Source organism: Bombina bombina, chromosome 3 (assembly GCF_027579735.1).
Source record: "Bombina bombina isolate aBomBom1 chromosome 3, aBomBom1.pri, whole genome shotgun sequence".
Lineage (NCBI taxonomy): Eukaryota > Metazoa > Chordata > Amphibia > Anura > Bombinatoridae > Bombina > Bombina bombina.
This window is the reverse complement of record NC_069501.1, coordinates 165,477,124-165,549,212: the sequence shown is the minus strand read 5'-3', so window position 1 is coordinate 165,549,212 and position 72,089 is coordinate 165,477,124.

Here is a 72,089-nt window from a genome sequence, read left to right as displayed (position 1 = left end):
GCCAATAGGATTGAAGTTCAATCCTTTTGGCTGATTGCATCAGCCAATAGGATTTTTTCTACCTTAATTCCGATTGGCTGATCGAATTCTATCATCCAATCGGAATCTAAGGGATGCCATCTTGGTTTATGTAATTTAAAGGTACCTTCATTCGTTGTTAGTCCGTCGGATGAAGAGGAAGCTCCGTGTCGGATGTCTTGAAGATGGACCCGCTCCGCACCGGAAAGATGAAGATAGAAGATGACGTCTGGATGAAGACTTCTGCCCATCTGGGGGACCACTTCTGCTCGTCTGGAGGACCACTTCTGCCGGCTTCGTTGAGGACATCTTGCCGCTTGGATGAAGACTTCTCCCGGTAAGTGAATCTTTGGGGGTTAGTGTTAGGATTTTTTTAAGGATGTATTGGGTGGGTTTATTTTTTAGGTTAGGGCTTTGGGCCTGCAATAGAGCTAAATGCCCTTTTAAGGGCAATGCCCATCCAAATGCCCTTTTCAGGGCAATGGGGAGCTTAGGTTTTTTTAGTTAGGCTTTTATTTGGGGGGTTGGTTGTGTTGGTAGTGGGTTTTACTGTGGGGGGGGTTGTTTATATATTTTTTTACAGGTAAAAGAGCTGATTTCTTTGGGGCAATGCCCCGCAAAAGGCCCTTTTAAGGGCTATTGATAGTTTAGTTTAGGCTAGGGTTTTTTTTTTATTTTGGGGGGGCTTTTTTTTATTTTGATAGGGCTATTAGATTAGGTGTATTTGTTTCTTATTTTCTGTAATTTAGTTTTTTTTGTGATTTAGCTAATTTAATTTATTTAATTGTATTTAATTTAGGTAATTTATTTAATTGTAGTGTAGTGTTAGGTGTTAGTGTAGGTTTTATTTTACAGGTAAATTTGTATTTATTTTAGCTAGGTAGTTATTAAATAGTTAATAACTATTTAATGACTATTCTACCTAGTTAAAATAAATACAAACTTGCCTGTAAAATAAAAATAAACCCTAAGTTAGCTACAATGTAACTATTAGTTATATTTTAGCTAGCTTAGAGTTTATTTTATAGGTAAGTATTTAGTTTTAAATAGGAATTATTTAGGTAATAATAGTAATTTTTATTTAGATTTATTTAAATTATATTTAAGTTAGGGGGTGTTAGGGTTAGACTTAGGTTTAAGGGTTAATACATTTAGAATAGTGGCTGCAATGTTGGGGGCGGCAGATTAGGGGTTAATAAGTGTAGGTAGGTTGCCGCGACATTGGGTGCGGCAGATTAGGCGTTAATAAATATAATGTAGGTGGCGGCGATATCCGGAGCGGCAGATTAGGGGTTAATAAGTATAATGTAGGTGTCGGCGATGTCGGGGGCGGCAGATTAGGGGTTAATAAGTGTAAGATTAGGGTTGTTTAGACTCGGGGTTCATGTTAGGGTGTTAGGTGTAAACATAACTTTAGTTTCCCGATAGGAATCAATGGGGCTGCGTTACTGAGATTTACGCTGCTTTTTGGCAGGTGTTAGACTTTTTCTCAGCCGGCTCTCCCCATTGATGTCCATGGGGAAATCGTGCACGAGCACGTACGACCAGCTCACCGATGACTTAAGCAGCGCTGGTATTGAAGTGCGATATGGAGCACAATTTTGCTCTACGCTCACTTCTTGTCTTTTAATGCCGAGTTTGTAAAAACCCGTAATACCAGCGCTGCAGGTAAGTGAGCGGTGAGAAAAAACTGCACGTTAGCACCGCACAGCTCATAACGCAAAACTCGTAATCTGGCTGTTTGTTTTTTTAATACTTTGTGAGTGTGGTTAGTTTTTTTTTCTTAATACTTTGTGTGGGCGGTTCGTTGTTTTTTATTATTATTTCTTGCGGGCGGTTACATGTTTTTTAGTTATTTCATGCGGGCGGTTGCATTTTTTTTCTTTTAAGCTTTGTTTGCCTACGCCGCATCCAAGTGGATTCGTTTGGCTGCACGCGCAGCCAACATTCTTTTGGCTGCCTCGCGAAGCCAACATGCCTTTTAATAAATAAAAAGAGAGAAGTGCTCAACCTGGGAACGAACAATAGCATAATAGCTTGTTCTATGGCTAGCTACCACCCAAGAAGCAGCCTCTTTTTGCTCAGCATGTGCCTTTCACATAGAAGAACTTTCTTGAAGCATATCAGATTGATCCTGACTTTACAGCACAGTCCAGCCCCGAAATACCAGGCAATCCCTCTCTGAACGAGAGAAACAGCAAAACCCCAGACATACATTTCGACCTATTGTGGGCCTTGTCAGTGAGGTGCAGCCATATCCCTCTAGGTACACTAAGCAACGGGCCCACGTCTGGATTCCCACATCACACTTAGGGAGACTTCCCTAAGTGTCATAATTTGCATAAATAAAAAAGAGAGAATCTCTAAACCTGGGAACGAACAATAGCATAATAGCTTGTTTTATGGTTAGTTACCACCCAAGAAGCAGCCTCTTTTTGCTCAACATGTGCCTTTCACAGAGAAGAACTTTCCTGAAGCATATCAGTCTGATCCTGACATTACAGCACAGTCAAGCCCCGAAATACCAGGCAATCCCTCTCTGAACGAGAGAAACAGCAAAACCCCCGACGTACGTTTCGACCTATTGTGGGCCTCGTCAGTGAGGTGCAGCCATATCCCTCTAGGCACACTGAGCAATGTGTCCACGTCTGGATTACCGCATCACACTTAGGGAGACTTCCCTAAGTGTCATAATTTGCATAAATAAAAAAAGAGAGAAGACTGATATGCTTCAGGAAAGTTCTTCTCTGTGAAAGGCACATGTTGAGCAAAAAGAGGCTGCTTCTTGGGTGGTAACTAGCCATAGAACAAGCTATTATGCTATTGTTCGTTCTCAGGTTGAGCGCTTCTCTCTTTTTATTTAAACATTCCTTTGAAGATGCGTGCGCAACTAGTGTGGGCGACGGATGCGTTACAAATGCGATTATAGTATAGATGACCCAGATTACAAGTGGAGCACTAAATATCGCTTTCAAGCATGCGCTGGTATTACAAGTTAACAGCAATGCTTGGGAAGCATTGCGCTTATGAGAGCGTGCTTCTATAGGCTCCAATGGAAGCCTCGTTCTGATGCATAAGAACCTCATGCAGCAAAGGGGGTAAGTCGCACAGCAATGAGCAGCAAATATCAATATATATGTATTTTTAGCACTCCACTTCTAATCTAGCCCTATGTGTTTAAAATAAAGAGGCACTTCCATTCACAAGTTCAAAATACTAATGGAGGACACTGCAACTATACAAATGTCTTTCTTCTTTGATTAAGAATTGTTATTGAAAAGGTTGTGTGATATGACTGAAGCCTTGCAGTCAGTAAAGCACCAATTTACAACCCCCAACCCCCCCTCAACAAACAATAATAGGGCAGAGAAATCCAGGGGTAGGGTTGAAGTGATTGTTGGTGATGTTGGATTATTCTGGGTGGAACAATGCACAGGATTGTGTTCAGAATTCAGTAGTGTTCAGTAAATTACAGGATGACTACTAGGCACTTTGAATCAGTTAGCTCATTAATGCTATGTACAAGGTCATTAACACAGATAAAGAAGGGAGGTTTTTAAGTTTTAAATGTTATGCTTTGGGAATATTTGAGGGAGTACATAAATAATGTGTTGTACATTTTACTGAGAACTTAAAGATTTGCTACTTATTTTAATATTAAATTATATTAAGTTTTAAAATTCAGTTTTAACATTTATATATGGACTAACATCAAAATTAGTTAAGATATGTTACATTAATATTGCCTATAAAAGCATTGAGTAATTTTTATTTGTTGTCTACATAATATGCTCTAATAAAAATAAAGCAAACATTTATATTAATGGTAAATACTGATTGTAATGTAACTGCACTTACATTCGACAATATAATACCTTTATCGTTTAGCTGTTTCTTAAAGGGCCACTGTAAGTAAATATTTTCTATGCCTGTTACTAACTAACTACCCCAAATACTCTTTTTATCAATAGCATTTCATTAACATATCTCTACCGTATATCAGAAATCTTGTCTGCAAATTTAATTGTTTTCCAAACCCACTCCGTGGGTATCCTTTGCTCTGTACCAATCCGTTTACAATACCTAGGTTTCAAAATGGCGCTTTAAACACAAAGTTATTGATTTAAGTATTTTGAACACTCAGTGCTGAAAATAGTGGGCAGGATAACGTGACATCATCGGCGAATAAAAGATATAACTTTTAGAACTTTATGAAACTTTGTTTTGGAGAAAAAATAGGTCAGTAGGTTTTAATTAATGTTTATTAACTTTAATATGTTAGTTGTTTAGCTTAAAAATTATAACAGAAAGTAATCCTTTAATACAGTATACAGTAAATTGGAATCCATTCACAAAAATAGGCATATACTTCCATTATATAGACCTGCATTTATTTATTCTAAAATAAATTTTTAAAGAGACCAGGGTGGAGCATGACATAGGTGAGTAAGGGTTAAAAGGCATCTTGGGGGCATGAGCAAATGGGAGTATGGTTAGAAGGGTGCCTGGAGGGTTGCGTATAAGTAATAGAGCACCTGGGCGTGTTTGTAAGTGTGGGAGAAACATCTGCATGTGTGCCTATTAGTGGGAGAGAGGGAAAGTGCTTGGTGTGTGTGTACTAGTAGGAGAGTGCAAGGGGGTCTTTATAGGGGTGGGGCAAGAACCTGTTTGTGTGTAAGGATGGGAGAGTGCTTGAATATATATGCATAAGAATGAGTGCTTAAAGGTGTGCTTAAGTATGGGCGAGCACCGAAGGGTGTGCATAAAGGTAGGAGAAGGACTAGGAGGCACAAAAGGTGAAATTAGCTCTTGTGTGTTAAGATAAGGTTGGGAGAGGGTGTGCTAAAAGGGACAGCCTACTTCAGAATTTTATTGTTTAAAAAGATAGATAAACCCGGGGGGCGGAGCCAACTGCCGAAAGAAACAGACGCATCTTAGCTGAGCTCCAGGAGCCTAAAAGTTAAAACTTTAATATACTAAGACTTGGGAACCTATCCTGCCACCTTGCACTATCCCTAAGATGGAAGACACCTCTGTGCATCTAACTACACTGTTGATGGGCTTATTGGACAAAGCTGACAATCATTTCAGCAGTCTGCGATCCGTCTTTATGGAGATACGAACCCAAGATGGCGCTGCCTACCTCCCTCAATATAAGGCACACATGGAGGGCCTGACAGAAGACCAGCTACTTACCCAGCCTTATCCCACAAAATCTCGGACAGCGCAATCTGGAGGGGACCTAACCTATACCCTAGGCGGTTATGAAAGAGATGACCCGACGCAAGTGGGAAGTAACTGCAAGCCCCGCATGACAGCTAGTCCGACGGACATATTGGAGATCCCCCAGAACATGGCGCTGCAATACCAGATACCAGGTGTACTCCCTCTTCTAAGGCGGCACTTACCCCTAGGCTTTAACGCTACTGAGGCATCGTGTGATATCACAGACTCCTGTATACAGTGGTCGGTGCGCATGCATCGACCGCTCACAGCACTTTCTAATTCTGCCTTGGATGGCTTGGAAGAACAGGCAGAGATTCTGGTGAGACGCCTCACTAAAGATAAGCAGAAGGGGGAACCGCTACTGACTTATGTCTGTGACGATACACAGCGATCTATCACCGTAGGAATACTGAACTCTCACGGGTGGGACTCAAGTGATTTGTATGTGCAGCGCCATGACTCACAGCTACGAGGGATTTCAGGCATATTAGTCTGCCATGTCTTTAAAAGTCTTGACTGGAGAGAAGGTGTCGGCTAAGATATTAAGTGTTCCAGGTCAGATTTAAGGGCTCAACCTGATAAAGATCTCCTGCCAACGCACAAGCTAACTGCTAAGAGACTAATTGTTTTGAATACTCCTAGTACATGTATTGCAGATTTGAGACGTTACTTGTTTTTTGGCCCATGACTAGTTGAAAAGTTTTACTCCCCATGCTTGAACTAATACTATCCAATTTGTGACCACCGCTTAATGCTACCTCACTCAGGAGCAGGAGATTAAGCGACGGATTTGTTGACAGACTCAGGAATTGACTTTCATATCATATCTAGCTATTATAATCTCTGTTTGTTTTCATGTATTCCTGTCTCATGAGTAGTATCCTACTAGAGTGCTGCAGATAGCAGCAGTTTGTATATTAGAGCAGGACCGGTTGTTCTGCTTAGAAATTGAGTGTTTTGTTTTACAGGAATATGTTGAATATTTGATTAACTCTAGCTATACACTGTAGACCTACACATGAAATAGCCTAAATATATTTAAGTAATGATGATTTTTATACTTTCTCACCCTACTAGCGTTAGTCCTAATGGACCTGCAGTTTTCTGGATGCCTGCAATGTAAACTCTCTATAATACGTTAACTGTTTCATCCTAATCTATGATCTTTCATTTAAAACACTTATGTACATAGAGGATATCACTACTTTTTGCACCTAAATGAGGGAACTGCCTAGTCGATATATTTTACCCTTGATTGCTATAATTACATATAGATCCATACTACATGCTTTTTAATGGGCCACTCAATATTAACATTAGCGTTGAACAATTTCAGGAGCCCACATCTCCTTATAAAGAAAAACAAAAGTACTAATGGCACTGCTGAAGGTTAGGAATTAGGGTAGCCTATTAATCTCTGAGTTTATAGATACCGTATGTGTAGGTTTGTATCTATAACTCTGTGTTAATTACAACATGGCTGAGGTGCTGTGTACTTGTATACTGAACCACACAGAATCAATCCTTGGATTGAAAATTTGTACACCTGGGTAGCACTCTTCCCCTTATTCACGGATGGCAAAATTGGGCAGAGACTGGATATCTTTGGAGAAAGAGTGCTTAGGGATATTTAAAATATAACCTTTATTTGTTAATTTAAAACAAAAACAAAAGCTTACACACAATCCACATATATACAATGTTTAAAAACACAGGATTTGGTCGGATTTTTTGTAATCCAATATTCTTTATTTGAATATAGTGGTTGTCGTTTACATTAAACGTATATTGATCTATCTTAAGTCAGAGATATCTGTAGGGATCAGTAAGAATCTGATTTTCTTGTAGAATACGTGATCTCTCTTCACTTTGCACCACTGAGATAATAAATCTGTTGTTCCTAAACTTGTGGTCTAAGTCACAAATAAAAGTGTCTTCTTTAATGTTATGTGAGTGGATACACAATTATACAATTTTGTGGGAACTAATCTAAGATTGTATGCAGCAGAATCTGGTTTGTATTCTGTCTTGATGCATATATTGGGATTTAGGATTTAGCAAATCTAATATTACTGCTGATTAAAAAGGAATATATATGCAGTATTAGTATAGAGTAGATGTTGTTCTTGGCTTTTGATAATGAGCTAAATCTACCACTATTGCAATTACTGTTTAAATGTACTGAGATAGTCGCCTGCTATATTAACAGACTGTAAGATTAAACTATTGTAACTGCTGTCTATGGCCTAGATTTAGAGTTCGGCGGTAGCCGTCAAAACCAGCGTTAGAGGCTCCTAACGCTGGTTTTGGCCGCCCGCTGGTATTTGGAGTCAGTGATTAAAGGGTCTAACGCTCACTTTTCAGCCGCGACTTTTCCATACCGCAGATCCCCCTACGCCATTTGCGTAGCCTATCTTTTCAATGGGATCTTTCTAACGCTGGTATTTAGAGTCGTTTCTGCAGTGAGCGTTAGAGCTCTAACGACAAAATTCCAGCCGCCTGAAAATAGCAGGAGTTAAGAGCTTTCTGGCTAACGCCGGTTCATAAAGCTCTTAACTACTGTACCCTAAAGTACACTAACACCCATAAACTACCTATGTACCCCTAAACCGAGCTCCCCCCACACCGCCGCCACTCGATTAAAATTTTTAACCCCTAATCTGCCGACCGCCACCTACGTTATACTTATGTACCCCTAATCTGCTGCCCCTAACCCCGCCGACCCCTGTATTATATTTATTCACCCCTAACCTGCCCCCCACAACGTCGCCGCCAGCTACTTAAAATAATTAACCCCTAATCTTCCGACCGCAAAGCGCCGCCACCTGCGTTATCCCTATGTACCCCTAATCTGCTGCCCCTAACACCGCCGACCCCTATATTATATTTATTAACCCCTAATCTGCCCCCCTCAACGTCGCCGACACCTGCCTACACTTATTAACCCCTAATCTGCCGAGCGGACCTGAGCGCTACTATAATAAAGTTATTAACCCCTAATCCGCCTCACTAACCCTATCATAAATAGTATTAACCCCTAATCTGCCCTCCCTAACATCGGCGACACCTACCTTCAATTATTAACCCCTAAACTTCCGATCGGAGCTCACCGCTATTCTAATAAATGGATTAACCCCTAAAGCTAAGTCTAACCCTAACACTAACACCCCCCTAAGTTAAATATAATTTTTATCTAACGAAATAAATTAACTCTTATTAAATAACTTATTCCTATTTAAAGCTAAATACTTACCTGTAAAATAAATCCTAATATAGCTACAATATAAATTATAATTATATTATAGCTATTTTAGGATTAATATTTATTTTACAGGCAACTTTGTAATTATTTTAACCAGGTACAATAGCTATTAAATAGTTAAGAACTATTTAATAGTTACCTAGTTAAAATAATAACAAATTTACCTGTAAAATAAATCCTAACCTAAGTTATAATTAAACCTAACACTACCCTATCAATAAAATAATTAAATAAACTACCTACAATTACCTACAATTAACCTAACACTACACTATCAATAAATAAATTAAACACAATTGCTACAAATAAATACAATTAAATAAACTAGCTAAAGTACAAAAAATAAAAAAGAACTAAGTTACAGAAAATAAAAAAATATTTACAAACATAAGAAAAATATTACAACAATTTTAAACTAATTACACCTACTCTAAGCCCCCTAATAAAATAACAAAGCCCCCCAAAATAAAAAATTCCCTACTCTATTCTAAATTAAAAAAGTTACAAGCTCTTTTACCTTACCAGCCCTCAACAGGGCCCTTTGCGGGGCATGCCCCAAGAATTTCAGCTCTTTTGCCTGTAAAAGAATAAATACAATACCCCCCCCCCCCCCAACATTACAACCCACCACCCACATACCTAATCTAACCCAAACCCCCTTAAATAAACCTAACACTAAGCCCCTGAAGATCTTCCTACCTTGTCTTCACCATCCAGGTATCACCGATCCGTCCTGGCTCCAAGATCTTCATCCAACCCAAGCGGGGGTTGGCGATCCATAATCCGGTGCTCCAAAGTCTTCCTCCTATCCGGCAAGAAGAGGACATCCGGACCGGCAAACATCTTCTCCAAGCGGCATCTTCGATCTTCTTCCATCCGGTGCGGAGCGGGTCCATCTTGAAGCAGGCGACGCAGATCCATCCTCTTCTTCCGATGTCTCCCGACTAATGACGGTTCCTTTAAGGGACGTCATCCAAGATGGCGTCCCTCGAATTCCGATTGGCTGATAGGATTCTATCAGCCAATCGGAATTAAGGTAGGAATTTTCTGATTGGCTGATGGAATCAGCCAATCAGAATCAAGTTCAATCCGATTGGCTGATCCAATCAGCCAATCAGATTGAGCTCGCATTCTATTGGCTGTTCCGATCAGCCAATAGAATGCGAGCTCAATCTGATTGGCTGATCGGATCAGCCAATCGGATTGAACTTGATTCTGATTGGCTGATTCCATTAGCCAATCAGAATTTTACTACCTTCATTCCGATTGGCTGATAGAATCCTATCAGCCAATCGGAATTCGAGGGACGCCATCTTGGATGACGTCCCTTAAAGGAACCGTCATTCTTCAGTTGGACGTCGCCGGATGAAGATGGGTCCGCGGTGGAGGTCTTCAGGATCCTGCCGCTTCGCTCCGGATGGAAGAAGATCGAAGATGCCGCTTGGAGAAGATGTTTGCCGGTCCGGATGTCCTCTTCTTGCCGGATAGGAGGAAGACTTTGGAGCCTCTTCTGGACCGGATTATGGATCGCCAACCCCCGCTTGGGTTGGATGAAGATCTTGGAGCCAGGACGGATCGGTGATACCTGGATGGTGAAGACAAGGTAGGAAGATCTTCAGGGGCTTAGTGTTAGGTTTATTTAAGGGGGGTTTGGGTTAGATTAGGGGTATGTGGGTGGTGGGTTGTAATGTTGGGGGGGGGGGTATTGTATTTATTCTTTTACAGGCAAAAGAGCTGAAATTCTTGGGGCATGCCCCGCAAAGGGCCCTGTTCAGGGCTGGTAAGGTAAAAGAGCTTGTAACTTTTTTAATTTAGAATAGGGTAGGGAATTTTTTATTTTGGGGGGCTTTGTTATTTTATTAGGGGGCTTAGAGTAGGTGTAATTAGTTTAAAATTGTTGTAATATTTTTCTTATGTTTGTAAATATTTTTTTATTTTCTGTAACTTAGTTCTTTTTTATTTTTTGTACTTTAGCTAGTTTATTTAATTGTATTTATTTGTAGCAATTGTGTTTAATTTATTTATTGATAGTGTAGTGTTAGGTTAATTGTAGGTAATTGTAGGTAGTTTATTTAATTATTTTATTGATAGGGTAGTGTTAGGTTTAATTATAACTTAGGTTAGGATTTATTTTACAGGTAAATTTGTTATTATTTTAACTAGGTAACTATTAAATAGTTCTTAACTATTTAATAGCTATTGTACCTGGTTAAAATAATTACAAAGTTGCCTGTAAAATAAATATTAATCCTAAAATAGCTATAATATAATTATAATTTATATTGTAGCTATATTAGGATTTATTTTACAGGTAAGTATTTAGCTTTAAATAGGAATAAGTTATTTAATAAGAGTTAATTTATTTCGTTAGATAAAAATTATATTTAACTTAGGGGGGTGTTAGTGTTAGGGTTAGACTTAGCTTTAGGGGTTAATCCATTTATTAGAATAGCGGTGAGCTCCGATCGGAAGTTTAGGGGTTAATAATTGAAGGTAGGTGTCGGCGATGTTAGGGAGGGCAGATTAGGGGTTAATAAATATAACATAGGGGTCGGCGATGTTAGGGCAGCAGATTAGGGGTACATAGGGATAACGTAGGTGGCGGCGTTTTACGGAGCGGCAGATTAGGGGTTAAAAAAAATATGCAGGGGTCAGCGATAGCGGGGGCGGCAGATTAGGGGTTAATAAGTGTAAGGTTAGGGGTGTTTAGACTTGGGGTTCATGTTAGGGTGTTAGGTGCAGACTTAGGAAGTGTTTCCCCATAGGAAACAATGGGGCTGCGTTAGGAGCTGAACGCTGCTTTTTTGCAGGTGTTAGGTTTTTTTTCAGCTCAAACAGTCCCATTGTTTCCTATGGGAGAATCGTGCACGAGCACGTTTTTGAGGCCGGCCGCGTCCGTAAGCAACTCTGGTATCGAGAGTTGCTTTTGCGGTAAAAATGCTCTACGCTCCTTTTTTGGAGCCTAACGCAGCATTTGTTTTAACTCTCGATACCAGAGTTAAATTTATGGTGCGGCCAGAAAAAAGCCCGCGGAGCGTTAACAGCCCTTTTACCGCCGAACTCCAAATCTAGGCCTATATATGCTAAGAATTTAGCCTAATATATTTCCAGACTGTTGTGCTGAACTCTCTGGCACTTCAAATAAAGTATGTATATATCTAACACAAAATTTGTTCCATTTTTGCAGTAGGTTGTATGGAGTATACGATACTTATTGGCGTTTCTTTAAATAGTTGTTTGGATCTTATATATTATAAAGATACTTAATGTGCTTTGAAATATGTGTGGCTTAATCTTACTAAATAAATATCTCATCCGATTGCTTAAATTCAGCTTAAATTAACTGTTAATTTTTCATAGAGTATTGTGCCTTTATTATAATTGTACTAGTTGACTTGGCAATATATTTAGGCAAAATTCTTTATAAGTTATATTATAGTTTGATTCTTTTATGTAGGCAATGTTTTGTAGCTGATTCGTTTTAGCCTGATTGTAGCAAAGTGCTGATAGTCACACTTTTGTCGTTCAGCACTACTTAGATTTACTTTACTTATAAATTTCAATGGGTAATGGGTTAGCTGAGACAGATATTTTCAATGTCTTGTTAATATAATATAGACCCAGTTTTGCTGCTGAATTAAGTGCTTATTCTATTGGTTTCTAATGTTCCATACGAGAATTGCTATATATATTTAATATGTGTATACTCGAAAAGTTACTCGATAATCACTAATTGTGCCACAACTTCGGATTTAATTACAAGTAGAGTCTCTATGAATACTACAAGAGACTGCAAGATAGCTGCAGCGGTAAGAAGGATTCGTTCTGATACTTATAGCAAATCTAGTATTTTTTCGTTTGTTAGTATCTATATACTTTTCTCTACCGGTTATCTCTGAGTTTTTTCTAAGTTTGTATAAACACGGCTTGCAGTTTGGCGTTTTTGGTATTTATAACTTATAGGATATTGGGGTATTGTATCTAAATCCCCTATTTCCGTACTGATATACTTATAATACCGCCTTGCCGCAACTGCCGGTTACCAATTTAAAGTACACGGTACTAGATAGAACCTTGTTTAAGAGATTCTTAGCTGTAGTCTTGATGTTAACAACCAACACACATGCTACTATTATTTACATTAAGGACCAAATATCCTGCTAGTTAAAAAATGTTAGGAGGCATTCACAACAAACATTTCCCTAACATGTTTCGCCACTAACGTGGCTCTTCCCCTTATTCACGGATGGCAAAATTGGGCAGAGACTGGATATCTTTGGAGAAAGAGTGCTTAGGGATATTTAAAATATAACCTTTATTTGTTAATTTAAAACAAAAACAAAAGCTTACACACAATCCACATATATACAATGTTTAAAAACACAGGATTTGGTCGGATTTTTTGTAATCCAATATTCTTTATTTGAATATAGTGGTTGTCGTTTACATTAAACGTATATTGATCTATCTTAAGTCAGAGATATCTGTAGGGATCAGTAAGAATCTGATTTTCTTGTAGAATACGCGATCTCTCTTCACTTTGCACCACTGAGATAATAAATCTGTTGTTCCTAAACTTGTGGTCTAAGTCACAAATAAAAGTGTCTTCTTTAATGTTATGTGAGTGGATACACAATTATACAATTTTGTGGGAACTAATCTAAGATTGTATGCAGCAGAATCTGGTTTGTATTCTGTCTTGATGCATATATTGGGATTTAGGATTTAGCAAATCTAATATTACTGCTGATTAAAAAGGAATATATATGCAGTATTAGTATAGAGTAGATGTTGTTCTTGGCTTTTGATAATGAGCTAAATCTACCACTATTGCAATTACTGTTTAAATGTACTGAGATAGTCGCCTGCTATATTAACAGACTGTAAGATTAAACTATTGTAACTGCTGTCTATATATGCTAAGAATTTAGCCTAATATATTTCCAGACTGTTGTGCTGAACTCTCTGGCACTTCAAATAAAGTATGTATATATCTAACACAAAATTTGTTCCATTTTTGCAGTAGGTTGTATGGAGTATACGATACTTATTGGCGTTTCTTTAAATAGTTGTTTGGATCTTATATATTATAAAGATACTTAATGTGCTTTGAAATATGTGTGGCTTAATCTTACTAAATAAATATCTCATCCGATTGCTTAAATTCAGCTTAAATTAACTGTTAATTTTTCATAGAGTATTGTGCCTTTATTATAATTGTACTAGTTGACTTGGCAATATATTTAGGCAAAATTCTTTATAAGTTATATTATAGTTTGATTCTTTTATGTAGGCAATGTTTTGTAGCTGATTCGTTTTAGCCTGATTGTAGCAAAGTGCTGATAGTCACACTTTTGTCGTTCAGCACTACTTAGATTTACTTTACTTATAAATTTCAATGGGTAATGGGTTAGCTGAGACAGATATTTTCAATGTCTTGTTAATATAATATAGACCCAGTTTTGCTGCTGAATTAAGTGCTTATTCTATTGGTTTCTAATGTTCCATACGAGAATTGCTATATATATTTAATATGTGTATACTCGAAAAGTTACTCGATAATCACTAATTGTGCCACAACTTCGGATTTAATTACAAGTAGAGTCTCTATGAATACTACAAGAGACTGCAAGATAGCTGCAGCGGTAAGAAGGATTCGTTCTGATACTTATAGCAAATCTAGTATTTTTTCGTTTGTTAGTATCTATATACTTTTCTCTACCGGTTATCTCTGAGTTTTTTCTAAGTTTGTATAAACACGGCTTGCAGTTTGGCGTTTTTGGTATTTATAACTTATAGGATATTGGGGTATTGTATCTAAATCCCCTATTTCCGTACTGATATACTTATAATACCGCCTTGCCGCAACTGCCGGTTACCAATTTAAAGTACACGGTACTAGATAGAACCTTGTTTAAGAGATTCTTAGCTGTAGTCTTGATGTTAACAACCAACACACATGCTACTATTATTTACATTAAGGACCAAATATCCTGCTAGTTAAAAAATGTTAGGAGGCATTCACAACAAACATTTCCCTAACATGTTTCGCCACTAACGTGGCTTTTTCAAAAAGCCACGTTAGTGGCGAAACATGTTAGGGAAATGTTTGTTGTGAATGCCTCCTAACATTTTTTAACTAGCAGGATATTTGGTCCTTAATGTAAATAATAGTAGCATGTGTGTTGGTTGTTAACATCAAGACTACAGCTAAGAATCTCTTAAACAAGGTTCTATCTAGTACCGTGTACTTTAAATTGGTAACCGGCAGTTGCGGCAAGGCGGTATTATAAGTATATCAGTACGGAAATAGGGGATTTAGATACAATACCCCAATATCCTATAAGTTATAAATACCAAAAACGCCAAACTGCAAGCCGTGTTTATACAAACTTAGAAAAAACTCAGAGATAACCGGTAGAGAAAAGTATATAGATACTAACAAACGAAAAAATACTAGATTTGCTATAAGTATCAGAACGAATCCTTCTTACCGCTGCAGCTATCTTGCAGTCTCTTGTAGTATTCATAGAGACTCTACTTGTAATTCAATCCGAAGTTGTGACACAATTAGTGATTATCGAGTAACTTTTCGAGTATACACATATTAAATATATATAGCAATTCTCGTATGGAACATTAGAAACCAATAGAATAAGCACTTAATTCAGCAGCAAAACTGGGTCTATATTATATTAACAAGACATTGAAAATATCTGTCTCAGCTAACCCATTACCCATTGAAATTTATAAGTAAAGTAAATCTAAGTAGTGCTGAACGACAAAAGTGTGACTATCAGCACTTTGCTACAATCAGGCTAAAACGAATCAGCTACAAAACATTGCCTACATAAAAGAATCAAACTATAATATAACTTATAAAGAATTTTGCCTAAATATATTGCCAAGTCAACTAGTACAATTATAATAAAGGCACAATACTCTATGAAAAATTAACAGTTAATTTAAGCTGAATTTAAGCAATCGGATGAGATATTTATTTAGTAAGATTAAGCCACACATATTTCAAAGCACATTAAGTATCTTTATAATATATAAGATCCAAACAACTATTTAAAGAAACGCCAATAAGTATCGTATACTCCATACAACCTACTGCAAAAATGGAACAAATTTTGTGTTAGATATATACATACTTTATTTGAAGTGCCAGAGAGTTCAGCACAACAGTCTGGAAATATATTAGGCTAAATTCTTAGCATATATAGACAGCAGTTACAATAGTTTAATCTTACAGTCTGTTAATATAGCAGGCGACTATCTCAGTACATTTAAACAGTAATTGCAATAGTGGTAGATTTAGCTCATTATCAAAAGCCAAGAACAACATCTACTCTATACTAATACTGCATATATATTCCTTTTTAATCAGCAGTAATATTAGATTTGCTAAATCCTAAATCCCAATATATGCATCAAGACAGAATACAAACCAGATTCTGCTGCATACAATCTTAGATTAGTTCCCACAAAATTGTATAATTGTGTATCCACTCACATAACATTAAAGAAGACACTTTTATTTGTGACTTAGACCACAAGTTTAGGAACAACAGATTTATTATCTCAGTGGTGCAAAGTGAAGAGAGATCGCGTATTCTACAAGAAAATCAGATTCTTACTGATCCCTACAGATATCTCTGACTTAAGATAGATCAATATACGTTTAATGTAAACGACAACCACTATATTCAAATAAAGAATATTGGATTACAAAAAATCCGACCAAATCCTGTGTTTTTAAACATTGTATATATGTGGATTGTGTGTAAGCTTTTGTTTTTGTTTTAAATTAACAAATAAAGGTTATATTTTAAATATCCCTAAGCACTCTTTCTCCAAAGATATCCAGTCTCTGCCCAATTTTGCCATCCGTGAATAAGGGGAAGAGTGCTACCCAGGTGTACAAATTTTCAATCCAAGGATTGATTCTGTGTGGTTCACATCTCCTTATAACCCAGAATTTACACTTAAGTGTTTACATTTGTACTGACTTATTACCTGTATGCTTAACTATTAATATAATGTGACCTTTTATGTAAAATAAGACATTATTAATTTATGTGAACAGCAGACAACTATATCAGTTGAAGCCGCCGCTTAAGCCTAATAATTTGTACATCTGAGTTTGTTTGCTATATCAAAGTGACCGTTGAATAATCCTTTACTCAACATGCTTGTATTATAGGGATATCTCTTTGTGTATATACTATTCCTTTAAATCCTCAGACTAGCTAAGAGGAGGTATACACACACTAACTGCTGTTAGATAATCTTATTTAAGCACATTGGTCTAGCTCTTTTATATTAAATATCCAGCTTTTCATCGCTGCACCTACCTCAGCTCTCTACATTGTATGTTTAATATTAGATATATACTGTCTCATAATAATATCCTTAGACACAAACCCAACCCTAAACCGGAGGTGCATAATTTATCAATAACTGTATACAATACAGCCCTGGAAAGATGCCTACTACAATGATTAATCCCTCATTAACATAATCTGTGTACGTGGGCTCACGTCATACCCTGCGCCTCCTTCTCATTATAATAGTGCTATTAGCCTGTTAATTGGGTATTTACATATATCTATTTTGAACTGATCACCTACTATAGTTGTGTATCACGTTTATGTAGTTGGTTGAGTACTAATTTCCTATTTTACTAACCTGCCTTTTTAGGATAGAATACACGTTCACACTTTAACCTTCCACAGTCTGACAGAGAACATATTAAGGGTAATAGTGCAGAGATATTTAAGTATTTGAGTATGGCCTAAGAACTTAGGTAATAGGGCATAGACCTATCAATATGGGGTTCAAAAACCTTCTACTGAGTAACAGCTAGATAAGCTCATATACAGCTTGTCCCTTCTATTAGGACATTTCTGAGCACCCAGCATATACTTTAAACTTCGCATACACATATAAGGCTCCCTCCCCCCCCCCTTCTCCTATGTGTATAGCGGTGCTTACCCGCTGAATATCCCCCCCCCCCACCTATATATCTGAGCCCAAAAGTGGCTGACGCATAAGCTTATTCTCCACAGCCAGTTATTTCTAACTCGGATACTCTACTGATTCTCTCTATAGTTCTGTGGAGATCAATCACACATACCATAACATAAAATGAAGTTATATTCTACCTCGCCTAAACGTATTGTCTATCTCCAGGCTACGAGTTGATATGTAATTATATTGTTACAGATATATCTTGTTTTTCTCTTTCTATTACTGCCAATTTATAGACAATGTATTAATTACTCTGATGTAAGTTTGGTCTCAGGGCGAGGCTTGTTTGTATTTTAAATCTATATGTTAAACTTCAATAAAAAAATTATTTAAAAAAAAAAAAAAAGATAGATAAACCCTTTATTACCCATTCCCCTGTTTTCCATAACGAACATGGTTATATTAATATATTAATATACTTTTTACTTATGTGATTACCTTGTATCTTGTACCTTTATTTCAGTTCTTTTGACAGACTTGCATTTTAGCCAATCAGTGCTGAATCATAAATAACTCCACGGGAGTGAGCACAATGTTATCTATATGGAACACATGAACTAGCAGTGTTTAACTGTGAAAAACTGTCAAAATGCACTGAGATAAGAGGCCTTCAAGGGCTTAGAAATTAGCATATGATCCTACTTAGGTTTAGCTTTCAACAAAGAATACCAGGAGAACACAGCAAATTTGATGATAAAAGTAAATTGGAAAGTTGTTTAAAATTGCATTCCCTAGCTGAATCATGAAAGTTTAATTTTGAGTAGACTGTCCCTTTTAAAGATGGTAATTTCTTCTGCTTAGTGTGAAAAATTAGAAGAGAGAGCTTGGGATGAGCGTAAGAGTGGAAAGAGTGAAATTATGTTTGCCCATAAAGGTAATAGAGACCTTATGAATGTGTAAAGGTATACGAGTGTCTTGGGGAGTGTATATAATAGTGAAAGAATGCCTGGACGTGTGTGTGTAAAAGTGGAAGGGTGACTGAGGGGAGAAGAATTGGAAAGTGCATGGTCGGTGTTTGAGCACCTGTGTAAGGTGGGAAGAGTGTGTGTGTGTGTGGGTAGGAGAGTGCTTAGTGAGTGTGTGTAAAACAATGAGAGTGCCTGGAGGTTGTGTGTAAGTGGGTTTGCATATGGGTGAGAACAGCAACTGTGTATGTATAAGGGTGAAAGAGTGGTTGGTGAATGCACTCTGCCACCCCTTTGGTGTGCAAGGGCTGGCAGAGTGCTTAGAGCTGTGTGACTAGGGGTGAGAGACAACCTTTCGCCTAGATTACGAGTTTTGCGTTAGAGGTTGTGCGGTGCTAACGAGCAGTTTATGCTCACCGCTGTGTTAGCCACAAAAAAGTGAGCGTAGAGCAAAATTTAGCTCCACATCTCACCTCAATACCAGCGCTGCTTACGTTAGCGGTGAGCTGGTAAAACGTGCTCGTGCACGATTTCCCCATAGGAATCAATGGGGGAGAGCCGTCTGAAAAAAAAAACCTAACACCTGCAAAAAAGCAGCGTAAAGCTCCTAACGCAGCCCCATTGATTCCTATGGGGAAATAAAATTTATGTCTACACCTAACACCCTAACATGAACCCCGAGTCTAAACACCCCTAATCTTACACTTATTAACCCCTAATCTGCCGCCCCCGCTATCGCTGACCCCTGCATATTATTTTTAACCCCTAATCTGCCACTCCGTACACCGCCGCAACCTACGTTATCCCTATGAACCCCTAATCTGCTGCCCCTAACCCCCGCCGACCCCTATATTATATTTTTAACCCCTAATCTGCCGCTCCGGACACCGCCGCCACAAACATTATACTTATGAACTCCTAATCTGCCGCCCCCAACATCGCTGACACCTACATTTTATTTATTAACCCCTAATCTGCCGCCCCCTATGTCGCCGCAACATACCTACACTTATTAACCCCTAATCTGCCGCCCTCAACATCGCCGCCACTATAATAAAGTTATTAACCCCTAAACCTAAGTCTAACCCTAACACCCCCTAACTTAAATATAATTTAAATAAATCTAAATAAAATTACTACAATTAACTAAATAATTCCTATTTAAAACTAAATACTTACCTATAAAATAAACCCTAAGCTAGCTACAATATAACTAATAGTTACATTGTAGCTATCTTACGGCTAGATTTAGAGTTCTGAGGCCAAAGGGGTGCGTTAGCTACGCGTGTATTTCCCCCCCCCAACCTTTTAAATACCGCTGGTATTTAGAGTTCACAGAAGGGCTGCGTTAGGCTCCAAAAAGAGAGCGTAGAGCATAATTTACCGCCACTGCAACTCTCAATACCAGCGGTGCTTACGGACGCGGCCAGCTTAAAAAACGTGCTCATGTACAATTCCCCCATAGGAAACAATGGGGCAGTTTGAGCTGAAAAAAACCTAACACCTGCAAAAAAGCAGGGGGAAACACTTCCTATGTCTGCACCTAACACCCTAACATGTACCCCGAGTCTAAACACCCCTAACCTTACACTTATTAACCCCTAATCTGCCGCCCCCCGCTATCACTGACCCCTGCATATTATTTTTAACCCCTAATCTGCCGCTCCGTACACCGCCGCAACCTACGTTATCCCTATGAACCCCTAATCTGCTGCCCCTAACCCCCACCGACCCCTATATTATATTTATTACCCCCTAATCTGCCCCCCCCAACGTCGCCGCTACCTACCTACAATTATTAACCCCTAATCTGCCGACCGAACCTCACCGCTACTCTAATAAATGTATTAACCCCTAAAGCTAAGTCTAACCCTAACCCTAACACCCCCCTAAGTTAAATATAATTTTTATCTAACGAAATAAAATAAATCTTATTAAATAAATTATTCCTATTTAAAGCTAAATACCTGTAAAATAAACCCTAATATAGCTACAATATAAATAATAATTATATTGTAGCTATTTTAGGATTAATATTTATTTTACAGGCAACTTTGTATTTATTTTAACCAGGTACAATCGCTATTAAATAGTTAATAACTATTTAATAGCTACCTAGTTAAAATAATTACCAAATTACCTGTAAAATAAATCCTAACCTAAGTTACAATTAAACCTAACACTACACTATCAATAAATTAATTAAATAAACTACCTACAATTACCTACAATTATATCAACTAAACTAAATTACAAAAAAAACAAACACTAAATTACAAAAAATAAGAAAAGATTACAAGAATTTTAAACTAATTACACCTACTCTAAGCCCCCTAAAAAAATAACAAAGCCCCCCAAAATAAAAAAATGCCCTACCCTATTCTAAAATAAAAAATTTACAGCTCTTTTACCTTACCAGCCCTTAAAAGGGCCTTTTGCGGGGCATGCCCCAAAGAATTCTGCTCTTTTGCCTGTAAAAAAAACCATACAATACCCCCCCCAACATTACAACCCACCACCCACATAGCCCTAATCCAAATCAAACGCCCCTTAAATAAACCTTACACTACCCCCCTGAAGATCTTCCTACCTTGAGTCGTCTTCACTCAGCCGAGCGGGGGCTGAAGAGGTCCATCATCTGGCTGAAGTCTTCATCCAAGCGGGGGCTGAAGAGGTCTTCCATCTGGCTGAAGTCTTCTATCAAGCGGCATCTTCAATCTTCTTTCTTCCTGCTCCATCTTCATCCCGCCGACGCGAAACATCCTTCCTCCATGACGAACTCCCGACGAATTAAGGTTCCTTTAAGGGACGTCATCCAAGATGGCGTCCCTCAAATTCCGATTGGCTGATAGGATTCTATCAGCCAATCAGAATTAAGGTAGGAAAATTCAGCCAATCAGATTCAAGTTCAATCCGATTGGCTGATTGGATCAGCCAATCAGATTGAGCTCGCATTCTATTGGCTGATCGGAACAGCCAATAGAATGCAAGCTCAATCTGATTGGCTGATTGGATCAGCCAATCGGATTATTCCTACCTTAATTCCGATTGGCTGATAGAATCCTATCAGCCAATCGGAATTCGAGGGACGCCATCTTGGATCACGTCCCTTAAAGGAACCTTCATTCGTCGGGAGTTCGTCGTGGAGGAAGGATGTTCCGCGTCGGCGGGATGAAGATGGAGCCGGAAGAAAGAAGATTGAAGATGCCGCTTGATAGAAGACTTCAGCCGGATGGAAGACCTCTTCAGCCCCCGCTTGGATGAAGACTTCAGCCGGATGATGGACCTCTTCAGCCCCCGCTTGGATGAAGACTTCAGCCAGATGATGAACCTCTTCAGCCCCCGCTTGGATCAAGACATCGCCCGGATTGGATGAAGAATTCGGCTCGGCTGAGTGAAGACGACTCAAGGTAGGAAGATCTTCAGGGGGGTAGTGTTAGGTTTATTTAAGAGGGGTGTGGGTTAGAGTAGGGGTGTGTGGGTGGTGGGTTTTAATGTTGTGGGGGTTGTATTTTTATTTTACAGGCAAAAGGCCCTTTTAAGGGCTGGTAAGGTAATAGAGCTGGTATCTTTTAAATGTAGAATAGGGTAGGGAATTTTTTTTATTTTGGGGGGCTTTGTTATTTTATTAGGGGGCTTAGAGTAGGTGTAATTAGCTTAAAATTGTTGTAATATTTTTATAATGTTTGTAAATTATTTTTTAATTTTTTGTAACTTAGTTCTTTTTTTATTTTTTGTACTTTAGTTAGTGTATTTATTATTTATTTGTATTTATTTGTAGGTATTTTTATTTAATTTATTTAATGATAGTGTAGTGTTAGGTTTAATTGTAACTTAGGTTAGGATTTATTTTACTGGTAATTTTGTATTTCTTTTAGCTAGGTAGTTATTAAATAGTTAATAACTATTTAATAGCTATTGTACCTAGTTAAAATAAATACAAAGTTGCCTGTAAAATAAATATGAATCCTAAAATAGCTACAATATAATTATTATTTATATTGTAGCTATATTAGGGTTTATTTTACAGGTAAGTATTTAGCTTTAAATAGGATTAATTTATTTAATAAGATTTATTTTATTTCGTTATTTAAAAATTATATTTAACTTAGGGGGGTGTTAGGGTTAGACTTAGCTTTAGGGGTTAATACATTTATTATAGTAGCGGTGAGGTCCGGTCGGCAGATTAGGGGTTAATAATTGTAGGTAGGTAGCGGCGACGTTGGGGGGGGGGCAGATTAGGGGTTAATAAATATTATGTAGGTGTCGGCGGTGTTAGGGGCAGCAGATTAGGGGTACATAGGGATAATGTAGGTGGCGGCGGTGTGCGGTCGGCAGATTAGGGGTTAAATTTTTTTAATAGAGTGGGGGCGATGTGGGGGGGGCCTCGGTTTAGGGGTACATAGGTAGTTTATGGGTGTTAGTGTACTTTAGAGCACAGTAGTTAAGAGCTTTATGAACCGGCGTTAGCCCAGAAAGCTCTTAACTCCTGGCTTTTCTCTGCGGCTGGAGTCTTGTCGTTAGAGTTCTAACGCTCACTTCAGCCAAGACTCTAAATTCCGGAGTTAGAAAGATCCCATTGAAAAGATAGGATACGCAATTGGCGTAGGGGGATCTGCGGTATGGAAAAGTCGCGGCTGGAAAGTGAGCGTTAGACCCTTTCCTGACTGACTCTAAATACCAGCGGGCGGTAAAAACCAGCGTTAGGACCCCCTAACGCTGGTTTTGACGGCTAATGCAGAACTCTAGGCGTTAGGGTTTATTTTTATTTTACAGGCAACTTTGTATTTATTTTAACTAGGTACAATAGTTATTAAATAGTTATTAACTATTTAATAACTACCTAGTTAAAATAAATACAAATATACCTGTAAAATAAAATCTAACCTAAGTTACAATTACACCTAACACTACACTATAATTAAATTAAATTAAATACAATTAATTACAATTAAATAAAATTATCTAAAGTACAAAAAAAACACTAAATTACAGAAAATAATAAAGAAATTACAAGATTTTTTAAACTAATTACACCTACTCTAATCCCCCTAACAAAATAAAAAGGCCCCCCAAAATAAAAAAAAGCCCTACCCTACACTAAATTACAAAAGGGCCTTTTGCGGGGCATTGCCCCAAAGTAATCAGCTCTTTTACCTGTAAAAAAAAAAGTACAAATACCCCCCCAACATTAAAACCCACCACCCACACAACCAACCCTACTCTAAAACCCACCCAATCCCCCCTTAAAAAAACCTAACACTAACCCCTTGAAGATCACCCTACCATGAGAAGACTTCATTCAACCCTGCAGAAGTGGTCCTCCAGACGGGCAGAAGTCTTCATCCAGACGGCATCTTCTATCTTCATCCATCCGGCGTAGTGATGTTGCGAACAGTTCGCCGGAGAACAGTTCCCGGCGATTTTAGCTTGTTCGCGTTCGCCGCGGCGGGCGAACATATGCAATGTTCGATCTGCCCCCTATTCGTCATCGAGTAAACTTTGACCCTGTATCTCACAGTCTGCAGACACATTTCAGCCAATCAGCAGCAGACACTCCCTCCCAGACCCTCCCAGCTCCTGGGCAGCAGCCATTTTAGATTCATTCTGATCCTGCATTCTTAGTGAAAGGAGGGATAGTGCTGCTGCTGCTGCTGATTTTATAGGGAAATTGATAGCTAGGCTAGTGTATTCAGTGTCCACTACAGTCCTGAAGGACTCAACTTTTTAGGGCTAGAACTTCAGTCGTTTTTTTTTTTTTTTTTTGTGATCTAATTGCATTTGCCTGCCTGTCAGCCTGTGTGTCAGGCACACAGCATATACCGTATTTTTCGCTCCATAAGACGCACCTGACCATAAGACGCACCTAGTTTTTAGAGGAGGAAAACAAGAAAAAATATATATAATTTCTTTTTCCTGATGCCTGATGTGCCAAGGTGAGGGGGCTAACCCTAAACCCTAACCCTAAACCCCTATCCCTAATAACCCTAAACCCTAACCCTTAACCCTAACCAGGGGCGTATTTAGGTTTTGTGCTGCATTAGGCATTTAAGATTCTGTTGGGGAGGGAGATAAGGAAGGGAGAAAGAGAAGGAAGGGAAGGAGGGAGAGGAGTGAGAAGAGGGAAGGAGTGAGAGGAGGGAAGGAGAGAAGAGAGGAGCGAGAGAGAAGAGAGGAGGGAGAGAGAAGAGAGGAGGGAGAGAGAAGAGAGAGAGAGGGAGGGGGAGGGAGAGGAAGGAGGGAGGGAGAGGAAGGAGGGAGGGAGAGGAAGGAGGGAGAGGGGAGGGAGAGAGAGAGAGAGGAGGGAGGGAGAGAGGAGGGAGGGAGGGAGAGAGGAGGGAGGGAGAGAGGGAGAGAGGAGGGAGGGAGAGAGGAGGGAGAGAGGAGGGAGGGAGGGAGAGAGGAGGGAGGGAGAGAGGAGGGAGGGAGAGAGAGAGGAGGGAGGGAGGGAGAGAGGAGGGAGGGAGGGAGAGAGGAGGGAGGGAGAGAGGAGGGAGGGAGAGAGGAGGGAGGGAGAGAGGGAGAGGAGAGAGGGAGGGTGAGGAAGGAGGGAGGGAGAGGAAGGAGGGAGTGAGAGGAAGGAGGGAGAGGAGGGAGGGAGTGAGAGGAAGGAGGGAGAGGAGGGAGAGAGAGAGAGAGAGAGAGAGAGAGAGAGAGAGAGAGAGAGAGAGAGAGAGAGAGAGGAAGGAGGGAGGGAGGGAGAGGAAGGAAGGAGGGAGGGAGAGGAAGGAGGGAGGGAGAGAGAGGAAGGAAGGAGGAAGGGAGAGGAAGGAGGAAGGGAGAGGAAGGAAGGAGGGAGGGAGAGGAAGGAAGGAGGGAGGGAGGAAGAGGAAGGAGGGAGGAAGAGGAAGGAAGGAGGGAGGGAGAGGAAGGACGGAGGGAGAGGAAGGAGGGAGGGAGAGGAAGGGAGAGGAAGGAAGGAGGGAGGGAGAGGAAGGAAGGAGGGAGGGAGAGGAAGGAAGGAGGGAGAGGAAGGAAGGAGGGAGGGAGAGGAAGGAAGGAGGGAGGGAGAGGAAGGAAGGAGGGAGGGAGAGGAAGGAAGGAGGGAGGGAGAGGAAGGAGGGAGAGGAAGGAAGGAGGGAGGGAGAGGAAGGAGGGAGAGGAAGGAAGGAGGGAGGGAGAGGAAGGAAGGAGGGAGGGAGAGAGAGGAAGGAAGGAGGAAGGGAGAGGAAGGAGGAAGGGAGAGGAAGGAAGGAGGGAGGGAGAGGAAGGAAGGAGGGAGGGAGGAAGAGGAAGGAGGGAGGAAGAGGAAGGAAGGAGGGAGGGAGAGGAAGGACGGAGGGAGAGGAAGGAGGGAGGGAGAGGAAGGGAGAGGAAGGAAGGAGGGAGGGAGAGGAAGGAAGGAGGGAGGGAGAGGAAGGAAGGAGGGAGAGGAAGGAAGGAGGGAGGGAGAGGAAGGAAGGAGGGAGGGAGAGGAAGGAAGGAGGGAGGGAGAGGAAGGAAGGAGGGAGGGAGAGGAAGGAAGGAGGGAGAGGAAGGAAGGAGGGAGGGAGAGGAAGGAGGGAGAGGAAGGAAGGAGGGAGGGAGAGGAAGGAAGGAAGGAGGGAGAGGAAGGAGCCAGGTAGAGAAGGGAAGGAGAGATAAATACAATAACCAGTGCAGGGACACAGCATATTTTAAATTACTGATAAAGAGAAAGAGTAAGGGTCCCATCTTGCTGCAGTCCTGCTTCCCCTCAGTATTCTCTGTTTACTGGACTGGTAGTGTGACACTGTGCCTATTGGCACAGCACGAGAAAAAGAGCCAGTCTCAGATCAGTGTACTGATATCAAACTGTAAGCCGCAGCAGTGCACCACCATAAGAAAAAAATTAGTGGCTCCCGGTCCCGCCTCCAGCAAAGGGAAGAAGAATCATCAAACTACTGTATATAAAGTTAAAAAGAAGCGTTTATTCAAGTACAGTCTGTACTTGAATAAACGCTTCCTTTTAACTTTATATACCGGTAGTTTCTTCCCTTTGCTGGAGGCGGGACCGGGAGCCACTCATTTTTTTCTTATGGTGGTGCACTGCTGCGGCTTACAGTTTACACTGACCGGCTCTTTTTCCCGCGCTGTGCCGAAAGTAGGCACAGTGTCACACTACCAGTCCAGTAGGCAGAGAATGCTGAGGGGAAGGACTGCAGCCAGCAAGATGGGACCCTCACCCTGCGCCTGGTCACTGGTGATATAAAGTTAAAAATGAAGCGTTTATTCAAACACTTCATTTTAACTTTATATACCGTAGTTTCTCACTTCTTCCGTTTGCTGGAGGCGGGACCGGGAGCCTTCTGACTGCAATCCATTACCTGCGGCTTACAATTGATTGTAACTGTAGATGCTTGCTATGCAGAAGCTACTGGTATATATTTTCAATATATAGACGCTTGGCCAGGGGTTTAATTGCATGCACAGTAGCGCCTCTCTCTCTCTCCTGCTTGTGTGTCCACTTCAATTGATGTTTATGGGTTATTATGGCTATGCAAAATCATCACGAGAAATAGAGCCGGTGTCAGATAAGTCTTATCTGACATCGGCTCTATTTCTCGTGATGATTTTGCATAGCCATAATAACCCATAAACATCAATTGAAGCGGACACACAAGCAGGAGAGAGAGAGAGGCGCTACTGTGCATGCAATTAAACCCCTGGCCAAGCGTCTATATATTGAAAATATATACCAGTAGCTTCTGCATAGCAAGCATCTACAGTTACCTTACCAGCATGCAGAATTATAAATGGAGCCAGTAGTTTGCTGGGCAGTATGGCGGTATAAAAATAAAAGCTAATGCCAGCAATAAAGTTCCCAAATAGAGTGTGTGGGTCTGTTCAATAAACTACGGTACTCACTCACTGTCTCACTCCATATGCTGCCGACTCAAGCATCCTAGCCTCATGCATTAGCGCGCCGTGGACAGTTTTTTCCATCTGTTTTAAGCGCGATGACTGCCTCCAAAAAGTGCCGCCTCCCAAAATTTGCCGCCCTAGGTCATACGCAGGGCCTGCATTCGTTCCATAAGACGCACAGACATTTTCCCTTACTTTTGAGGGGGGGAAAAGTGTGTCTTATGGAGCGAAAAATACGGTACTGTGCCTACTTGCTCACTGCCAACACTCATATCTGGTGTAACATTAGTGTAAATTTAAAAAAAAAAAAAACTTTTACGTCAGTCTGCTAGTGTAATCTAATTTCAGTTGCCAGCAGGCCTTTGTGTTAGGCTCACAGCATATACTGTGCCTAATTGCTCAGTGCCACCAGCCCACCACTCATATCTGGTGTAACATTAGTGTAAATTTTTTTATTTATTTTTTTACATCAGTCTGCTAGTGTAATCTAATTTCAGTTGCCAGGCCAGCCTGCCACTGCCAGCCTCAGTGCCACCACTCATATCTGGTGTAACATTAGTGTAATTTTTTTTTAAAAAAAAACTTTTACATCAGTCTGCTAGTGTTATTTAATGTTAGTTGCCAGGCCAGCCTGCCACTAGTGCCAGTCTGTGTGTCAGGCTCACAGCATATACTGTGCCTACTTCCTCAGTGTCACCACTCATATCTGTTGTAACATTAGTGTAAATGTTTTTTAAAAAAACGTTTACATCAGTCTGCTAGTGTTATTTAATGTTAGTTGCCAGGCCAGCCTGCCACTAGTGCCAGTCTGTGTGTCAGGCTCACAGCATATACTGTGCCTACTTCCTCAGTGCCACCACTCATATCTGTTGTAACATTAGTGTACATTTAAAAAAAAAAAAAACTTTTACATCAGTCTGCTAGTGTTATTTAATTTTAGTTGCCAGGCCAGCCTGCCACTAGTGCCAGCCTGTGTGTCAGGCTCACAGCATATACTGTGCCTACTTCCTCAGTGCCACCACTCATATCTGTTGTAACATTAGTGTAAATTTTTTTTAAAAAAACTTTTACATCAGTCTGCTAGTGTTATTTAATTTTAGTTGCCAGGCCAGCCTGCCACTAGTGCCAGCCTGTGTGTCAGGCTCACAGCATATACTGTGCCTACTTCCTCAGTGCCACCACTCATATCTGTTGTAACATTAGTGTAATTTTTTTTTTTTAAAAAAACTTTTACATCAGTCTGCTAGTGTTATTTAATTTTAGTTGCCAGGCCAGCCTGCCACTAGTGCCAGCCTGTGTGTCAGGCTCACAGCATATACTGTGCCTACTTCCTCAGTGCCACCACTCATATCTGTTGTAACAATAGTGTAAATTTTTTTTAAAAAAACTTTTACATCAGTCTGCTAGTGTTATTTAATTTTAGTTGCCAGGCCAGCCTGCCACTAGTGCCAGCCTGTGTGTCAGGCTCACAGCATATACTGTGCCTACTTCCTCAGTGCCACCACTCATATCTGTTGTAACATTAGTGTAAATTTTTTTTAAAAAAAAACTTTTACATCAGTCTGCTAGTGTTATTTAATTTTAGTTGCCAGGCCAGCCTGCCACTGCCAGCCTGTGTGTCAGGCTCACAGCATATACTGTGCCTACTTCCTCAGTGCCACCACTCATATCTGTTGTAACATTAGTGTAATTTTTTTTTAAAAAAACTTTTACATCAGTCTGCTAGTGTTATTTAATTTTAGTTGCCAGGCCAGCCTGCCAGTACCACTAGTGCCAGCCTGTGTGTCAGGCTCACAGCATATACTGTGTCTACTTCCTCAGTGCCACCACTCATATCTGTTGTAACATTAGTGACAAGTTTTTTTAAAAAAAACTTTTACATCAGTCTGCTAGTGTTATTTAATTTTAGTTGCCAGGCCAGCCTGCCACTAGTGCCAGCCTGTGTGTCAGGCTCACAGCATATACTATGCCTACTTCCTCAGTGCCACCACTCATATCTGTTGTAACATTAGTGTAGATTTTTTTTTTTTTTTTACATCAGTCTGCTAGTGTTATTTAATTTTAGTTGCCAGGCCAGCCTGCCACTAGTGCCAGCCTGTGTGTCAGGCTCACAGCATATACTGTGCCTACTTCCTCAGTGCCACCACTCATATCTGTTGTAACATTAGTGCAAAAAACATTTAATTTTTTTTTTACATCAGTCTGCTAGTGTTATTTAATTTCAGTTGCCAGGCCAGCCTGCCACTAGTGCCAGCCTGTGTGTCAGGCTCACAGCATATACTGTGCCTACTTCCTCAGTGCCACCACTCATATCTGTTGTTACATTAGTGTACATTTTTAAAAAAAATTTTTTTTACATCAGTCTGCTAGTGTTATTTAATTGCAGTTGCCTGCCTGCCAGCGTGTGTGCCAGGCCCACTTGCCAACTAGTGCCACCAATCATATTTGTTATAACAGTAGTGTAAATATTTTTTAAAAAAACTTTTTAGACTGGGAAACATCAGTCTGCTAGTGCAATCTAATTGCAGTTGCCTGCCTACCAGTGTGTGTGCAAGGCCCACTTGCCAAGTTAGTGCCACCACTCATATTTGTTGTAACAGTAGTGTAAATATTTAAAAAAAAAACGTTTTTGACTGTGAAACATCAGTCTGCTAGTGTAATCTAATTGCAGTTGCCTGCCTGCCTGCCAGCGTGTGTGCCAGGCCCACTTGCCAACTAGTGCCACCAATCATATTTGTTATAACAGTAGTGTAAATATTTAAAAAAAAAATCTTTTTTGACTGTGAAACATCAGTCTGCTAGTGTAATCTAATTGAAGTTGCCTGCCTGCCAGCGTGTGTGCCAGGCCCACTTGCCAAGTTACTGGCACCACTCATATTTGTTGTAACAGTAGCGTAAATATTTTTTAAAAAACCTTTTTTGACTGTGAAACATCAGTCAGCTATTGTAATCTAATTGCAGTTGCCTGCCTGCCAGCATGTGTGCCAGGCCCACTTGCCAACTAGTGCCACCAATCATATTTGTTATAACAGTAGTGTAAATATTTAAAAAAAAAACTTTTTTGACTGTGAAACATCAGTCTGCTAGTGTAATCTAATTGCAGTTGCCTGCTTGCCAGCGTGTGTGCCAGGCCCACTTGCCAACTAGTGCCACCAATCATATTTGTTATAACAGTAGTGTAAATATTTAAAAAAAAAATCTTTTTTGACTGTGAAACATCAGTCTGCTAGTGTAATCTAATTAAAGTTGCCTGCCTGCCAGCGTGTGTGCCAGGCCCACTTGCCAAGTTACTGGCACCACTCATATTTGTTGTAACAGTAGTGTAAATATTTAAAAAAAAAACTTTTTTGACTGTGAAACATCAGTCTGCTAGTGTAATCTAATTGCAGTTGCCTGCCTGCCAGCGTGTGTGCCAGGCCCACTTGCCAACTAGTGCCACCAATCATATTTGTTATAACAGTAGTGTAAATATTTAAAAAAAAATCATTTTTGACTGTGAAACATCAGTCTGCTAGTGTAATCTTATTGCAGTTGCCTGCCTGCCAGCGTGTGTGCCAGGCCCACTTGCCAAGTTAGTGGCACCACTCATATTTGTTGTAACAGTAGTTTAAATATTTAAAAAATAAAAATTTTTAACTGTGAAACATCAGTCTGCTTTTTTGTGTCAGGCTCACAGCGTATACTGTGCCCACTTGCCCAGTGCCACCACTCATATCTTGTTTAATAGTAGTGTAAGTGTACATTTAAAAAAAATAAACTTTTTGGATTGTGAAACATCAGTCTGCTTTTTTGTGTCAGACTCACAGCGTATACTGTGCCCACTTGCCCAGTGGCACCACTCATATTTTGTTTAATAGTAGTGTAAGTCTACATTTAAAAAAAAAAATGACAGGCAGAGACAGGCCACCCCGCAGGTGCCGTCGTGGTGCTGTGATTCCCTTTGACCCTACAATAATGCCCAGTGTTCAGAGGCCACGTACCATGAACGCGAAAAGTTCTGAGGAGGACCTAGTTGACTGGCTAACACAGGAAACCCAATCTTCTACTGCTTCCGCTCGGAACCTTGACGCACCATCCACCTCCAGCTTAGCTTCGGGCACCTCTCAAGTGACCAGTGCCACTCGCCTGCCTGCCGCCACCACCAACACTAGCACCACAGCCGCTTCACTTGATCTATCAGAGGAGTTATTGACACATCAGTTGGAAGAAATGAGTGATGCGCAACCATCATTGACAGAGGATGTAGATAACAGTGATATGTCTCAGTCAGGCAGCATTACAGACATGGACGTACGGTGTGATGATGATGTTGTACCCGCTGCTGCTTCCTTTGTTGATTTGTCAGATACAAGTGAAACGGTTGATGATAATGCGTCCGTGGATGTCACGTGGGTGCCCGCTAGAAGAGAAGAAGAAGAGGGGGAAAGTTCAGATGGGGAGACAGAGAGGAGGAGGAGGAGATGAGTTGGAAGCAGGGGGAGGTCGTTGCAAGGAGATAGTGGCACAGTCAGACAGCATGCATCGGCACCCGGGGTCAGCCAGACAGCATGCCAATCAACGCATGCTGTTGCCACCACCAGAATGCTGTCATCGCAGAGCTCAGCAGTGTGGCATTTTTTGTGTGTGTCTGCCTCTGACAACAGCGATTCCATTTGCAACCTGTGCCAAAAGAAACTGAGTCGTGGGAAGTCCAACACCCACCTAGGTACAACTGCTTTGCGAAGGCATATGATCTCACATCACAAACGCAGATGGGATGAACACATGAGTAGAAGCAGCACACAAACTCAAGGCCGCCATCCTCCTCCTGGTCCAGCATCTTCCGCCACGTCAACCACTGCTGTCCTCCTTGCCCCCTCTCAACCATCCGCCACTCAGTCTCTCTTCTGTAGCAGTTCCTGCTCATCTGCCCACAGTCAGGTGTCTGTCAAGGACATGTTTGAGTGTAAGAAGCCAATTTCCCAAAGTCACCCCCTTGCCCTGGGTCTGACAGCTGGCTTGTCTGAACTCTTAGCCCGCCAGCTTTTACCATACAAGCTGGTGGAGTCTGAGGCATTCAAAAAATTTGTATCTATTGGAACACCGCAGTGGAAGGTACCCGGCCGAAATTTCTTTTCACAAAATGCAATCCCCAACCTGTACTTTATTGTGCGAAAGGAAGTAATGGCATGTCTGGCACACAGTGTTGGGGCAAGGGTCCATCTGACCACTGATAGCTGGTCTGCAAAGAATGGTCAGGGCAGGTATATCACCTACACTGCGCATTGGGTAAACCTGCTGACGGCTGACAAGCATGGAATGCGTGGCTCTGCAGAGGAGTTGGTGACACCGCCACGACTTGCAGGCAGGCCTGCTGCTACCTTCTCTACTCCTCCTACTCCATCCTCTTCCATAACCTCTTCCTCGGCTGAGTCCTCTTCTGCTGCTGCGTCTTGCTCCACATCAACGGCACCCCCCAGGTACTATTCCACATCCCGGATACGGCAGTGTCACGCCGTCTTGTTGTTGACTTGCCTGAAAGCAGAGAGTCACACCGCACCAGCACTCCTGTCTGCCCTGAACGCACAGGTGGATCAGTGGCTGACTCTGCACCAACTGGAGATCGGCAAAGTGGTTTCTGACAACGGAAGTAATTTGGTGGCGGCATTGAAATTGGGCAAGTTGACACATGTGCCGTGCATGGCACATGTGTGTAATCTGATTGTACAACGCTTTGTGCATAAATACCCAGGCTTACAGGACGTCCTGAAGCAGGCCAGGAAGGTGTGTGGCCATTTCAGGCGTTCCTACACAGCCATGGTGCACTTGTCAGATATCCAGCGGCGAAACAACCTGCCAGTGAGGCGCTTGATTTGCGACAGCCTGACACGTTGGAATTCAACACTCCTAATGTTCGACCGCCTGCTCCAACAAGAAATAGCTGTTAACGAGTATTTGTATGACCGGGGTGCTAGGACAGCCTCTGGGGAGCTGGGGATTTTTTTGCCACGTTACTGGACGCTCATGCGCAATGCCTGTAGGCTCATGCGTCCTTTTGAGGAGGTGACAAACCTAGTCAGTCGCACCGAAGGCACCATCAGCGACATCATACCATTTGTTTTCTTCCTGGAGCATGCCCTGCGAAGAGTGCTGGATCAGGCCATAGATGAGCGTGAAGAGGAAGAGTTGTGGTCTCCATCACCACCATAAACAGCCTTATCAGCATCGCTTGCTGGACCAGCGGCAACTCAGGAAGAGGATTGTGAGGAAGAGGAGTCAGAGGAGGAATGTGGCTTTGAGGAGGAGGAGGAGGAGGAAGACCAAGCACAACAGGCATCCCAGGGTGCTCGTTGTTGTCACCTATCTGGTACCCGTGGTGTTGTAAGTGGCTGGGGGGAAGAAGATACATTCAGTGAGATCAGTGAGGACGAGGAACGGGACATGAGTAGCTCGGCATCCAACCTTGTGCAAATGGGGTCTTTCATGCTGTCGTGCCTGTTGAGGGACACTCGTATAAAAAAGCTGAAGGAGAACGAACTGTACTGGGTGTCCATGCTACTAGACCCCCGGTATAAGCATAAAGTGACTGAAATGTTACCGAATTCCCGCAAGTCGGAAAGGATGGAGCAGTTCAAAAATAAATTAAAAAGTATGCTTTACACAGCGTATAAGGGTGATGTCACAGCACAACAGGAATCTATCAGGGGAAGAGATGAAAGTAATACTCCTCCTCCCACGACCACGCCGGCAAGGACAGGACGCTTTCCAGGCGTGTTGTTGATGGAGGACATGCAGACCTTTTTAACTCCTATGCATTGCCACAGCCCTTCGGGATCCAGCCTCAGAGAACGACTCAACCGACAGGTAGCAGACTACCTCGCATTAACTGCGGATCTCGTCACTCTGAGGAGCGATGGACCCCTTGACTACTGGGTGTGCAGGCTTGACCTGTGGCCTGAGCTATCCCAATTTAGCAATTGAACTTCTGGCCTGCCCCGCTTCAAGTGTCCTGTCAGAAAGGACCTTCAGTGCAGCAGGAGGTATTGTCACTGAGAAGAGAAGTCGCCTAGGTCAAAAAAGTCTTGATTATCTCACCTTTATTAAAATGAATGAGGGATGGATCCCGAAGGGACTGACATTGGGCGATACATTCGAGTAAAAAAGACCTGATGAGATGAGCTGCCTTGGGCTAAAAATGGTACACACGCTGCTGTATTTTATCTTCGAATGCCGGATGACTTGCGTGACTTATCCGCCAACAACTGTCATCGCAGAGCTCAGCAGTGTGGCATTTTTTGTGTGTTTCTGCCTCTGACAACAGCGATGCCATTTGCAACCTGTGCCAAAAGAAACTGAGTCGTGGGAAGTCCAACACCCACCTAGGTACAACTGCTTTGCGAAGGCACATGATCTCACATCACAAACGCTGATGGGATGAACACATGAGTAGAAGCAGCACACAAACTCAAGGCCGCCATCCTCCTCCTGGTCCAGCATCTTCAGCCACGTCAACCACTGCTGTCCTCCTTGCCCCCTCTCAACCATCCGCCACTCAGTCTCTCTTCTGTAGCAGTTCCTACTCATCTGCCCACAGTCAGGTGTCTGTCAAGGACATGTTTGAGTGTAAGAAGCCAATTTCCCAAAGTCACCCCCTTGCCCTGGGTCTGACAGCTGGCTTGTCTGAACTCTTAGCCCGCCAGCTTTTACCATACAAGCTGGTGGAGTCTGAGGCATTCAAAAAATTTGTATCTATTGGGACACCGCAGTGGAAGGTACCCGGCCGAAATTTCTTTTCACAAAATGCAATCCCCAACCTGTACTTTATTGTGCGAAAGGAAGTAATGGCATGTCTGGCACACAGTGTTGGGGCAAGGGTCCATCTGACCACTGATAGCTGGTCTGCAAAGAATGGTCAGGGCAGGTATATCACCTACACTGCGCATTGGGTAAACCTGCTGACGGCTGACAAGCATGGAATGCGTGGCTCTGCAGAGGAGTTGGTGACACCGCCACGACTTTCAGGCAGGCCTGCTGCTACCTTCTCTACTCCTCCTACTCCATCCTCTTCCATAACCTCTTCCTCGGCTGAGTCCTCTTCTGCTGCTGCGTCTTGCTCCACATCAACGGCACCCCCCAGGTACTATTCCACATCCCGGATACGGCAGTGTCACGCCATCTTGTTGTTGACTTGCCTGAAAGCAGAGAGTCACACCGCACCAGCACTCCTGTCCGCCCTGAACGCACAGGTGGATCAGTGGCTGACTCTGCACCAACTGGAGATCGGCAAAGTGGTTTCTGACAACGGAAGTAATTTGGTGGCGGCATTGAAATTGGGCAAGTTGACACATGTGCCGTGCATGGCACATGTGTGTAATCTGATTGTACAACGCTTTGTGCATAAGTACCCAGGCTTACAGGACGTCCTGAAGCAGGCCAGGAAGGTGTGTGGCCATTTCAGGCGTTCCTACACGGCCATGGCGCACTTGTCAGATATCCAGCGGCGAAACAACCTGCCAGTGAGGCGCTTGATTTGCGACAGCCCGACACGTTGGAATTCAACACTCCTAATGTTCGACCGCCTGCTCCAACAAGAAAAAGCTGTTAACGAGTATTTGTATGACCGGGGTGCTAGGACAGCCTCTGGGGAGCTGGGGATTTTTTTGCCACGTTACTGGACGCTCATGCGCAATGCCTGTAGGCTCATGCGTCCTTTTGAGGAGGTGACAAACCTAGTCAGTCGCACCGAAGGCACCATTAGCAACATCATACCATTTGTTTTCTTCCTGGAGCATGCCCTGCGAAGAGTGCTGGATCAGGCCGTAGATGAGCGTGAAGAGGAAGAGTTGTGGTCTCCATCACCACCATAAACAGCCTTATCAGCATCGCTTGCTGGACCAGCGGCAACTCAGGAAGAGGATTGTGAGGAAGAGGAGTCAGAGGAGGAATGTGGCTTTGAGGAGGAGGAGGAAGACCAAGCACAACAGGCATCCCAGGGTGCTCGTTGTTGTCACCTATCTGGTACCCGTGGTGTTGTACGTGGCTGGGGGGAAGAAGATACCTTCAGTGAGATCAGTGAGGACGAGGAACGGGACATGAGTAGCTCGGCATCCAACCTTGTGCAAATGGGGTCTTTCATGCTGTCGTGCCTGTTGAGGGACACTCGTATAAAAAAGCTGAAGGAGAACGAACTGTACTGGGTGTCCATGCTACTAGACCCCCGGTATAAGCATAAAGTGACTGAAATGTTACCGAATTCCCGCAAGTCGGAAAGGATGGAGCAGTTCAAAAATAAATTAAAAAGTATGCTTTACACAGCGTATAAGGGTGATGTCACAGCACAACGGGAATCTATCAGGGGAAGATATGAAAGTAATACTCCTCCTCCCACGACCACGCCGGCAAGGACAGGACGCTTTCCAGGCGTGTTGTTGATGGAGGACATGCGGACCTTTTTAACTCCTATGCATTGCCACAGCCCTTCGGGATCCAGCCTCAGAGAACGACTCAACCGACAGGTAGCAGACTACCTCGCATTAACTGCGGATCTCGTCACTCTGAGGAGCGATGGACCCCTTGACTACTGGGTGTGCAGGCTTGACCTGTGGCCTGAGCTATCCCAATTTGCAATTGAACTTCTGGCCTGCCCCGCTTCAAGTGTCCTGTCAGAAAGGACCTTCAGTGCAGCAGGAGGTATTGTCACTGAGAAGAGAAGTTGCCTAGGTCAAAAAAGTCTTGATTATCTCACCTTTATTAAAATGAATGAGGGATGGATCCCGAAGGGACTGACATTGGGCGATACATTCAAGTAAAAAAGACCTGATGAGATGAGCTGCCTTGGGCTAAAAATGGTACACACGCTGCTGTATTTTATCTTCGAATGCCGAATGACTTGCGTGACTTATCCGCCAACAACTAGGGTTCAAGCCGCAATGTTTTAGGGCACTTTCTAACTGTCAAACAAACATCAATTTTTCTGGCCGCTGCTACAGCAGCGTCTGCACCAATACCTAATTTTTCAGGCATGTGTACATGCCTAATTTTTATGGCCTCTGGTGCTGCACTGTGGCTTCAAAACTCAAACCAAAAAAAAGGCACATAACAGGGATTATACTGCTAAGAAAAGTACTACTTAACACACCACTCATATCTGGTGGCACAGTAGATTGCATGCGCAGTGCCCCAAATTTGAAGTAGGAGGACCGACCAAGCATCTTTTTCCATCTCCCGGTTCCTAAAAATGATCTCCAGATTCCTAAAATCGATGCCATACCTGTACTCGATTGTGCAAAAGGAAGTGATGGCATATGGGGTCTTTCATGCTGTCGTGCCTGTTGAGGGTCGGGGACATTCGTATAAAAAGGCTGAAGGAGAACGACCTGTACTGGGTGTCCAAGCATCTTTTTCCATCTCCCGGTTCCTAAAAATTATCTCAGGGTTCCTAAAATCGATGCCATACCTGTACTCGATTGTGCAAAAGGAAGTGATGGCATATGGGGTTTTTCATGCTGTCGTGCCTGTTGAGGGTTGGGGACCCTCGTATAAAAAGGCTGAAGGAGAACGACCTGTACTGGGTGTCCAAGCATCTTTTTCCATCTCCCGGTTCCTAAAATCCATGCCATATACAGGTCCCCTGATAGGGGACACCGCAGTGGAAGGTACCCGGCCACAATTTCTTTGCACAAAAGGCAATCCCGGACCCCAACCTGTACTCGATTGTGCAAAAGGAAGTAACCTTACCATGGGTCCGAGACCGCACGTCTTTGTAATTCTCTGTCTGGGAAATTATAAATCTATCAAATCTATCTATTTATCTATCAATCAATCGTATCTATCAAATGTATATTGCATCTATTGATCTATGTAATTCGTATCTATCAAATGTATATTGCATCTATTGATCTATGTAATTCGTATCTATCAAATGTATATTGCATCTATTGATCTATGTAATTCGTATCTATCAAATGTATATTGCATCTATTGATCTATGTAATTCGTATCTATCAAATGTATATTGCATCTATTGATCTATGTAATTCGTATCTATCAAATGTATATTGCATCTATTGATCTATGTAATTCGTATCTATCAAATGTATATTGCATCTATTGATCTATGTAATTCGTATCTATCAAATGTATATTGCATCTTTTGATCTATGTAATTTGTATCTATCAAATGTATATTGCATCTATTGATCTATGTAATTCGTATCTATCAAATGTATATTGAATCTATTGATCTATGTAATTCGTATCTATCAAATGTATATTGCATCTATTGATCTATGTAATTCGTATCTATCAAATGTATATTGCATCTATTGATCTATGTAATTCGTATCTATCAAATGTATATTGCATCTATTGATCTATGTAATTTGTATCAATCAAATGTATATTGCATCTATTGATCTATGTAATTCGTATCTATCAAATGTATATTGCATCTTTTGATCTATGTAATTTGTATCTATCAAATGTATATTGCATCTATTGATCTATGTAATTCGTATCTATCAAATGTATATTGAATCTATTGATCTATGTAATTCGTATCTATCAAATGTATATTGCATCTATTGATCTATGTAATTCGTATCTATCAAATGTATATTGTATCTATTGATCTATGTAATTCGTATCTATCAAATGTATATTGCACCTATTGATCTATGTAATTTGTATCAATCAAATGTATATTGCATCTATTGATCTATGAAATTCGTATCTATCAAATGTATATTGCATCTATTGATCTATGTAATTCATATCTATCAAATGTATATTGCATCTATTGATCTATGTAATTTGTATCTATCAAATGTATATTGCATCTATTGATCTATGTAATTCGTATCTATCAAATGTATATTGCATCTATTGATCTATGTAATTCATATCTATAAAATGTATATTGCATCTATTGATCTATGTAATCTATGTATCGATCTATCAAATCTATCTATCTCGTGGTTGTGCAAATGGACTGTTTGCGGTTGTTTGCGGTGCGTTACACGGGGAGTTTGGTCTATCACTGTGAAGCGGGCGTAACCCTTACACTACCTGATCGATACAACATCATACCTGATGTTTTAAAGCACGTTATTCCAAATAATTTAGGAATGTTAGGTGATTTATGCCCTTTATGGATTAAAACCAGACTCTGCATCAACTATGTAATTTTCCGTGGGAGTTTTGCCATGGATCCCCCTCCGGCATGCCACAGTCCAGGTGTTAGTCCCCCTGAAACAACTTTTCCATCACTATTGTGGCCAGAAAGAGTCCCTGTTGGTTTTAAAGTTCGCCTGCCTATTGAAGTCAATGGCGGTTCGCCCGTTCGCGAACAGTTGCGGAAGTTCGAGTCCACCGTTCGCGAACCGAAATTTTTAGGTTCGCGACATCACTAATCCGGCGCGGAGCGGGTCCATCTTCAAGACATCCGACGTGGAGCATCCTCTTCTGTCCACGGCCGACGACTGAATGAAGGTTCCTTTAAATGACGTCATCCAAGATGGTGTCCCTTCAATTCCGATTGGCCAATAGAATGCCAGCTCAATCCTATTGGCTGATTGGATCAGCCAATATGATTGAAGTTCAATCCTATTGGCTGATTGCATCAGCCAATAGGATTTTTTCTACCTTAATTCCGATTGGCTGATAGAATTCTATCAGCCAATCGGAATTGAAGGGAAGCCATCTTGGATGACGTCATTTAAAGGAACCTTCATTCAGTCGTCGGCCGTGGACAGAAGAGGATGCTCCGCGTCGGATGTCTTGAAGATGGACTCGCTCCGCGCCAGATGGATGAAGATGCCGACTGGATGAAGACTTCTGCCCGTCTGGAGGACCACTTCTGCCCGGTTGGATGAAGACTTCTGCCCGTCTGGAGGACCACTTCTGCCCGGTTGGGTGAAGACTTCTCATGGTAGGGTGATCTTCAAGGGGTTAGTGTTAGGTTTTTTTAAGGGAGGATTGGGTGGGTTTTAGAGTAGGGTTGGTTGTGTGGGTGGTGGGTTTTAATGTTGGGGGGTATTTGTACTTTTTTTTTACAGGTAAAAGAGCTGATTACTTTGGGGCAATGCCCCGCAAAAGGCCCTTTTAAGGGCTATTTGTAATTTAGTGTAGGGGAGGGCTTTTTTTTATTTTGGGGGGATTTTTTATTTTGTTAGGGGGATTAGAGTAGGTGTAATTAGTCTAAAAATCTTGTAATTTCTTTATTATTTTCTGTAATTTAGTGTTTTTTTCGTACTTTAGATAATTTTATTTAATTGTAATTAATTGTATTTAATTTAGGTAATTAATTTAATTATAGTGTAGTGTTAGGTGTAATTGTAACTTGGTTTAGGTTTTATTTTACAGGTAAATGTGTCTTTATTTTAACTAGGTAGTTATTAAATAGTTAATAACTATTTAATAACTATTGTACCTAGTTAAAATAAATACAAAGTTGCCTGTAAAATAAAAATAAACCCTAAGCTAGATACAATGTAACTATTAGTTATATTGTAGCTAGCTTATGGTTTATTTTATAGGTAAGTATTTAGTTTTAAATAGGAATAATTTAGTTAATTGTAGTAATTGTATTTAGATTTATTTAAATTATATTTAAGTTAGGAGGTGTTAGGGTTAGACTTAGGTTTAGGGGTTAATAACTTTATTATAGTGGCGGCGACGTTGGGGGCGGCAGATTAGGGGTTAATAAATGTAGGTAGGTGGCGGTGATGTTAGGGACGGCAGATTAGGGGTTAATAATATTTAACTAGTGTTTGCGATGCAGGAGTGCGGCGGTTTAGGGGTTAATATGTTTATTATAGTGGCGGCAATGTCTGGCTCGGCAGATTAGGGGTTAAAATTTTTATTTTAGTTTTTGCGATGTGGGGGGGGCCTCGGTTTAGGGGTTAATAGGTAGTTTATGGGTGTTAGTGTACTTTTTACCACTTTAGTTAAGAGTTTTATGCTACGGCGTTGTAGTGTAAAACTCTTAACTACTGACTTTAAAATGCGGTACCAGTCTTGACAGGAGAGGGTGTACCACTCACTTTTGGTCAGACTCGTAATACCGGCGCTATGCAAGTCCTATTGAAAATATAGGATACGCAATTGACGTAAGTGGATTTGCGGTATTTCCGAGTCTGGTCAAAAAAGTGAGCGGTACACCTGTACCTGCAAGACTCGTATTACCAGCGGGCGTTAAAAAGCAGCGTTAGGACCTCTTAAAGCTGCTTTTTAAGGCTAACGCACAACTCGTTATCTAGGCCTTTATGTTTCATCTCTGCCTGTAACTTGGGAGATGTGACCAGCTTAGTTGGAAAGGTTGGGAGGAATGGGATGATGTCCTCTGTGTTAAATTGAATTCTAATTTAAATATTAAGAAATTGAATGATTAAAAAATAATCACTTTCCCTACCATATTGCCCCCGAGGGTAAAAACTCCTTCTCAAGACAGTTTTTGGGGGGCTGGGAGTGATTCCTGGTTTCTATTGGGGTGAAAGGCACTGGGAAGTTTTCATCTTCCCTCCACACCTAGACATAGAACACTATGAACTGCAGGCAATAGTGAAAAGCAGGAATGTAAGGCTTACAAGCCGGCCATCTTTGGTTCAGCACCTGGGTAGTGCTTGCTGATTGGTGGCTAAATGTAGCCATCAATCAGCAAGTGCTATCCAGGGTGCTGAACCAAAAATGGGCCAGCTCCTATGCTTACGTTCCTGCTTTTCAAATAAAGATATCAAGAAAACAAATAAAAATTGATAATGGGAGTAAATTAGAAAGTTGCTTAAAATTGCATGCTCTATCTAAATCATAAAAGAAAAAAATTTGGGTTCAGTATCCCTTTAAAACATCTTATCATTTTTTACATTTTTATGTAGCAAGTATCCCAGTTACAACATCTAAATATTATTAGGCAAGTGTGCATATCCCAGAATATTTCAGATATTGCTTTCTGTTGAAAGGAATTTTTTTTAAATTCCAGTTTTACTGGATCCAAACACATCAAATCTTTGAAAATATTACAGCAACAAATAATAAAGAAAATGACTCATAGAGAAAATACACACATATATAGTTCTTTGATATTATGTACTATTCATGTTAACACATTTCTGAATCTATTATCATCACATACACAGCTCAACTCATACATTTTATTGTGGTATACTTGATTATAGAAACGCTTTACCTGGCATATTATTGTTGTGATATTTCACTGTGGAACTATATCTCTTTGATATGATAGAGTAACCAGTTTTATTGAAACCAGTGCCAGAAACTCATAGTAAAACAGACTCTTAATAGTTAAAAGGACAGTCAACACCAAAATAGTTATTGTTTAAAAAGATAGATAACGCCTTTACTAGCAATTCCCCAGCTTTTCACAACCAACATTGTTATATTAATATACTTTATAACATTTAAACCTCTAACTTTCTGCCTGTTTCTAAGCCACTACAGCCTCTTATCACATGCTTTTTATTAGCTTTTCACAACAAGAGACTGCTAATCCATGTGGGCCATATAGATAACATTGTGTTCTCTCCTGTGGAACTGTGGCTGACACTGCACTAATTGGCTAACATGCTAGTCAATAGATAATAAATAAATAACCATGTGATCAGGGGGCTGTCAAAAGAGGTTTAGATAAAAGGCAATCACAGAGGTTAAAAGTTTATTAATATAACCATGTTGACTGTGCAAAACTGGGGAATGGGTAATAAAGATATTATCTAACTTTTTAGACAATAAAAATGTTGGAGTTGACTCTCCATTTAACTGTTACTAAAGAATAAACATTTGATTATGATCCTGATCCAAGAATTGGAGTTGCAAGGCAGAAATACTGTTCACAGCTTTTTTTTCATATATCAGCTCCATTCCTGTCAATGGATTGAATTCTAGAACATTGCCTTTCTTCCTTCTGGGACGAGAAAGCTTGAGGCAGACTCTGGTTGGTTGAATAGGTGAGCCTGGGTGGTTCACAGCAGGTTCAAGCACTTTTTTTGTGGAGTTGTGCATTTTTAGTAGAGAACTAGAGTATTTATGGACTGTGTTCCCAATTTTCTTTAAGAACAGGACATTTATGTGTTTTAACCTGTTAACATGCTCGTCATCTGCTCAATGCCTTAACTGCATTGTCATCTTGTTGTGCTTTCAGAACTGATCGTGACCCCCCTGCAGTTACGGACCCATATGAGGTGAGCAAAGATTTCAGCATTGCAGGGGGAATCTGGCGATGGCAGTGACATCACCAACACGGAAACTAGGAAGTGCTGCAGGAAGCTTAAAGGGACATGCCACCCACATTTTTTCTTTTATGATTTAGAAAAAGAATGCAATTTTAAACATCTTTCTTATTTACTTATATTATCTAATTTGTTTTATTCTCTTGATATTCTTTGATGATTGGTTGCTGTACATAGAAGCCTCGTGTGATTGGCTCACCATGTGCATTGTTTTTTTCTTCAACTAAGGATATCTAAAAAAATTAAGCAAAATAAATAATGGAAGTAAATTGTAATGTTGTTTAAATTTCTATTCTCTATCTGAATCATGAAAGAAAGATTTTGGGTTTAGTGGCCCATAAAGGGAGCTAGATTGGTCGGTGGGGGGGGTACGTATTAAAACCCCTCAAACTCAGCTCCCTTAAGCCCTAGAAACCCACAATGCCTGCCCTTTGAAACACAATCGTAACTTGGGGTATAAAGTGTAAACACTATATTTAAAAAATAAAAATACATATTTTTTTAAATTAGGGTGGTCTCTAGGCACTTATAACAGCCCATCAAAAAGGCCTTGGAACCAAAGGATCCCTTGTTTTAAAGCCCATCTTTAAAATAGAGCCCCTACATAGTTTTAAAAGCCAATACAATAATTACAGAGACACTCAAGTCAAATTTAAACTTTAATGATTAAGAAAAAGCAGCAATCTTAAGCAACTTTCAAATTAACTTCCTTTAATAAAATGTTAACAGTCTTTTTATTTTTACACATTATGAGTCACCAGTTCCTACTGAGCATGTGCAAAACTTCCCAGAATATATCTATATGCATTTGTGATAGGCTGATGGCTGTCATATGATACAGGAGTGGAAATAGACATAACTTTGAAATATATCTCAGAAAAAAACTACTACTCATTTGAAGTTCAGCCTAAGTGCTATTGCATTGTCTTTTTATCATGCATTGGTTGATTATGCAGTTCTAATGTATTTTCTGGTCCTTTAATAAAATTAATAAAAATGCATTTATTTGAGTAGAGTCTCATGGTACCCCCTATGTGCACATCAAAGTTATACAACTATACCAAAAGTCCCTTATTTATAAGAGGAAACACCTTTTTACAATAGATTGTACAAAACACACACAGACAAGCACACACTATTGTTTACAACATTGTTTACTTAAATTATAATACAAGTATGCACTTTTTAACCCTTTCGTGTCAGGGCTAAAGTGCCTACATCGGACAAATCGTGCACACGATCGCAAGATTTCAATCATTGGATCGTGTCTGGGGGGCGTGCCTACAACCCTAGGAACGCCCTCCAGACCGCGATCAAATCCTGACAGCACAGAAGGCTTCAGGACAGCCTTAGCTATGACGTTCTATTCCGTCATAACGTCTTTAAAGCCCAGTCTAATTATGACGGAATAGAACGGCATAACGGCTTTATAAGGTTAATACATTTTGTTGTACAGTTCTCACTTGTCATGATATATAATATACATAAAATAATGGGTAAGTGTGAATCTGCTGAAATAATAAACAATATATAATATAGTTAGGTTCTCACTGAAAAAATGGCCTCAAGTAGGGGTTAAATGCTTACAGCATCTAGAAACTCCAAAACAGCTCAGCACAGTGTGAAAATTGATCAGCAGTTAAAGGGATAAAAAAGTGGCTAAGGGGATTTATTAAAGATTTATTAAATGGCGGGTGAACAATATTTACTGTAGCAAATTATGTCCGCCTGACAGCGCTAAATGCCGACAGCATACGCCGAAATGCTTGTGCAATGCCACCCCCTGCACATTCACGGGCAATTCGGCCGTTAGCAGGGGGTGTCAATTATTTTGATTTTTAGTCCACCACCTAAAAGGTGGCGGGCGAGTTAAGGAGCAGCGGTCTTAAGACTGCTGCTTCTTATGTCCTGTTTCCGGCGAGACAGAAGTCTTGCGTGGAACAAGCAGAATCCGCTGCTTGGTAACTATACCCCTATGTGTGCATGAAAGGGAACATTATTATTATCACTATATCAATAGTAGTAGTACTTGAAATGGAATCTTATTATTATCATCAGTAGAAGAAGTGCATGAAAGGGAGGAATATTATTATTATTATTTATTTGTAATTCCTGTTAAAAACAAAACAAAAAAGAAACAGAGTAAACAAAACAAATTAATATAAATACATTGTGCTAGAGTACAGAAAAAAAAACCTTCCCCCAAACGCACAGGTCTAACAACTGTTTGGCACAGCAGCAAAAAGTAAATAAATAAATATATGATGTTAGCAGAAAATGTCACTGGTATGTTATACAATTTTCTATGATAAAATACCTGGTTTATTTACCCCAGAATTATTTTATAGTTTCCCTTTTGCCACGCAATTGTGCCGTGTTTAATACCTTTTGTATTTTTGATTAATTGCAGAAGTAAAACAAAACGGAATTAATTAAACATCTGTCCTCTTCAATGTAAAGACTAACACCGTTTTAAAAGGATATCTGTACAGCCTCGTACAATGTAAGTTACAGTAACTCCTAGGCTGCCAGACATAACTGTTATATAAAAGGAGTTTGGAACTTGAAAGATCAGCTGCTTTTTATAATGGCAATGGACAAGAGGACAGCTGAGCTGATCAAGAGTGCCACTGGGTTCACAAATGTCACGAGGACACATGACATCTGACAGAATGCAGCACCAGCCTATGAGCCAGCACTGCTCACAGCGTGCCAAAATAAAGGCAGGCTAAGGGCCGATTACCTCACGCTTTCGGTAATCCATTGCTTTAGTCTTGTACTCTAAAGATGGCTGTAGACGCTGATGTCGTTGTTCCTGAACTGTCAAAGCTTTTGGAACAGGATCCTTACCTCAAACCGTTCGAGGAGGATTTTCAGCGGAGGTGAGGATAGGTAGATAGCGATGCTTACTCGTGCCGTGTTTCTCATCAGTGCTGTATTAGCTGCTGCTCTACACCAAACTGCGACGTGACCCCTTGATATGCACTGACCTCTCTCATTCATTGCCCCACATAATAAGCGGTTGTGCATTGCAAGGTGTCAATTAAGGCGCCCGGGGGCACAGTGACAGCACAGGACAGCTCTTAAAGTTTTTATATTTAATTTTTTATTCCTTTTAATTTGATGCCTTCTACTACATTTTCTTACAATATGTGACACATAGAGTGTGCGTGTGTATATATATATATATATATATATATATATATATATATATATATATATATATATAATATGTGTGCTCTTGCTTAAAAGGGGAAATGACCCTCCTAAAATAAATGTAAATGGAGTGTAAAATTTTGGACAACTTTTTTTTTTTTTAAATTTACTTCTATTATTAATTTTGTTTAGTTATCCTGGTTGAATAGTACTCTTTGGTGAGCTCAGGCATGTGATTGTGCACAAGTCATAGCCATCAGTGTTTGTAGCAATGTTTACAGTAATTAAAATAACAATAAAAGTGAGTATGTATTTAAAATATATGTACCGTAAGTGTGTATGTGTAATATATATATATATATATATATATATATATATATATATATATATATATATATATATATATTTTTTTTTTTTCTTTTCTTTTTTTTTTCTTTGTTCTCTTGGTATTCTTAGTTGAAACACTAAACCTAGGAGGTTCATATGCTAATTTCTGCCTCTTCTTCTCTCAGGGCATTTTGACAATTTTTTACCACTAGAGAGTGTTAGTTCATGTGTGTCATATAGATAACAATGTGCTCACGCATGTGGAGTTCAGGTGAGCCAGCTCTGATTGGCTAAAATGGATGTCTGTCAAAAGAACTGAAATAAGGGGGCAGCCTGCAGAGGCTTAGATACAAGGTAATCACAGAGGTAAAAAGTGTATTTTTATAACTGTTGGTTATGCAAAACTAGGGAATGGGTAATAAAGGGATTATCTTACTTTTTTTTTTTTTTTTTTTTTTTTTTAATCAATAAAAATTCTGGTGTAAACTGTCCCTTTTTTAAGTTTGGACTTTACTGTATCTTTAAGCATTACCAATTTTTGTACATAAGTATATATCTTATCAATAAGTAATTAACAATTTTATATACATTTCTCAATCTGCTGGGACTTGAAAAGCTGTGCGGGCCTTCCTGAAAAGGTTGGACATCCCTGCAAAGCTTTTGGAAATAATTCTGCATTATCAATGATTCATGGGGTAATTCTTCTCCCCCCTTTTATTTTTATTTTTTTTTATTTTTTGTGTGTGTAAAATAACTGGTAATGGAATCAATATTTGCACTATTTATATGTTTGTAAACAAATGCCAATCATATATTGGGGAATATCTTGGGTTGATGACTTTAGTCTTAGATTTTAAAATGTGTTTTAAAAATTGCTGCTGCTGACATTTGAATGTAAGTTGATGATTCTTGCCTCAAACCTAGTGGTTAAAAAAATATTTTTTAATTGTTTTCTCTTTCTTTCTTTCCATTCCATATTTCTATGGTGTGTGTGTGTGTGTTTTTAAGCTAACAGTATTGCATTTAAATGGCCATTATAGTAGAACAATTACATGTTCTAATTTTGTTAGAGTGTAATTTTTAGCACTCGCATCCCTGCAACTCTGTTTAACCCTTTAACAACTAACACTGCTGATTGGGTCACCAGCTGTTTATGCTTGGGACTGGCAAAAGGATTTAGCACACAGTAAACATGTCCCTTGGGCTGCTGGGCACCACAGAGAACTGCTGGTCCTGAGTGAAAACTGACAGTGACTCATTCAGCTGTGATAGTCATACGGTGGGCCGCCTCTACTAATCTGAATGCATTTTGACAGTTTTTCACCACTAGAGGACATTAGTTCATGTGTGTCGTATAGATAACATTGAGCTCATGCACGTGAAGTTACCTAGGAGTTAGCACTGATTGGCTAAAATGCAAGTCTGTCAAAAGAACTGAAATAAGGGGGCAATTTGCAGAGGCTTAGATACATGGTAATTACAGTGGTAAAAAGTGTATTATAACGGTTTAAAAAAACTGGGGAATGGGTAATAAAGGGATTATCTATCTTTTTAAACAACAAAAAATTCTGGTGTTGACTGTCCCTTTTAACTCTAGGTGCTTACTGTTTTGATTCATTATGTACTATTGCTATTTTTTTTCCTCCTGTAACATTTTGTCTGTATACCACACAGGTCTCCCTTCTAAAGTGTTGGCATTTTTAAAGACACTAGTATTTATGTAAGCAATGATAACAAAGAAATTATTTTACATCTACTATTTAATTAATATAATTAAAAGGACACTGAACCCATTATTATTTTTTTTTTTTTTTTCCTTTTGTGATTCAGAGCATGCGACTTTCTAATTTACTCCTATTGGCAAATGTTCTTCATGCTCTTGGTATCTTTATTTGAAAAGCAAGAATGTAAGTTTAGATGCCGGCCCATTTTTGGTGAACAACCTGGGTTGTTTTTGTTAATTGGTGAATAAATTCATCCACCAATAAACAAGTGCTGTCCAGGGTCTGGACTTGCTTTTTTAAATAATGATAGCAAGAGAACAAAGAAAAATTGATAATAGGAGGAAATTAGAAAGTTGCTTAAAAAAATTGCATGTTCTATCTGAATCACAAAATTAAAAAAAATGGTTTCATTATCCCTTTTAAAGGGACATTAAACCCAGCATTTTCATTTCATGATTCAGATAGAACGTATCATTTTTAAACTACTTTCCATTTCACTTCTGTTATCAAATTTTCTTTATTCTCTTTTTATCCTTTAAAAAGCAGTGGGGTAAGCTCAGGTACATGTACGTGTCAGCTGCACTGTATAGCAGCAGTTTTGCAATAATGTTAAGCACTATATCAGAGCACTCCCCCCCCCCCCCCGCCATTTAATCCTCCAAACGTGCGCACTATGTATCTAGGTAGACCCTGTCAAACCCAGGAGCCTGGGAGCCACTGGTTCCTAGAATTTTACCCCTGGCCTCTGACTTTTTGGGTGACTATATATCTATTTACAAGTAAAGTAGTACATTTAGTGCTAAGGGTTTGTTTCCACCTCTTAGCCAATAGCCAGGTTTTGTGGCGCCAAGCTGTATTTCCCGCACGGCTATTGGCTAAGAGGTGGAAACGTCACCTCTCAGACAAATTGCGTTCTGCCGTGTGCTGCCTTTAGCAGCTCAGCGCATCAAACGCTGATAACAAATAAAGGGGCTTTCAGATTGAAGTATTTTATACTTCATGAATGAAAGTCCCCTTTATTTGTTATGTTTGTAAATCCTAGGGTTTACCATCACTTTAATTATAAAAAATTGTTATGCTGCTTAAAAATTGGACAAAACAGTTGTGTTAATGTAACCTTTTAGTGAAGTTTATATTTGTAACACTCGGTATGGGGATTTTATTTTAAATATAGGAAAAGGGGGTGTGGTGTGTGTTTTTTTTTTTTTTTTTTTTTTTTTTATCTGATTTTAGTCGAAAAAAATAATCGGCCGATTAATCGATTATGAAAATAATTGTTAGTTGCAGCCCTACTGCACACTGTACATAAACAGACATTTTTTTTTTTTTTTTTTTCTTTGTATCATATTTTATGTACAAATCTCATTGGTGAGTCCTAATCTTATACATTTTAGTATGTGACACATATTTAAAGGGACATTCAACACTGCCCACAACATTAATCTATGTTGAAAAAATAAAGATCAAGCTGCACCGTGCCCCTTTTCTCTTACTTCCTGCCTTCACTGTTGAATCCTCTACGATCACTTCCAAATTGGTGTCCTAACATGGCTTCCTAACTCCCCCCCCCCCCCCCACGTGACATATTCACCTTTTTTTTCAAACCAGCAGCCAATGATAGCCCATTTCTCGGACTGCAATCCAAGCGCGTTCACGGCCATTTGCGCATGCGCTATACACTAGGAACACTAAAAGCGGAACCATAAATAAGCCAATTTGTTTCCGTTCCGCTTATATTACGCATAGTACTCTGAAACAAATTGGCTTATTATGGTTCCGCTTTTAGTGTTCCTAGTGTATCGCGCATGCGCTAACGGCCGTGAATGCGCTTTGCATTGAAGTAGGAGAGATGGGATATCACTGGCAGCAAGTTTGAAGAAGAAGCTCTATACGTTACTTTAATTATCAATTTGCTTTGTTCTCTTGGTATTCTTAGCTGAACGCTAAACCTAGGTAGGCTCATATGCTAATTTCAAAGCCCTTGAAGGCCCCCTATTACTATATCTCAATGCATTTGACAGTTTTTCACAGCTAGAGGGCATACTTTCATGTGTGCAATATAGGTAAAGTGCTCACGCATGTGGAGTTACTTATGAGAGGGTACTGATTGGCTAAAATGCAAGTCTGTCAAAATAAATGAAATTTGGCAGAGGCGTAGGTACAAGGTAATCGGAGGTAAAAAGTATATTAATATAACTGTGTTGGTTATGCAGAACTGGGGAATGGGTAATAAAGGGAGTGTCTGTCTATCTTTTAAGCAATAACAATTCTGGAGTAGAATGTCCCTTTTTAAACTACAGGAAAACCAGGCAAAATAAATTAGACTAAATAGCAAAGTTTCACTACTATTATTATTAGTTATTTGTAGGGTGCCAACAGATTCTGCAGCGCTAACAATGCATAACTAATCATTTTATGGAGAATTGCATTTTGAGTTTGTCTATATAATGAGCTCCTGCAAGGACAACAGTTTCTCCCTTTTTTTTTTTTAAAGAGGCAGTAAAGTCAAAAATCAACTTTTATGATTCAGACAGCCTGTAATTTAAACAACTGTACACTTTATCTCTTACTGTATATAATTTGTTTTGTTCCCTTGATATCCTTTATTGAAAAAACATACATTGGTAGGCTTAGGAGTAGTAATGCAATACTAGGAGATAATTGGCTGCACATATATCACTTGTCATTGGCTCAACAATGTGTTCATCTATCTTACTAGCATTGCTGCTCCTTTTTAACAAAAGTTACCAAGAGAATGTAGAAAATTTGAAAGCTGTTTAAAATGTAATGCTCTATCTGAATTATGAAAGAAAGATTTGAGGTTTTATGTCCATTCAACCTTTTTAAGGCCATTACTACATTCCATTCCATCCTAACCGGACTGGGCTTTAGTGCTGTTGGGACGGAATAGAATGTCTTAGCTGTTTGGCTGTCCTGAAGCCAACGGCACTTCCATAATGGTATCGTGGTCTGGAGGGCGTGCCAACGTCATAGGGAAGCCCCCTGACCATATCCCATCTTTGAAATCTCGCAGGAACGTTGTTTCAATGTAGACAAATTGACCCTGTAATGAAAGGGTTAAGACCATATTTGTGCAGGGTGTTTTTTTTTTTTTTTTTCTATTTGTTTTGAAGTGTGTGTGTATATACACATATGGATCCATTCCTCTTGCTCACTGGGAATAGTGGTTCCAGGTACATCTAACATAGTGTATGGGTCCCCACCAGACTCTCTTCTGGTCTAGAAAAATCACACATGAGGATAGTGGGGCAGGAATAGCTTTGGATAATTTTATTATTATGATGACCTGACTTGTTTGTGTATGAGCCACATACTTTAAATAGATTAATTTTTAACGATTAGCCCTAATTTTGTGTCATAATCTCACTCCTTACTCAAGCCTGTTTAAGAATAACTGCCATAGAAAAAGCCACTGAGCGGTTTACAAGTGCTTCTTAGAGTTGAAAACATGTCCCACAAATGTAAAGCTTAAAATATAACTCGTCACATTTAAGTTATGCTGACATTTTGCCATGATAGGATTTTCTAAGACTACAGTTCTTTCTCACTGCTAAATAGTATTAAGCAAGCAGGAAATTAAGTTACAGACAGGTGTATAGATGGATAAGCTATTTAAGACTAGTAAATTGCTACTGTAAAAATATTAGATGGAACATTTTTGTTTATGGTTATTTACTTTTTTATTTTTTTTATATCTCTTGGCGCTATCCTTTGTTGGAGGAGCAGCAATGCACCTTTGGGAGCTTATTTTCAAACACTGGGCTGCCAAAACTACTTTGTATGAAATTCTTTTAACAAATAGCAGGATTGACCAGGGACCACATTAGATTACACTCACACCTATTCTATAAATAAATTTAAAAATACATAGTAAATTGGTTACTGTAATAAAAAAAAAAAAGCGTATGTATATACTCAAATTTATAATTTAGTGTGAAATTTCTTTTCAAATTGCTTACCATCCCAACTCAGATTAATAGCTCCTTGGCAATCGGCGTTGATGAGTTTCGCTGCCTGCCTTTGTTCACTCAAGTCCATGTCAGAAGCGAGGCTACTATGTGTCACACTTGAAGGGCCATGTTCCTGTTCCACGGCGTAGATTCCAGGAAGATAGTTTAATTTTACTTCATAATGTGATGTTAACGTAACGGTAGGGTCCCAGTGGGACTCATTTTTATCTTAAAATGAGGAATCATGGGTTAATATCCCCTAAGGGGGGGGTTATTGAACAGGTGGGACTTTAATCATGTTTGTTATGTGGTTCTATCTGCTGAGGTGTAGTAATACTTTAGGCTCATGGCTTTTCGGAACATTAAAGGCCTTATCCTGATTTGGCGCGATCTTTAGATTTGTGCGCTATTTTATGACTTGAACAGTGCACCTCGTTATCTTTTGCTTTTTACTTCCGTGTGGCGACCGAGAGTCTGCTTGTGGGTTGTCTGGTTCACAGGAGGTGGTGAGTGCTCCAGCCATTGGGGGTGTAAGGAAGGTGTCAGTTACCATTTGTCATTTTTGTAATCCCATGATGGAGGATTCTGACTTTTTAGACAGGGATGTTTTTGATGCGGAGAATGGGTCTTGTGATGAATATGAAATGGCCCGGGTTATCCATGCTCATCAGTTATGTTCCGATTTCTGTTCCAGAGTACTTTCTTCTCCCGATTCAGGGTCCTCAGAGTGCGTTGAGCCGTCCGCCCCCTAGGATGCTAGGTCCTGCGAGGTGCGTGTCCCAGAAACTTTCTTTGCTACGCAAGCTGGTGTCCCTTTTGGTTTTTACTCCTCTGGAAGGTGGCCTGTTTCCTCCAGAGGTTACGGCACGTTTCCGCATGGCCATATCTGCGGCCTTGGCTCATTTGTATCTCCCAAGTGAAATATTTTTAAGATATTGTCCATGTTCTGTCAACCAGGGCCCTCTGGGCGGAGGATTGCTCGATTCAGTTCAGCCTCCTGGGGAATCGTTTGTCGATCCGGCAAGGGATTATTTTGCCTTCCGTTATAGGTTGGCACATCTTCGTGTCCTACTAAGACATGTTTTGGTGTTGCTAGAGGTTTCAAGTCCTAGTGGGCTGAGGGATTTGAGGCCTTGGATGCCGAATGGCAACCTGGATAGACGTTTTGGGGATGAAGCTAATCTCCTTATCGTCTCTGTTTTTCTTTATTTTATGTATCGGTTCCAGTTTTGAGCTTGGGTTAAGGGGGCCTTCTGATCGGCTGGTCCGGTTGGGCATACTTTTTTTTTTTTTTTTTTTTCCCCTTGGGCGTTCACCCGCGGGTGCGGCCTTACTTTCATTTTAGATCCGGATAGGATGTATTTGATTTTATTAGTATAAAGCTCATGGCTGATATAACTTTCGTTTTGAGAACGTCCTTTCTCTGTACCCGATACATGCAATTTTGTGGTCGTATGGGCACTTCCTCGGAAGTTGCGCACTTTGGTTAAGTACGAGGTTATGTTTTTTAGTTTATATTATCGAGCCTTCGGGTCGATTTTCTTGGACCTTATATCTGAAGTCCTCTTAGCGCCTGACCAGTACCTGCCTGGTATATCTACTGTTTCTTGGGCTCATGTCGCCCATGAGGTGCTGATTAGCCTATTGGCTTTAATTATTTTTTTTATTAAGGCCTAGTGACGTGGATTCCGGAATCGGATCCTACAACGAGGTTTGGAAACTGGGGGGAAGTTCCAACGCTTCAGGTAGGAGGGTTGTGTGCTCCGATATAGGTTGTTTTTTTGCTAGTAATATTGCTTGAGATGCGTGACGGACTTTTTCAGACGTCAGCGTGGGTTCTAGGTCCCTTGAGGACTCGGAACTGCGGATTTCCATTCCTTTGGAAGTCTGGAAATGTGATTTCCGGAGGTTTTGCATCGGAGTATGTGTGGACGTTTGCGTCTTCACTTGCGGTACATCTGGATGTGAACTCCTGAAGCCTAGTCGCATCTTTTTGTGGTGGTGAGGTTTCCTTCCCTCCAGTCTTGGGTTGGGTCATTTGTTATGCAAGAGTGGACATGTCCTTCTTCTTTTTATCAGTTTTGTTTTGCTCTAGTGCGTGGAGTGCAGGTGTCTCCCTGCCGTTCTACCTAGAGCTGTGAGGCTCCCGTTGTTATTTCATACAAGGATGTTGGGAGATTGATACGGCAAGGATCTCTGGAGACTGTCGTCTGTTCAAGATCAGAGCCGCCCGTTGTCATGCCATGGTCTTTGACTCTCTCGGGTGCTACCCGTCGATCTTTTTGAAAATCTAGCCCTTTGGGCTTGAGTAGGAGGTCTGGGGTCAGTTACAGTCTTCTCGCCTGTCTGGGGTCAGGAAACTGACCATTTAGCCTTCCAGCGTGGGGTCAGGTCATTAGGCCTGTCTACATGGATTACCTTGTGATCCAAGGTTACTAGTGGCCCTTTCCTAAACCGGTCGGGAGTTCTTTTCAGACTCTTGGGTTTGTGGATATTGCTCGGTATTTTACATTTAAAGTCTTTAGATGGCAAAAGGCTCTGTATGGGTGCGCTCCTAACTTTAGGGGGCAGCTTATGGGCTCCTCAGGGGTTTCAGATCTTTGGATTGGTTCAGTTTTCGAGTACTCTGATTAAGGACCATGTCTCTTGCCTGGAAAGGGTATGAACAGTTCTGCTTAACCTTAGGGTTTGGTCTCCTGCGTGTCCCTTTGGAGGGGGCGGGGTTTTTCTGACTCTTACGAGAGATTTCATCAACCTGAGGTTTTCTGACAGGTCCCTACTTGTCTGCTGGGACATCTGATGTTTCCTGTTAGGTTCCAGTTGCTATTCAACTGGGCTGACAACATGGCCGAGGTTTGGCCTCTAGTAGGGTGTTTTTCCGTTGATTATTCTTCTTCTCACCTAGGGTGGGGAAGGGATTTGTACGTGTTCTCCTTGGGTTGGGGGTACATCAGTATCTGTTGAGGGCCCGTGGGTTTTCCCCCTCTCTTGCATACTCAGTATCACGGAATTGATTACTGGTATCGGAATGCTGTGGGTCAGAGTACTTTCTTCCTTGGAGGAGTGCTCCTTCTTATTGAAGACTGCAGTGTAGGGTTCCTTGCACCTTAGCATGAGGTTCCTGTCATGGCTCAGGGTAGCATGCTAATTTCTTAGTAGCAGTGGGGCTTTGCTGCCTCGTAGATCCATCCTTTTTTCTTCCGAAGGTCTGAGACTCTTGTTTGCAAAAGGGTCTTTCACTAGCCTTGGGGGCTGTGACAGTTATCCTGAACGGAAGGTCGGGGATCAGTCTGCATTTGCCGCATGGACCGTTTACTTTTTGAATCTGTCCTCCCCCTTTGTTGGGGGGACTCTGAGTGCCCATCTCTCTACCGGTGGGGGCTGTTGCCGGAATGGATCGCTCCTTGGATTCTGGAATTTTCTGGTTGGGAGTTGTTGAGATTTTTCAGTGGGATGAGTCCCACGAGGGCTTAAGACAGCTTTGTTGCCTGTGGATGGGTCATCGTGAGTTTTGCTCACAGGTGACTGTGCCCTCTTGAAGAGCTCTTTTTAAGCTGCTGGGACAGTTTTTCCGGTCTCTGCTTGTCTATGCTTAACCTGACGGGTCTTGTCTTGTCTAGGTTACATGGGGGAACTTGCGGGTTTCTGGAACACCATAGTTGGTATGGTGTCAGGGATTTGAGGGTGGCCTTCCGGTCATCTTAGTGACATTTTCCCCTGACTATGGACTTATCTTCTTGTCCTTGTCCTCCTAGGGAGTTTGTTTCCCTGGACAGTGGTCCTGAAGCAACCTCGGGTTGCTCTAAGTTGATTTGGTCTTTTCGATATCTCATGAGGCCTCTATTCTCCGTTGTGTGTGGTGTGTGTGTTTTTTTTTTTTTTAACCAGTTTTTGAATTAAGTCTGTTTTTGGATGGTCCTTCGGATCTCCTGGGTTTCTCTACTCTCCCACTCGGGGGTTGATAGAGGTTTTCCGGTTTTGGACTTGTGGGAGTTGAGTGCCGCAGGGCTGACTCCTCGGAGGCCTTATGCTCAGCAGATTCTGGGTCTGAGTGGTCTCAAGCACGGCTTTGCAGGTTGTGTAACTGATGAGTGGTTACCAGGGTTTTTTCCCTTCTCGTTATAGTTTTGTGTAGAGTATATAATAATATATTTATTTTTATCTTAAACATCTGGATTCACTTTCTTAAAGTACAGCAGATAAAGAAAAAAAAAAAAAAAAAAAATATATATATATATATATATATATATATATATATATAATATAATATAATATAATATAATATAATATAATATCTATCATATTATCCTCTTAATGTCAATGTCAAAATATGTCCTTGTCCACCATCTGGAAAGCACTTCCAAACTTTTTTCATTATAATCATGAAACTGGAATCAAGTCCTAGAAAAACACTTGGTCACCAAAAAGAAAACATTTTTATTAAATGGTCATAGGAAAAAAATTAGATTTTGGGGATCAAAGTTAGAAAAAGTGTGTGTGTGTGTGTTTTTTTTTTTTTCACCATATTTTATAATTTGTATAAGATATGATGGAAATTATGGTATCTTTAGAAAGTCCATTTAATGGCGATAAAAACGATATATAATGTGTGGGTACAGTAAAGGAGTAAGAGGGGAAAATTACAGCTAAACACAAACACCGCAAACATGTAAAAATAGCCCTGGTCCCAGACGGTCAGAAAATGGAAAAGTGCTGTGGTCTTTAAGGGGTTAACTATAGACTATAATTTGCATTTCAGAACACAAATAAACAAAAACAAACCAAAGACACAGGTAGAGAAGATTGTGACTTACAGGCAGAGAAAAATACCAATTTCTTAATAATTTAGTTTTTAAAAAGTAGGGATTTCAGAATGTTTGGAGTTCATGATATGGAGATTTGTACTTGTAATGGCATTTCTCAAGTTTGAGAGTATTTGTTCTTCCAGTCTATGTAGGATGGCTGTTTTTTTTTTTTTTTTTTTTTTTTTTTTTTTTTTTCTAGAATCTAGTGATTTGTTGACTCAATTCAGTGTAGGGAGTTTGTTGAATAAAACTATTAATTGGTTAAAAGGGATTATATTCTCTGAAGAGTGAGATTTGTTTAAAAATGAAATGCCAAACTTTTTCTGAGACGTATCTGTGGCGTTCCACCTCCCATTTTTAGCATAGGAGGAAATATTGCTAGAGGTATTATCGCCTTTTATGTTTCTCCAACATTGGTGTGTCCGGTCCACTGCGTCATCCTTACTTGTGGGATATTCTCTTCCCCAACAGGAAATGGCAAAGAGTCCCAGCAAAGCTGGTCACATGATCCCTCCTAGGCTCCGCCCACCCCAGTCATTCTCTTTGCCGTTGCACAGGCAACATCTCCACGGAGATGGTTAAGAGTTTTTTGGTGTTTAAATGTAGTTTTTATTCTTCTATCAAGTGTTTGTTATTTTAAAATAGTGCTGGTATGTACTATTTACTCTGAAACAGAAAAGGATGAAGATTTCTGTTTGTAAGAGGAAGATGATTTTAGCAGACAGTAACTAAAATCGATTGCTGTTTCCACATAGGACTGTTGAGATGAAGTAACTTCAGTTGGGGGAAACAGTTAGCAGACTTTTCTGCTTAAGGTATGACTAGCCATATTTCTAACAAGACTGTGTAATGCTGGAAGGCTGTCATTTCCCCTCATGGGGACCGGTAAGCCATTTTCTTAGTCAAAAACAAACAGAATAAAGGGCTTATTATGGGCTAAAAAACTGGTAGACATTTTTATGGGCTAAATCGATTGCTTTATTTGTGCATATTATTCAAATTTAGGCTAACAATTGACATTTATAATCTTGGAACGTTTATAAAACGGCAAGCACTGTATTGGACACCTTTTTCAGTCAGGGGGCCTTTCTAGTCATAGACTGAGCCTCATTTTCGCGCCACTAATGCGCAGTTGTTTTTTGAAAGCAGGGCATGCAGATGCATGTGTGAGGATCTAAGAATCTCTGAAAAAGCTTTTAGAAGGCATCATTTGGTATCGTATTCCCCTCAGGGCTTGGTTGGGTCTTAGCAAAGACTGTATCTGGGACTGTATAGGGGTTAAATTGAAAAACGGCTCTGGTTCCGTTATTTTAAGGGTTAAAGCTCTGAAATTTGGTGTGCAATACTTTTAAGGCTTTAAGACACTGTGGTGAAAATTTGGTAATTTTTGAACAATTCCTTCATACTTTTTCACATATTCAGTAATAAAGTGTTTCTGTTTGAAATTTAAAGTGACAGTAACGGTTTTATTTTAAAACGTTTTTTGTGCATTGTTGACAAGTTTAAGCCTGTTTAACATGTCTGTACCTTCAGATAAGCTATGTTCTATATGTATGAAAGCCAATGTGTCTCCCTATTTAAATTTATGTGATAATTGTGCCATAGCGTCCAAACAAAGTAAGGACAGTACTGCCACAAATAATGATATTGCCCAAGATGATTCCTCAAATGAGGGGAGTAAACATGATACTACATCATCTCCTACTGTGTCTACACCAGTTTTGCCCATGCAGGAGGCCCCTAGTACATCTAGTGTGCCAATACTTATTACCATGCAACAATTAACGGCTGTAATGGATAACTCCATAGCAAATCTTTTATCCAAAATGCCTACTTATCAGAGAGAGCGCGATTGCTCTGTTTTAAACACTGAAGAGCAAGAGGACGCTGATGATAATTGTTCTGTCATACCCTCACACCAATCTGAAGAGGCCATGAGGGAGGTTTTGTCTGAGGGAGAAATTTCAGATTCAGGAAAAATTTCTCATCAAGCTGAACCTGATGTTGTGACATTTAAATTTAAATTAGAACATCTCCGCGCACTGCTTAAGGAGGTGTTATCTACTCTGGATGATTGTGACAATTTGGTCATTCCAGAGAAATTATGCAAGATGGACAGGTTCCTAGAGGTTCCGGTGCCCCCCGACGCTTTTCCTATACCCAAGCGTGTGGCGGACATAGTAAATAAAGAGTGGGAAAAGCCCGGCATACCTTTTGTTCCTCCCCCTATATTTAAGAAATTATTTCCTATGGTCGACCCCAGAAAGGACTTATGGCAGACAGTCCCCAAGGTCGAGGGGGCAGTTTCTACTCTAAACAAACGCACTACTATTCCTATCGAAGATAGTTGTGCTTTCAAAGATCCTATGGATAAAAAATTGGAAGGTTTGCTTAAAAAGATTTTTGTACAGCAAGGCTACCTTCTACAACCAATTTCATGCATTGTTCCTGTCACTACGGCAGCGTGGTTCTGGTTCGAGGAACTAGAAAAGTCGCTCAGTAGAGAAACTCCATATGAGGAGGTTATGGACAGAGTTCACGCACTTAAATTGGCTAACTCTTTTATTTTAGATGCCGCTTTGCAATTAGCAAAATTAGCGGCGAAAAATTCAGGGTTTGCTATTGTGGCGCGCAGAGCGCTTTGGCTAAAGTCATGGTCAGCGGATGTGTCATCCAAGACAAAATTACTTAACATTCCTTTCAAAGGTAAAACTTTATTTGGACCTGATTTGAAAGAGATTATTTCAGACATCACTGGGGGAAAGGGCCACGCCCTTCCACAGGATAGGTCTTTTAAGGCTAAAAATAAGCCTAATTTTCGTCCTTTTCGCAGAAATGGACCAGCCTCTAATTCTGCATCCTCTAAGCAAGAGGGTAATGCCTCACAACCCAAACCAGCCTGGAAACCAATGCAAGGCTGGAACAAGGGTAAGCAGGCCAAGAAGCCTGCCACTGCTAACAAGACAGCATGAAGGAGTAGCCCCCGATCCGGGACCGGATCTGGTGGGGGGCAGACTCTCTCTCTTTGCTCAGCCTTGGGCAAGAGATGTTCAGGATCCTTGGGCGCTAGAAATAGTTTCTCAAGGTTATCTCCTGGAATTCAAGGAACTACCCCCAAGGGGAAGGTTCCACAAGTCTCACTTATCCTCAAACCAAATAAAGAGACAGGCATTCTTACATTGTGTAGAAGACCTGTTAAAGATGGGAGTGATACACCCAGTTCCAATAAAGGAACAAGGAATGGGATTTTATTCCAATCTGTTCGTAGTTCCCAAAAAAGAGGGAACGTTCAGACCAATTTTGGATTTGAAGATCCTAAACAAATTTCTCAGGGTACCATCGTTCAAAATGGAAACTATTCGAACGATTCTACCCACCATCCAGGAAAGTCAATTTATGACTACCGTGGATTTAAAGGATGCGTACCTACATATCCCTATCCACAAGGAACATCATCAGTTCCTAAGGTTCGCTTTTCTGGACAAACATTACCAGTTTGTGGCTCTTCCATTCGGATTAGCCACTGCTCCAAGGATTTTCACAAAGGTGCTAGGGTCCCTTCTAGCGGTTCTAAAACCAAGGGGCATTGCAGTAGTACCTTACTTGGACGACATTCTAATACAAGCGTCGTCCCTGTCAAAGGCAAAGGCTCATACGGACATCGTTCTAGCCTTTCTCACATCTCACGGATGGAAGGTGAACAAAGAAAAGAGTTCTCTGTCCCCGTCAACAAGAGTTCCCTTCTTGGGAACAATAATAGATTCCTTAGAAATGAGGATTTTTCTGACAGAGGTCAGAAAATCAAAACTTCTAAGCTCTTGTCAAGTGCTTCATTCTGTTCCTCGTCCTTCCATAGCGCAGTGCATGGAAGTAATAGGATTGATGGTTGCAACAATGGACATAGTTCCTTTTGCACGAATTCATCTAAGACCATTACAACTGTGCATGCTCAAACAGTGGAATGGGGATTATACAGACTTGTCTCCAATGATTCAAGTAGATCAAAAGACCAGAGATTCACTCCGTTGGTGGCTGACCCTGGACCATCTGTCCCAGGGAATGAGTGGGTCATTGTCACGACCGACGCCAGTCTAGTGGGCTGGGGTGCGGTCTGGGAATCCCTGAAAGGTCAGGGTCTATGGTCTCGGGAAGAGTCTCTTCTCCCGATAAACATTCTGGAACTAAGAGCGATATTCAATGCTCTCAGAGCTTGACCTCAACTAGCAAAGGCCAAATTCATAAGGTTCCAATCAGACAACATGACGACTGTTGCTTATATCAATCATCAAGGGGGAACAAAGAGTTCCCTGGCGATGAAAGAAGTGACCAAAATAATTCAATGGGCGGAGGATCACTCCTGCCACTTGTCTGCGATCCACATCCCAGGAGTGGAAAATTGGGAAGCGGATTTTCTGAGTCGTCAGACATTTCATCCGGGGGAGTGGGAACTCCATCCGGAAATCTTTGCCCAAATAACTCAATTATGGGGCATTCCAGACATGGATCTGATGGCGTCTCGTCAGAACTTCAAGGTTCCTTGCTACGGGTCCAGATCCAGGGATCCCAAGGCGACTCTAGTGGATGCACTAGTAGCTCCTTGGACTTTCAACCTAGCTTACGTATTCCCACCGTTTCCTCTCATTGCCAGGCTGGTAGCCAGGATCAATCAGGAGAGGGCCTCTGTGATTTTGATAGCTCCTGCGTGGCCACGCAGGACTTGGTATGCAGACCTGGTGAATATGTCATCGGCTCCACCATGGAAGCTACCTTTGAGACAGGACCTTCTTGTTCAAGGTCCATTCGAACACCCAAATCTGGTCTCCCTCCAACTGACGGCTTGGAGATTGAACGCTTGATTCTATCAAAGCGTGGGTTTTCAGATTCGGTGATAGATACTCTGGTTCAGGCCAGAAAACCTGTAACTAGAAAAATTTACCATAAAATATGGAAAAAATATATCTGTTGGTGTGAATGCAAAGGATTCCCATGGAATAAGATAAAAATTCCTAAGATTCTCTCCTTTCTTCAAGAAGGTTTGGAGAAAGGATTATCTGCAAGTTCTATAAAGGGACAGATCTCTGCGTTATCTGTCTTACTACACAAAAGACTGGCAGCTGTGCCAGATGTTCAAGCATTTGTTCAGGCTCTGGTTAGGATCAAGCCTGTTTACAGACCTTTGACTCCTCCCTGGAGTCTAAATCTAGTTCTTTCAGTTCTTCAAGGGGTTCCGTTTGAACCCTTACATTCCATAGATATTAAGTTACTATCTTGGAAAGTTTTGTTTTTGGTTGCAATTTCTTCTGCTAGAAGAGTTTCAGAGTTATCTGCTCTGCAGTGTTCTCCTCCTTATCTGGTGTTCCATGCAGATAAGGTGGTTTTGCGTACTAAGCCTGGTTTTCTTCCTAAAGTTGTTTCTAACAAAAATATTAACCAGGAGATAGTTGTACCTTCTTTGTGTCCGAATCCAGTTTCAAAGAAGGAACGTTTGTTACACAATTTGGACGTAGTCCGTGCTCTAAAATTCTATTTAGAGGCTACTAAAGATTTCAGACAAACATCTTCCTTGTTTGTTGTTTATTCTGGTAAAAGGAGAGGTCAAAAAGCGACTTCTACCTCTCTTTCCTTTTGGCTTAAAAGCATTATCCGATTGGCTTATGAGACTGCCGGACGGCAGCCTCCTGAAAGAATCACAGCTCACTCCACTAGGGCTGTGGCTTCCACATGGGCCTTCAAGAACGAGGCTTCTGTTGATCAGATATGTAAGGCAGCGACTTGGTCTTCACTGCACACTTTTGCCAAATTTTACAAATTTGATACTTTTGCTTCTTCGGAGGCTATTTTTGGGAGAAAGGTTTTGCAAGCTGTGGTTCCTTCCGTTTAGGTGACCTGATTTGCTCCCTCCCTTCATCCGTGTCCTAAAGCTTTGGTATTGGTTCCCACAAGTAAGGATGACGCCGTGGACCGGACACACCTATGTTGGAGAAAACAGAATTTATGTTTACCTGATAAATTACTTTCTCCAACGGTGTGTCCGGTCCACGGCCCGCCCTGGTTTTTTTTTAATCAGGTCTGATGAATTATTTTCTCTAACTACAGTCACCACGGTATCATATGGTTTCTCCTATATATATTTCCTCCTGTCCGTCGGTCGAATGACTGGGGTGGGCGGAGCCTAGGAGGGATCATGTGACTAGCTTTGCTGGGACTCTTTGCCATTTCCTGTTGGGGAAGAGAATATCCCACAAGTAAGGATGACGCCGTGGACCGGACACACCGTTGGAGAAAGTAATTTATCAGGTAAGCATAAATTCTGTTTTACTACTGGCAGTCTAAGTCTCTTTAGTAGAATGTTATGTATAGCAAAGACCCTCTCAGGGCCTTAGGGCTCTACCTACGTTCATCTTAATCAGATTGATGTATTATGAAATGCAAAAGCTGTAGATACTTGTACCAGTTAGCAAACACAGAGCCCCTGAATATCTGACAACTGTTCTTAATCTTTAAGGGACAGTCAAGTCCAAATAAAACTTTCATGATTCAGGAAGGGCATGCAACTTTAAACAACTTTCCAATTTAATTTTACCATCAATTTTGCTTTGTTCTTTTAGTATTCTTAGTTGAAAGCTAAACCTAGCTAGGCTCGTATGCTAATTTCTTAGACCTTGAAGGCTGCCTCTAATCTGAATGCATTTTGACAGTTTTTCACCACTAGAGGTAATTGGTTCATGTGTGTCAAATAAATAACATTGAGCTCACGCATGTGAAGTTACCTAGGAGTCAGCATTGATTGGCTAAAATGCAAGTCTGTCAAAAGAACTGAAATAAAGGGGCAGTTTGCAGAGGCATATATACAAAGTAATTAGAGGTAAAACGTGTATTAATATAACTGTTGGTTATGCAAAATTGGGTAATAGAGGGATTATCTTTTTAAACCATAAAAATTCTGGTGTAGACTGTCCCTTTAATTTACCATTTTGGACAACTAGACAACTTGGTAATATTGGATCCTAGGGAGTTGAATGAAACCTAACCAATAAGTTGTGGTTTTGCATTGGGGGCAGCAGAAGTCTAATGTAAAATACAAAGCACAAAATGTAAATGCAGCAGAGCTTTCATGTCATGCAGTGCTATATTGCACTGGGCATGTCTCTCCTTCACCTACAAAATGTAGGGATTGCCTTTTGGAGACGTATAGCAAATTCTGCTTTTTTTTTTTTTTTTTTTTTTTTTTTTTAATGCTAGAAGATCATTTTTATAACATCAGGCCCAAAGTCTGAAGTCAAATAGCTGTAATAACATGGAACATGGCCATGAATTTCTTGAAAAAACATAATTTATGTAAGAACTTACCTGATAAATTCATTTCTTTCATATTAGCAAGAGTCCATGAGCTAGTGACGTATGGGATATACATTCCTACCAGGAGGGGCAAAGTTTCCCAAACCTCAAAATGCCTATAAATACACCCCTCACCACACCCACAATTCAGTTTAACGAATAGCCAAGAAGTGGGGTGATAAAAAAGTGCGAAAGCATATAAAATAAGGAATTGGAATAATTGTGCTTTATACAAAATCATAACCACCACAAAAAAAGGGCGGGCCTCATGGACTCTTGCTAATATGAAAGAAATGAATTTATCAGGTAAGTTCTTACATAAATTATGTTTTCTTTCATGTAATTAGCAAGAGTCCATGAGCTAGTGACGTATGGGATAATGATTACCCAAGATGTGGATCTTTCCACACAAGAGTCACTAGAGAGGGAGGGATAAAATAAAGACAGCCAATTCCTGCTGAAAATAATCCACACCCAAAATAAAGTTTAATGAAAAACATAAGCAGAAGATTCAAACTGAAACCGCTGCCTGAAGTACTTTTCTACCAAAAACTGCTTCAGAAGAAGAAAATACATCAAAATGGTAGAATTTAGTAAAAGTATGCAAAGAGGACCAAGTTGCTGCTTTGCAAATCTGATCAACCGAAGCTTCATTCCTAAACGCCCAGGAAGTAGAAACTGACCTAGTAGAATGAGCTGTAATCCTTTGAGGCGGAGTTTTACCCGACTCAACATAGGCATGATGAATTAAAGATTTCAACCAAGATGCCAAAGAAATGGCAGAAGCTTTCTGGCCTTTTCTAGAACCGGAAAAGATGACAAATAGACTAGAAGTCTTCCGGAAAGATTTAGTAGCTTCAACATAATATTTCAAAGCTCTAACAACATCCAAAGAATGCAACGATTTCTCCTTAGAATTCTTAGGATTAGGACATAATGAAGGAACCACAATTTCTCTACTAATGTTGTTGGAATTCACAACTTTAGGTAAAAATTCAAAAGAAGTTTGCAACACCGCCTTATCCTGATGAAAAATCAGAAAAGGAGACTCACAAGAAAGAGCAGACAATTCAGAAACTCTTCTGGCAGAAGAGATGGCCAAAAGGAACAAAACTTTCCAAGAAAGTAATTTAATGTCCAATGAATGCATAGGTTCAAATGGAGGAGCTTGAAGAGCCCCCAGAACCAAATTCAAACTCCAAGGAGGAGAAATTGACTTAATGACAGGTTTTATACGAACCAAAGCTTGTACAAAACAATGAATATCAGGAAGAATAGCAATATTTCTGTGAAAAAGAACAGAAAGAGCAGAGATTTGTCCTTTCAAGGAACTTGCGGACAAACCCTTATCTAAACCATCCAGAAGAAACTGTAATATTCTCGGTATTCTAAAAGAATGCCAAGAAAAATGATGAGAAAGACACCAAGAAATATAAGTCTTCCAGACTCTATAATATATCTCTCTAGATACAGATTTACGAGCCTGTAACATAGTATTAATCACAGAGTCAGAGAAACCTCTTTGACCAAGAATCAAGCGTTCAATCTCCATACCTTTTTAAATTTAAGGATTTGAGATCCTGATGGAAAAAAGGACCTTGAGACAGAAGGTCTGGTCTTAACGGAAGAGTCCGCGGTTGGCAAGAGGCCATCCGGACAAGATCCGCATACCAAAAACCTGTGAGGCCATGCCGGAGCTACCAGCAGAACAAACGAGCATTCCTTCAGAATCTTGGAGATTACTCTTGGAAGAAGAACTAGAGGCGGAAAGATATAGGCAGGATGATACTTCCAAGGAAGTGATAATGCATCCACTGCCTCCGCCTGAGGATCCCGGGATCTGGACAGATACCTGGGAAGTCTCTTGTTTAGATGAGAGGCCATCAGATCTATTTCTGGAAGTTCCCACATTTGAACAATTTGAAGAAATACCTCTGGGTGAAGAGACCATTCGCCCGGATGCAACGTTTGGCGACTGAGATAATCCGCTTCCCAATTGTCTACACCTGGGATATGAACCGCAGAGATTAGACAGGAGCTGGATTCCGCCCAAACCAAAATTCGAGATACTTCTTTCATAGCCAGAGGACTGTGAGTCCCTCCTTGATGATTGATGTATGCCACAGTTGTGACATTGTCTGTCTGAAAACAAATGAACGATTCTCTCCTCAGAAGAGGCCATAACTGAAGAGCTCTGAAAATTGCACGGAGTTCCAAAATATTGATCGGTAATCTCACCTCCTGAGATTCCCAAACTCCTTGTGCCGTCAGAGATCCCCACACAGCTCCCCAACCTGTGAGACTTGCATCTGTTGAAATTACAGTCCAGGTCGGAAGCACAAAAGAAGCCCCCTGAATTAAACGATGGTGATCTGTCCACCACGTTAGAGAGTGTCGAACAATCGGTTTTAAAGATATTAATTGAGATATCTTTGTGTAATCCTTGCACCATTGATTCAGCATACAGAGCTGAAGAGGTCGCATGTGAAAACGAGCAAAGGGGATCGCGTCCGATGCAGCAGTCATAAGACCTAGAATTTCCATGCATAAGGCTACCGAAGGGAATGATTGTGACTGAAGGTTTCGACAAGCTGCAATCAATTTTAGACGTCTCTTGTCTGTTAAAGACAGAGTCATGGACACTGAATCTATCTGGAAACCCAAAAAGGTTACCCTTGTCTGAGGAATCAATTAACTTTTTGGTAAATTGATCCTCCAACCATGATCTTGAAGAAACAACACAAGTCGATTCGTATGAGATTCTGCTAAATGTGAAGACTGAGCAAGTACCAAGATATCGTCCAAATAAGGAAATACCACAATACCCTGTTCTCTGATTACAGACAGAAGGGCACCGAGAACCTTTGAAAAAATTCTTGGAGCTGTAGCTAGGCCAAACGGTAGAGCCACAAACTGGTAATGCTTGTCCAGAAAAGAGAATCTCAGGAACTGATAGTGATCTGGATGAATCGGAATATGCAGATATGCATCCTGTAAATCTATTGTGGACATATAATTCCCTTGCTGAACAAAGGGCAAGATAGTCCTTACAGTTACCATCTTGAACGTTGGTATCCTTACATAATGATTCAATATTTTTAGATCCAGAACTGGTCTGAAGGAATTCTCCTTCTTTGGTACAATGAAGAGATTTGAATAAAACCCCATCCCCTGTTCCGGAACTGGCATAATTACTCCAGCCAACTCTAGATCTGAAACACAATTCAGAAATGCTTGAGCTTTCACTGGATTTACTGGGACACGGGAAAGAAAAAATCTCTTTGCAGGAGGTCTCATCTTGAAACCAATTCTGTACCCTTCTGAAACAATGTTCTGAATCCAAAGATTGTGAACAGAATTGATCCAAATTTCTTTGAAAAAACGTAACCTGCCCCCTACCAGCTGAGCTGGAATGAGGGCCGCACCTTCATGTGGACTTAGAAGCAGGCTTTGCCTTTCTAGCAGGCTTGGATTTATTCCAGACTGGAGATGGTTTCCAAACTGAAACTGCTCCTGAGGACGAAGGATCAGGCTTTTGTTCTTTGTTGAAACGAAAGGAACGAAAACGATTATTAGCCCTGTTTTTACCTTTAGATTTTTTATCCTGTGGTAAAAAAGTTCCTTTCCCACCAGTAACAGTTGAGATAATAGAATCCAACTGAGAACCAAATAATTTGTTACCCTGGAAAGAAATGGAAAGTAGAGTTGATTTAGAAGCCATATCAGCATTCCAAGTCTTAAGCCATAAAGCTCTTCTAGCTAAAATAGCTAGAGACATAAACCTGACATCAACTCTAATAATATCAAAAATGGCATCACAGATAAAATTATTAGCATGCTGAAGAAGAATAATAATATCATGAGAATCATGATTTGCTACTTGTTGCGCTAAAGTTTCCAACCAAAAAGTTGAAGCTGCAGCAACATCAGCTAATGATATAGCAGGCCTAAGAAGATTACCTGAACACAGATAAGCTTTTCTTAGAAAGGATTCAATTTTCCTATCTAAAGGATCTTTAAACGAAGTACCATCTGACGTAGGAATGGTAGTACGTTTAGCAAGGGTAGAAATAGCCCCATCAACTTTAGGGATTTTGTCCCAAAATTCTAACCTGTCAGACGGTACAGGATATAATTGCTTAAAACGTTTAGAAGGAGTAAATGAATTACCCAATTTATCCCATTCTTTGGAAATTACTGCAGAAATAGCATTAGGAACAGGAAAAACTTCTGGAATAACCACAGGAGATTTAAATACCTTATCTAAACGTTTAGAATTAGTATCAAGAGGACCAGAATCCTCTATTTCTAAAGCAATTAATACTTCTTTAAGTAAAGAACGAATAAATTCCATTTTAAATAAATATGAGGATTTATCAGCATCAATCTCTGAAACAGAATCCTCTGAACCAGAAGAGTCATCAGAATGATGATGTTCATTTAAAAATTCATCTGTAGGGAGAGAAGTTTTAAAAGATTTTTTACGTTTACTAGAAGGAGAAATAACAGACATAGCCTTCTTGATGGATTCAGAAACAAAATCTCTTATGTTATCAGGAACATTCTGCACCTTAGATGTTGAAGGAACTGCAACAGACAATGGTACATTACTAAAGGAAATATTATCTGCATTAACAAGTTTGTCATGACAATTAATACAAACAACAGCCGGAGGAATAGCTACCAAAAGTTTACAGCAGATACACTTAGCTTTGGTAGATCCAGCACTAGACAGCGATTTTCCTGTAGTATCTTCTGACTCAGATGCAACGTGAGACATCTTGCAATATGTAAGAGAAAAAACAACATATAAAGCAAAATAGATCAAATTCCTTATATGACAGTTTCAGGAATGGGAAAAAATGCCAAAGAACAAGCTTCTAGCAACCAGAAGCAATGAAAAATGAGACTTAAATAATGTGGAGACAAAAGCGACGCCCATATTTTTTAGCGCCAAATCCACATTATTTGGCGCCTAAATGCTTTTGGCGCCAAAATGACGCCACATCCGGAACGCCGACATTTTTGGCGCAAAATAACGTCAAAAAATGACGCAACTTCCGGCGACACGTATGACGCCGGAAACGGAAAATATTTTTTTGCGCCAAGAATGACGCAATAAAATGAAGCATTTTCAGCCCCCGCGAGCCTAACAGCCCACAGGGAAAAAGTCAAATTTTTGAAGGTAAGAAAAAATGAATAATTCAAATGCATAATCCCAAATATGAAACTGACTGTCTGAAAAATAAGGAAAGTTGAACATTCTGAGTCAAGGCAAATAAATGTTTGAATACATATATTTAGAACTTTATAAACAAAGTGCCCAACCATAGCTTAGAGTGTCACAGAAAATAAGATTTACTTACCCCAGGACACTCATCTACATGTTTGTAGAAAGCCAAACCAGTACTGAAACGAGAATCAGTAGAGGTAATGGTATATATGAGAGTATATCGTCGATCTGAAAAGGGAGGTAAGAGATGAATCTCTACGACCGATAACAGAGAACCTATGAAATAGACCCCTTAGAAGGAGATCACTGCATTCAAATAGGCAATACTCTCCTCACATCCCTCTGACATTCACTGCACGCTGAGAGGAAAACCGGGCTCCAACTTGCTGCGGAGCGCATATCAACGTAGAATCTAGCACAAACTTACTTCACCACCTCCATCGGAGGCAAAGTTTGTAAAACTGAATTGTGGGTGTGGTGAGGGGTGTATTTATAGGCATTTTGAGGTTTGGGAAACTTTGCCCCTCCTGGTAGGAATGTATATCCCATACGTCACTAGCTCATGGACTCTTGCTAATTACATGAAAGAAATATACACCTAGCACCTGCATTGCCATCTTCAAACTTCAAATAACAAGACTGCAAGGGATGCAATTTTTAAAAACCTATGCTACAAAATCTATAGATAAGTCAAAAGGTTGGGCTATAATTTTTAATATTGTTTTAACACACAATTTTTGCATGAGTTATGTTTTTTTCTCAATTTTGTTAATACTAGGTAAGTTTACAATTGAAATGGAAACTTCCCCTAGGTCTGTAGCTGTCTGAAAACATTCCAGGCCACAATTGCTGTTGACCCCTGTCAATGACAAAAATGTTTTCTATTTGTAAATGGCCTTGTTGTGAAACTGCATCAAGCAAAGATGGAGCAGTATCCAAAAGAAAATGCATGGTTATTTTCTGTACTTTTTTACGACGTCATGAGATAACAGAATAGATAGATTTTTTTTTTTTTTTTCCTTAGGATAAAAATGCCTATAAAATAACTTATACTTTATAGTTGGAGTTTCTTTGAGCCAAACACAGGTTAAGCCTCATGAAAAGAAAAATAAACACATAGTTGGTAATGTTATAATGTAATCTCCTTTTGAACCAAAGGAAGGATGTACTAAAGCATGCTATGGGAGTGGTGAGGAAACTAGGCGTGTGTGTGTGTGTATATATTCGGCATACATAATTTATTAGGTAAACAAATCCATAATAAAGTTGTAATCTGTGATATTTGGCTCTTTCTGCCGCTTGATTTAATAGAAAAGAATTACAACACATGAATAGCTACATTTGCACAGATACTGTATACTAATATTATTAGATATACACAGCACTTTATCCAATGCTGAACTCCCTATTTCTGACACCTTCCACCCACTGGTCACCACCATCTTAGGTACTGGCAGACAGCTTCTAGTACTAAATATGTCCACCATGAGGGGGAGGTTTAGATAGCTATTTGGGGTGATCAGGGTGGTGGGAGGATCACTACACTGTAGAGGAAATACAATCCTAAACTGCATGCTGGCAGACTGTCTGCCAGTACCTACAATGGTGTTGACCAATGGGGTGTGAGGGATGTAAAATTTGTTTTGGAAAGGGGTCAGGGGGTGGGAGGTGTCAGATGGTAGGGTAATCCCCCCACTACAGCTCAAATTAACCTTACAAGCTACTTGATTGACCTACTGGGAATAATAGTGTGGTGTGCAGATGCAATTACCATCCTGCTAATTACCAAAAAGCTGTTCAGAAATAGCAGACATATATGGCTTTGCAACTAAGGGGATCCCAAAGAAGCTTTTACAATCAACTGGTATGTAAATAATTTTAGTGAGAAACCCAACGTTTGTGAAAAAGTGAACAATTTGTTTTTATAAGGTGGTGAAATGGTGACAAACCTGTATGGGGGTTGATTGGGTGATAACTGTTATTTTGTAGGCTTTAATCTCCTAACCCCCATACCTGTTGATAAGGTTAGGGCAGTTTAGAGG